We start from the raw sequence: 72,089 nt of genomic DNA on the forward strand, positions 1-72,089 counted from the left end.
CCCTAGGAGTCCTGTACTAGGGACTCCACCCATGAAGACCCTCAAGACTCTATAGAAACAGCGAATAAATGTTTTGTCTCTCTCTCTTCCCTTTCCGTCACTGAGGTCAGCTTTAGTCTAGTTTCTGTCATAAGAACGTGGTACTTATCGATACAGGCCAACTTCAATTTGTACTCGTTAGTATCTGGAGTACATCACTGAAGCATTCGCTTTCGCGCTACTACTACTGATGCAGCGGCAATTGCATGCAGTTTAAAATGCGATGAAGCAATCGTGGAAGACTGATAAGCGCTCGTCACGCGGCCGTTACTTCCGCCTTTGGGGTTGGAAGCAGTCGATGCAGGCCGAGGTTCCTTATGAAAATGTTCTATAGACACTCTATAGACTTCTTATTGACTCTATTGCTTTTTGTCTATTCATAGTCTATAGACTGTCTATAGACAAAAGTCTACTAAAATGTATGGCCATAAACCTATAGATTGTCTATAGACTGTCTATGGCATTTGTATTGCCTATAGACTGTTCTTTAGGATTTGTCTATAGAAAGCCTATAGACTTTATAGCCAGAAGTCTATAGACACTCTATAGACTGTCTAAAGCTTTTTTGTAAGGGGTGGCTGGGAGTTAATTAATTGACCATTTCAAGAATACCGGTTTCAGTCCGTTTACGTTCATCTAATGCAAGAACACCCAAACAAACCTCGCAAGACTGTTTTTTTTATTATTTAGCAACAGTCTGCCCGCAGATAATGCAGAACGTCCTAGTGACTTCAGGCTGCATTTTCTGCGCGCACTTGGGAGATGCCGACTTCTGCGATCCCCCTGTGCAGGAACTAGCGACGAGCTGTAAGCAAGAAAGGCGAGTTTCAATGAATATGTCTAAACTTCCCAAAAATCACTCCCGTCGTCATGTTTACAATGTTACCTGTATAAAGGGCTTTAACTGATATGGGCAACGTTGGCGCAGGATACTGCAAACGAACACTCCAGCGTTCGCCTTCACTCTTAGGAATAGATACAATATTATCATTCAATGCTGTATATTCCCTAATTTTTTTAATTTGTGTTTTATGTACAACAATGTAGCCAACGAGCCTGACTTGCTTATATGTATTCTTTATTTTTTCCTGATCATTGTTGTTATTGTCTATATATTATTATTATTATTATTGCACTATAAGCACAATTATTGTTAAATTGTTAAATTTTTGTTAAATTATGCCCGCTAACTATTGTATAGCTTATTCATTGCCGCAAATTACACTAATAGGTTTTAACTTCATTCTATACTTTTGTTCCAGCTCCTCTGCCAAACTTGTGCACATTACTTACGTATACCTGATGGGAGGTCCCCCAGACAGTTTTATTTTCGGACCTCCTACTATACTAACTTTTTTTATGAAACTTACAACTCATTTGTATTTCGTTTCAATAAACCTTCAAACCTTCAAATATATCCTCCTTTGAAACTGTCCAAATTGTTCTGGTGTTGCAAGGTATGCTGAAAGGTTTTGAACATCATTCTTGGCAATAAAGTTCTAGTTTAGTTGCAGCGTCTCATCTCCACTCAACCTCGGAAACACTGGTACAGCGAGAACTGTGCTAGCATTATTCTTAATAGCCTGTGTACTTTAGGCGAGAACGAGAATGACGTGGCGGGAAGATGCGACTGATTCTTCCGTCGCACGAATCTTCTCCTCAGACCCGGGTGCTGTTAAGCATGAAGAAACTGCCTACTTATCACTGCGAACCGCACGATAGCTCAGTCAGGGCAACCAACAGCGAATATGCGAGCCCAAATTAGTTTTGCGTGTCGTTCATTTTCCCTTCCGATAGCAAAAAGAAAAACAAGTTACTATAGGTTGTCACTGTCGAAGCTACGAATTACAGTAACAGCTCGTTGTTTAACCCTGAGCGATTATGACGTCCCTGATGAATAGGAAGTCAAGTGAGAACTCAGACATAACTGGGACATTATAGCGGGTGGTGGGTTTTTGGTAGCAAAAGGTAGGCTACTAAGGAAATACCGTGAGTTGTTGGAGACCTTTTCAACTAATATAAAAGACTTCTGTAAGATGAACATCTATAAATACAATAAAACACCTGAAATCTTCCTCATACAGCCATCATTTTAATTATATTCTCCTTTTTATTCATACTCAGCAGAACACATCCTTTGTAAAGTGGACTGGAAGTAAGAAAATTAACGAAAGAAAAGATGTCCAAATTACAAAGACTAACACTGGCAGCGATATGTAATTACAAAATAAAATAAATATAAAGCTAAAAACATCAAGTCCTGCTCTCATCAAAGCAAACTGGAGAATTCTAGGCTTCCTTTTTTTTTACATCTCCCAGAGATAATTGTAAATGTTTCTTAATTTACTGTTTCTCGACTCAGCTCTCTAAATCCTGATACTTAACCAGGTGTTTCAGGGAAGATTTTAAGTAATTTTCAGGAGTAGGTTTTTTGAGGAAAAAATATGGCTTTTGCAGCATAGTTTTATTAGCGCTAGCGGACACCAGAAAACCGGTGAATCGTCTTAAATCTGGTTAACTAGTTTCCAATATGTGACATTTTAACTATTAGAGTTAGACGCCGAACTGCAATTGACAATTTGTAGTCGGCTGTTAGAAATAGCCAAATCAGTTTTTAAAATCTCGAAAACGCGATTACCCTGCGCTCTGTGAGCAAATAATTTTGACTACATCATGGCAAAATCATGCAGCCAAAACAACCCCTCCAGTGCACCTAACTAGTCTAACTATCCAAAATTCCCGAAGCCACAGCACCACGGTAATCGCGCTTTTTAAACTCAGAGGACAGATATGGATATTACGACCGGCTACAGGTCTCTAATTGAAACCACGTGTCTAACTGTAATAGTTAAAAAGTTAATTACCAGAGTTTAGTTAAAAGTCTAACTGGTTAACATCGTTCACCTCTTTTTTGAAGGCTGGGAGGTGATATGCAGCGAAGGCCATATTTTTATCTCAACAAGCAAATAAAAGAGACTTCGCTGAAACATCTGGTACATGTACATACTAGGTTGTATTAAGTTGGATTAATTTTTGTCCAACCGCAGCCACAACATCACCGTTAATTTTTGTGATGCATCTTCTACACGAGCAGCTTTCAGAGTAGCTTAGGGTTCAGTGTTGCGGCCTCTTTTTTTTTAATTGGTATCTTTTACCTTCCGAACAATGCAACGTCCCATATAAAACTTAATGCTGATGATTATGTGCAATGCCGGGTAAATATGGTCATTCGTGCGACAACCATGATCACCAGTTCACCAAAGCGCATTTTCCCCGTGGTGTGCCAACTGCCTGACGAAGTTTATAAGAACAAAGACGTGTGTATTTGATTCCTACTGCGTGATAATCTCATCACGAAGTAGGAATGCTAACTTGGAGTGATAATCTGATAACTTGGCGTGATAACTTCATCAGGCAGTAGAATGCACTTGCTAACTAAGCACGGTTTGTTCACTATCAACACTATGTTAGAGCAATTAGTTAATTAAGGTTGTGAGCTGTATGTAGGACACTGACAGGAAGCCATGCATGGAGGTGAGGAAAAGTGTGACGTTCTGGCTACCGCGAAGATTGAGATGTAGTTGTGTTGCTGCCGTCCACATGCGCACCACGTGGTTCCCTGACTTCTTGCTGAAGCCGACGCAAAAACCCAAAGGTGTCATGCCAACCTAGTTTTATGGCGAATGCCTCATTAGCCACCATAGCCTCATCGTTGTCGACAGAAGGTTGTCAGCAGAGGCGTCAGGCTTTTCGGTTGGTCGAAATGGTTATGACGTCAGAGTGCGCGGATTCGAAGTAATGAGGTCAATCGCGGATGCCTGGCGCCCCCTTCTGGAGCAGAAGACAACTAAATAAAATAGTTGTCGTCCGCTCCGACAGGGGGCGTAAGGCGTCCGCAAAATACTGCGCCAGGGAAGGCTTTCGTCTTGCTGCACTTTGGAGAGCCAAAGTGCCCCCTGAATTTTAAAAAAAAGAAACTTTAATTTGCATTTCGTCGCCGGCTATTTGTTTCCCTTGCGTTACACTTTTTAATTACGGTAGCAACTCTTTCTACATCATAGCTTAAAGTACTACCACTTCAACTTCAGCGTTGATCACTGGTAAATAAACAGTTCATGGTAACAAAAACGCTGAAATAGACTTTAAGTGACTTTGACCACACAGGTTTGCCTCATTAAACCACCCAAAAATGTAAGTAATGCCGCCATCGAAAATATTGCTTTTGCCGAAAATAACCGAAACATGTATTATCATATAGACCCTATATCACTTCTTACACCGTGCCCTATATAGAGACCGCCGAATTGAAAAAAAAAACATAAAAACCGAAAAGTTGAACTTCTACTCATATATCTCCTTTAGATTGTCATATATAAAATGAACTCGACTCCCATCACACAGGAATAGAGCCGCAGAATCAGAAAAACAGGTATGTATAGAAAGGAAAACAAGAAGTGAAGCATACCCGTGCTGTAAGTAAATGTGTTATTAGGCGGCGCTCTTATTGTTTTGTTCAGCAGTACTAGTCATACCAGTGGTTCTGTGTGTCGAGATGGAAACAAATTCTTCCTTAAGGGGACACTGAACACAGTGAAAGTGACGTTTAATTCTTCTAGTTCTGTTCTGGTCATCCTAATGCGTTTTATTTTTATGTTTCGCTCTGTTCATTTCTTGTCATTATGTTTTTTTTTTGCGTATTGTGGCGCCCCATTTTGATACTTGTTACCTGTTCTACGATTCGGCTTTCCTAGCTTCGTTAACTGTTCAGTTTTTCATGTTTGCATTTCCCCCCCATGTAATACCTTCGTAGTGAGGGCCTATAGGGGTTTCTGGAAATAAACTACATCCAACGTTTGTTCCTAGTTTCACACTTTCTATGTTATAAAAGCTCCATTTTCAATGAAAGTATAGTGTCTGTCGTTAGAATAATGTAATGTATCGAGAGAGGCCAAATTCAAATTGTGCTTGGTGTAGCTTTAAGTTTCAGAAAGAGACCAGGTATAATCAGGATAAGCGACAACATGAATATGAATATAAATACAGAATTTCTGAAGTTCATCAAAACAAAAAGGGGTCCCACTGAGAGAGCCCTGGACCACCAGTGAGAAGTACGAAATCGTCACAGTCGCGATAAAAGAATCGTACAGGTATACGGCGGCTTGATGTCGTTTGCTTACCCGACGAAGTCAAATACTTGGACACATAGAACAGCGCCTCAATCTCCTTCATGAGGATGTTTTGCACTTTGAGTTCGATGTCCAGTCTTGACAGCAGCTGAAACAATGAAAAATTGTCACCGAAAGTTGCTGCCATGCACATTCCCGCAATATCCACACACAGGGTCACATTGCGTTACATTCCTAGTGACTCTTACTTCGACGCGGGCCCCGTCACAGTCCTTAATAACATTAAAGTGACAGCGCCTGCTGACGTACCACAACGAAATACAAATCCACACTTCCGGCTTTGCACCACGCCTTTCAAAAGTCTTTTAAAATTGATTTTTGAGGAAAGGAAATGACGCAGTAACTGTCTCACATATCTCGGTGGTCAGCCGAACCACGCCGTACGGGAAGGGATAAAAGAGGGATGGGGAGACGAAAGGAATAAAGAGGTGCCGTAGAGGTGCCGTAGAAAGAGGTCTCCGGATAATAATTTCGACCACCTGGGGATCTTTTAACGGGCACTGACATCGTACAGCACACGTGCCCCTTTTGCGTTACCCCTCCATCGAAACTTGGCCGCCGTGGCCGGGATCGAACCCGGGTACTCCGGCTCAGTAGGCAAGCGCCTTAACCACTGAGCCACCGCATCATCATCATCATCATTACCATCAGCCTGACTGCGCCTACTAAAGGGCAAAGGCCTCTCCCATGTCTTTCCGATTAACCCTGTCATTCGCCTGCTGCGGCCACCGTATCCCCGCAAACTTATTAATCTCATCCGCCCACCTAACTTTCTGCCGCCCCCTGCTACGCTTGTCTTCTCTCGGAATCCACTCCGTTACACTTAAAGGGACTATGAAACAAATTTATTGAGATTATGTAAAGATAGGCAATCCATCACTCGTCACTCCAGCGGAAGAATTTTTGAGCTAGCATCAATAATAACGAAGTTATAGGCGATTAAAAATCACCCTCCTCCTCTCCCCCCTCAACTCGTACGCGCGGGGCACCATAAAAAAATAAAGAAAACAGCTCCGGGACTGGGCTCCGCCCATGAATACGTCATTCGATGACGTTCGGTTTACAACTTCCGGTTGTCGCACTCCCGAGGAGCAGCGTGCGTCGGCAGCGTCTCTCCGGTCTCGGCGCTTTCTTGGATTGCGGCGCGCGTCGGGTTTCTTTGCTAGTTGGCAGAATGGAGCCGGACCTCGAAGCGCGATTGCTCGCTATTACGGCCGCGATGCGCTCCGATGCGCTCCATCCAGGCTGCTCGCTCACGCACGTCTCTAGGAATAACATGCCTGAGTTCAACACCTCGCCAGTCACTGGGTTTGCAGCCGACGACACAGCAAGGCGTATTCATCTTGGGCGGTCGAAAAATGCACTGCGAGTGGGCCGTAGTGGCTCCCGAACTCGTGACAGAAAGAGGCGGCAGAGGTAAATTAAAACCATATGCGCGAAGGCAATGCCCTCGCTCGCGCTTACCCGAGGGGGTCGCGCGGCAGCTCGAGCAGACGATTTTCACCGCTACCGGAAGTGTGCCCGTGACGTCGAAGCTGCCGCGGCTCTAGCGAATGACAGCGTGTGGTGGCCTGCCGACGTCATGGGACTAGTGACGTCTGTTTTCCCGATTTTGGTTGCAGAATTGCTCCCTACGAAGACACCAAGCGGCCCGCGAATTTTAAAAAACACGGTTTTCGAAAATTCATAATAAATTGGCGGCTCAGTTCCGAAGACTCATACTTGGTGTCAATGCTTCTGAGCATCAGTTCTAACATTTACAAGCGGCTTTAAATTCTTTTCATGGTCCCTTTAAAGACCAGCGGTTATCTTGCCTTCGCATTACATGCCCTGCCCAAGCCCATTTCTTCCTCTTGATTTCGACTAGGATGTCATTAACCGGCATCTGTTCCCTCACCCACTTCCGCCCTCTTCCGATGTCTTAACGTTACACCTATCACTTCTCTTTCCATAGCTCGCCGCGTTGTTTAAGCTGAACCCTCTCTGTTAGCCTCCACGTTTCGAAGCTTGTTCGTAGCCCGGTTTCGGGTGATCTTTTTTTTTTTTTTTTGGGGGGGGGGGGGGGGCTCCTTTCTCAAGCCATGCACCCTGGGAAGACGAGCACCAGGCCGGGCAGTGGATTGTACCCATTACCGGTGGGTACCCAGCGGCTATAGGAGTCGAACCCACAGCCTGCCGTAGCCGAGGCAGGTGCTCTACCACGATGCCACGGCTGCGGTAAAGGTGAGGGCTGTTGCTACCGATCAAGTCGCGAGAGCCTCGACGAAAAGAGGTACAGAAATAGGGGCCGTTTTCGAACCATAAGCTCCTGCACGTTAACTGCCAGACAAAGACACCTCTTCTCAATTCTTCATCAGAAGTGCTCTTCCCTGACGGCAGCTTCTACATCCCTGCGAATTTCGTAATTTTGAACTCCCGCTTAAATCCTTGTGGTCTCTTACTAAGTTCGGTTCACTGTGGTACATCTACCGACCATAGGTTTGCATGCCTTGCTTTAATGCCTCAGCGATGCACATTTCCTCTTATTGATTTAAAGCGGCACACTGCGTTCTCTCATGTTTGTTTTGTAACAAAACTGACCTATTCCCGTCTCTTAACGGGACTTCTCTCCTACCACTTTTTTTTCTATAGAACTGTGCGCTATCCTCACTTTCATTTAAAATTCTTTCGAGAAATGTTAGCTTCCAGCTCCACCGGAAAGCACTAGCAATTTATTACTGGCATGCATTGCATGTTTGAGGCTGTCGTACACCGCTACTGCTTGTCCCAAGTGTTATCAGTGCCGTAGAGCGTTGTCAGTGTAGTCTGGCAGGCTGTCGACTCAGGCCACTCGGCAATCGCCTCAACGACACCTGCATTGTGTTATGACTGGCATTTATAGCACTGAGCGCCAGCTGGTGCCGACTGCCAGCTACAAATCGCTGTCCATCAGTGGCTACTAACCTTTTTCGCTATGGTTTGGGGGTTCCGAACCATCCCGGCGCTCTTGCTACGGTTCATGGCCCTCACGACAGTCTGCAACTTCTCCGCGGACAGCTGGTGCACACCACAATCGATCTGCGCGGGAGAAGAAAACTGGTCACGAAAAAAAAACACTGCAGCCGTCGTATTGGTCTTGTATACATTAAGAGGGGAATTTAAAGGGGAACTGCACCACTGTGTGATAATTCGAATCTACATAGGCTGAAGTTGAAACATGTCAAGTGTTTTTGTGCTAGCATTTAAGATAGTCGTCACATTTAGCATACCGTGTACCGTGTTCCCGTTACCGGTACTGAAGTACCGGGAACCCGCGCGCAGCCAATGCGCATGCGCAAATCGCCTTGACGTGCTGAGAAAAATTAAATTAAAATCTTTCCCACCTATTGGTTAAAACTAGTAAGGTTCGCACGTAAAAAAACTCCGAGATCACCAATTTGGGTTTAATGGTGGCGTGTCTGGGATCCGAGCAAAAGAAATGTGTTGACTCGTCGCCCTTGTGAAATGGGCCAGTTGTGACGACACTTGTGCCTCATATTTTATGTCTTTTCTATCTCCTAAAAGCCACGTTTTCTGCAAATTAGCGTTCCACGTTATTAAAACGCGGTAATCTATCAATACAGGTCAGTCTTAACGCGTTCTCAGTGTTCCTTTAAGAGGTGAGACTTTCAACGACGTGTGACTTGCACTGGAGAGCTACACATGAGCTTCGAGCAGCGCAGTTTCAGTACAGGATGCTCTGAACACGCGACACCACCGCAGTACTGCGTTGTTTTGTTCAACAGCAGAATGCCATACCCGCAATGTGACCAACAGCATAACTCTTCTACTAAAGTGTGGCACAGCAGGAAATGAAACACGTGTTGATGATGCCGTTATCAGTACTCGTGAGGAGACTGTAATTCTGCTGCGACGAGGAAACGTATCGCCTCTGAGAGCGATGTCCTCAAAGCGAGAATGGACACCGGAGTGTCTACGAACAATCCTAACTTCTTTGACAAGCAACGCTTCTGCGTCGTCGTACGTGCCTAATGGCCAGACTCCATAGACACTTCTGCGTCTTACGCGCCGTGCGCGCCTGGGCGCTCAGGCCGCGTCTCGACGCGCGCGCGCAAAAAAAAAATGCGGTGCACAACGCCAAGCGCAAGGCGCGAGTACGCGCCCGGTCACTTGGAAGACCCGCTCCGGAAGACGCAGAAGCAGAGTGCCCACTGATTGGTCGATGCTGGCGCGCCGGAAAATACCACGCGCGCTTGCGCGAGTAGCGCGCGCGCGCCGAATATCTGTACTCTCAGATCCGACAGTCGTGGACGCGCTCGACGCAGGCCGACGCGTCGCGCATGCGCAGAATTCCTCCGGTCGGCGCGTGGGCGCCCAAGCGCGCAGGACGCGCGCCGAAAAGGGTCCATGGAGTTGCGCCTTAAGAGCCGTATGGCTGTGAGCCAGAAAGTACTTGACGCTTCTGTTTCGTGCGTACGGGCACCATGACGATGTCAGTTCCTCAAGGCCAGCATCGTTTTGTATTCTCAGCATACGTCTCAGAAGTGCGCACAAAGAAAAGGGGAAGAAAATAGAAAGCGGCTGTGGAAACCTTTTTTCCTGGTTGCTGCAAGACATCGCGGTAGGTCAGCTCCTGGGTCGCGATGCTCGGTTCAGTGAATTTAAGGCCAGGTTCAAATCGTAAGACGCGATTCCTCCACGCAAAGACCACTGCGCAATGCTGTAGCCATTCGGGCACCTCGGTGTCAGCTGGCGCATTTGCAGCGCCATCTGGCAGGGGAGTCATGTAGAGAAAGACGGTGCAAGGCTCCTCAATTCTCATTGTCATGTCTCTCTCTGCTTGGCGCTTCTTCGGTCGCGGGTGTTGCGCACCTGAAAAGTTGCAACGAAGCGAATCAGCTGTCAGGCTTTGAACATCCGTTGTAGCCTTGAGTGGCCAGTATTTATACATGCTCGCGCAGAAACACTTGCTTCATTTCCTTCACCGTTCAGCCTATTGCCCAGTGCCTTTGGCTGACAACACAATCCTTGCTAATTATGCGCAACAGAAGAACAGTACCACTGCACTTTTCATGCTCCATTTCCAATGACTTGCCGATGTTACCCTTCGACTGAGTGCCCACGGCTCGAGAGAAGAGCGTTTCCTTCTAGAGACACTTGACAGCGCGGCACTTGCATGAATGAATGGATGATATGACAGGAGCATCTCCTTCGAAACGGGGTGGTTGCAGTTTCCACCATGCCCTGATTTTCGCTTGACTTTTGTTTAACTGTGTTGTCAAATAATATTAAAATTCGCCATTTTCTTTCAATACGGTTTCCTACACATTTAACCTCACGTAACCTCTCTGCTTTTCAGCCACCAATCTTCCAATCTTTTTTGCTAACTTCCACCGCAGATCTGTTTACATCACCATTGCTATCTCTAAATCCTAGGGCCTCAAGAAGAGTGACTGTGCTTGCGTCGACATCCGGATGGATGCCATCACATTTCAGGTGTTCAATTGTTCCCACAGATATAGCACTCACAGCACATGTGTCATCTTCGTTCAATTCCTTTTACCCGCCGCGTTGGCTCAGTGGTTACGGCACTCGGCTGCTGGCCCGAAAGACGCGGGTTCGATCCCGGCCGCGGCGGCTGAATTTCGATGGAGGCGAAATTCTAGAGGCCCGTGTGCTGTGCGATGTCAGTGCACGTTAAAGAACCCCAGGTGGTCGAAATTTCCGGAGCCCTTCACTACGGCGTCCCTCATAGCCTAAGTTGCTTCGGGACGTTAAACCCCAATAAACCAAACCGTCAATTCCTTTTTGTAGCTGCGCGTTCTAAGACACCCTGACCTAGCTTCAATACGCCTATGCGAACAACCATAGCGGCGTAGAAAACGCACAAACCCTTGGAAATCAAAAAGAACAGTCAACTACAGCACTCGAGACATAAAGGCTGCGCTTCAAAAACGACCGGTTGGTTGCTTTGACATACGGGTTCAGGCTAAGTGCGCATTTAGTGGACAGTCTTCCTATGTTCCTTGCGTCATGTACCTTTCACCTCCTCTACGCGTTAAAGGTTATCACCGGCAAAAGGAAATTAAGTGGCTTCAGAAAAGTTATGCTGTTAACTCAGAGAAAGGAAGCACAGGCGTACCAAGCGCTGATCAAGCTGATCAGATGTGCACAAACCAAATCCGACTTCGTTAGCAGCGGCAACTGCCCGCACTGTGGTGCAGTGTCTTCGGACACCTATCACATGGTGTCGGCCTGCCCCTCCAACCCGGCTATCCCCCCATCCCCAACCCAACCCGGGAGGACTGGGAGTCGACCCTGCTCGGCTGCCACGACTTACAGGCCCAACAAGCCTTAGTCGGGCGCGCCCGGGCGGCGGCCACCGCCGCTGGGGTCCCACACTAGGGACCTCCACCTAGTGTTTGTAAAGATCAGTTCCTTAAGGGCTGATCCCAACATATCTCCTGTTCCTTTTTAATAAATGTTTTCATCACCACCACCACATCATGTTCTGCACTCACAACCTCCCTCGGGATCTCCCTGTCGCCATTCTGGCGAGGAGATTTGGCTGTGGTTCTGCACGATAACTGTGCAACAAGGCCGCTGTCATGCGAGCTCCGTGGTCTATTTTCTTCAAACTGTGAAAGTTATGCGACCAGGTGTGCTGGCGGACTTGCTTACATTACGCAGCATGCGCTGGGACCCCAGAAGGTTTAAAAAACTAGAGATCCCGCTTACAAAAAAAAAGGCTCTTCACCAAGAAAGCTTACCGATTGCTTGAATGTGAACCTTGTTCAGACCATTGGCAAAAATATGGTAGGGTTTTAACATAGTTAAACCGAGTAGACTTCAGAATGCATGTGTTTAGCCTGGTTAGCTAATGGTTTTGCTTTGCTACGTCGTAGGCACGTCTAGCGACGATAGTAGTTCGATAGTAGTATTAATTGATGAAGACGACGATACAGTACATAGCGCCAGAGTGTGTCGCAGTGTAACGCGAGGCGTGATCGGCTGCGGCAATGGCGTAGTGCTCTCCTGCCGTGGCCAGCGAAGCTGATGTGTTAGCGCCGGCAAGAGTTCGAATCCCAGTTGCGCCAATATTTATCTGTTTTTTCGTGATTTAGCCAACGTCTACCTCAGGGCCAAGCTTCACGAAAACTTGGTCAGCTGGTTATACCTCGGTAAGTAGTGTTTTAACACTAATATGACTTCACGACTGCTTGTTTTACGATTATTGGACCCTCATACTTCTTGCAGGGTTAAGGCGCTGTGCACGGGCGGCAACCGCAAGCATATAAAGCTCACATATAAAAGTGCCTTGTGTACAAAAAGCTCTTACTAGAAGAATAAAAATGGGATGTAGTGCATATGGCAGGTTCTCTCAGGTCATGAATAGCAGTCTACCAATATCCGTCCTGCGAAAAGTACACAACTATCTTAAAGGTACTCACCTACGGGACACAAACGTCAAGGCTAACGAAGAGGGTTTAGCTTAAGTAAAGACAACGCAGCGAGTTATGGCAAGAAATATGATAGGTGTAACGTTAAGAGATCGGAAGCAGGCGGAGTGGGGGAGGGAACAAACGCGGGTTAATGGCATCCTAGTCGAAATCAAGAGGAAGAAATGGGCTTGGGCAGGGCAAGGGGTGCGAAGGCAACATAACCTCTGGTCCTTGAGGGTAACGGAGTGGATTCCAAGAGAAGGCAGGCGTAGCAGGGGGCGCCAGAAAGCTAGGTGGACGGATGAGATTAAGAAGTTTGCGGGGACACGGTGGCCGCATCTGGAAAGGACAGGATTAATTGGAGAGATATGGGAGTGGCCTTTGTCCTGCAGTGGACGTATTCAGGCTGATGATGATGCCATTCGCTATGTATTCCCAGTTTAAAAATATAATCTATGCACTAATGTTATCACTCTTTGTTGCACTTTGCACCGCTCTAAAATGTGCCTCTTGTTAGCAGGCCTCCCGCCAGTCGTTACCTAGGGGCCTCCCAAATTCTGCAAAGCAATGCAATATTCTGCAATGCAAATCATAGTGATTTGATGCAGTTAGCAGTGGGAGGAGGCTATCGACCGAGACACTGGAGTTCTTGAGGTTAGCAGATAGAGGAGGTTGAAACCTTCGTTAAAAATTTCGCCACTGCTATTCCCATGCTTTCAAGACGGAATCTGTTTGCGTGGCCAACCGTAAGTATTCCGTATTTTTAGAGTGGAAAACTACCCCAGGTCTTGTACAGCCTACCCTGCCCCCCCCCCCCCCCTCCGCAAAGGGGGTGTGCTAGAGGACAGCTTACTCCCTTTTTTTATTCCTTTAGTGTTTAGAGTGTACTATGAATCGCCAGCTTTAAATCTGAAAGGTCTGGCTTTCAGTGTGAAAGCAGTTGTGTTTTTAAAAAGACTTGGTAGCGCGAAGATGGTCAGTAAGGCAAAAAAGATGTAGAGAGGACAAAGCTAGGGGTGCCTGTGTTTATTCCATTTTCGGTGTTTACAATAAATATAGGCTACCGCGTAATTATAACAGAATGGTGATATTTGTGGACATGGTTGTGCTCCCGGGGGGGATCTACACTAGGGAGAACTCCTGGGTGCTGAGCTAAGCCTTCTCCTCCAAAACAACTGCGTCGGAGAACCTTTACCTAGCGCGGAGAATTGCATTCTAAGACGAGTTAATCCTCTCCGAATAGTACGAGGAAGATCAGCGTTTCGACATTCGTGAGAGGATGCTACAGGTGGCAGACCATAATAATTAGACTAACTGCGTACACTGCAGGGCAAATGTTTCTCCCAGTTACATACAATAAGCCCTGACAATAAGCTGCGGCCACCTTGTTCCCAAAAACTTCCTAATCTCATCCACTCCGACTCTCTGGCATTCCTTGCTATGCTTGCCTTGTCTTGAAATACGCATCAGTCACCCTAAGGAAACTTTGGTTATTTTACCAGCTGTCCCGCCCATGCCAATTTCTTCCTCTTAATTTCCGATAGGACAACATAAACTCGCGTTTGCTCCAATACACTGTGGTCCCTTGCTGTATCTCAACGCTACTCCCATCATTTTTGTTTCCATTCTTGCCAGCGTTTTGGGCCATTTAATTGGCAGCGTTTTCCTGGGCCTTTGAATTTGTGCTCCAGAGCTGAGTGCAATGGCAAGATATAACCATTACATACCCTCTACATGGTAAGCGACTAATTGTGACCTGACAGTAAACGTCGTTTACGCTCCTTTCCATTATTTATACGCAGCTATTTTGCCTATTTCGTACTTATATACTGTCTGGACCAGCGCTCACTACACGTCCCAGATGCGGGCTGCTCCTAGGCTACTTCCAAGACCTTGCTGTATATCGCAAACTGATTGCCCTTTGAAGACTGTCCTGAACTGCTTTAGTTTCTTTGATATTAATTCTTACTTCCTCCATTCTGCATACCTTGTTTCGCTCTTAAATCAGACTCGAGCTGGCCGGTAAAGGCTCTAGACTGTGCCTGTCGACCAGCAAGTGAGTGGTGGTCGACAGTGGTCGAATAACGATCAAGTCTGGCAGCTAAAATATAATGAATGCTCGTAAAAGAAAATACCTTGATCACATGCCGAATTCTCTAGCTTTGGACGTTTCCCGGCGTCGGTCAGCGGAGCCGCGACGGGAGGCTGAGCCTGTTCGAATTCAGATTCAGAACCTTCGCCTGAACTTGAACTTTCTTCCATGTCCTGCATGAGAAAGATAGAGTAATTAGTGAAGACGTGTTGTATCTCACTGTGCATGTTGATCGAAAAGAAGCAGTGCGCTCTAATCGCAAGCTCACAGAACGTCTATGTCTTGCGACGCCCAAAAATACTGGGGTCCCGAACAGTCACGATACTTGCATAAATTTGCATAAGTTGCATAAATTTGTTTAAAAATATGGTTTTATTTGCTGATCATGCTTTTAGTGTATATATTTATTCGTATATACTTATATTTGTATGTATATATTTATTTATATTTAGTACGAACAGTGGATTTATTAGTGGGTCACGGCGACCAACGCACGCAGCGGTCAGGTCGCAGCAAGACGGCAGAACCAGCCGAAGGAAGCAGCTCCAGCACGAGCCTCGCGCCGGAACCACTAGCGATGACGACGAAGTGCGGCACCGCGGAGACGTCCTCTTCTTCTTCTTACAATGGCCCCGGCGAGAAGGAATAGCCATCCTGGCGACTTACGGCGAAGAAACGACAGGCGGGTTGTAATATGGTTTGAGGCGACTAACGTGGACAACCTCGCGACCACGACGGCGGTGGTCCGAGGAAGGTGTAACTGGCTCAATGAGGTAGTTGACAGGAGACGTGCGTTGAATGACGCGATAAGGGCCATGGTACTTGATGGAGAACTTGCTGTCGGCAGGAACCCAAAGCCAAACGAGACAGTCAGTGGAGAACGTCGGAGCAGGCCTGGCATTGTCGTGCACGTCTTTGCAGTATCCTTGTGTGTCGGAAGTAAAGGTGCGGGCCAGCTGACGGCACTCTTCAGCCTTGTGAGCAAGGTCGGAGATAGTTGTGTATTCAGACGGATCTGGTCGGTAAGGTAAAATGGTGTCGATGGTACAGGATGGTTCACGGCCGTATAAGAGGAAGAAAGGGGAGAAACCTGTCGTCGCTTGATGGGCGGTATTATAGGCAAAAGTCACAAACGGAAGTACCTGATCCCAGTTGGAATGGTCAGACGAAACGTACATTGCGAGCATGTCGCCCAGAGTGCGATTGAAACGCTCCGTGAGGCCGTTTGTTTGCGGATGGTAGGCAGTAGTCGCACGGTGTATGATTTGACATGCTGAGAGGAGCTCTTGAACTACCTCGGACAAAAATACGCGACCCCTGTCACTGAGCAGCTCCCGAGGTGCGCCGTGACGGAGGACGAAGTGGTGTAGAATAGAAAAAGCGACATCACGAGCTGTGGCCGTGGGAAGGGCGGCTGTCTCGGCATAACGGGTCAGGTGATCGACGGCGACGATTATCCATCGGTTACCTTCCGGAGTGCAGGGAAGTGGGCCATAAAGGTCGATGCCGATGCGGTCAAAGGGGCGAGCAGGGCATGGTAAAGGCTGCAGGGGTCCGGCCGAGCGACAAGGTGAATCCTTTCGTTGCTGACAGGCATCGCACGATCGAATGTAGCGGCGGACAAAATTGTAAATTCCACGCCAGTAGTAGCGCTGACGAAGTCGGTGATATGTTTTGAGGACACCAGCGTGAGCACTTTGCGGGTTAGTGTGATGATGGGCACAAACGTCGGAGCGGAGATGGCGTGGGATAACCAGTAGCCATTTTCTGCCGTCAGGGCTGTAGTTTCGGCGATAAAGGAGACCATCCCGGACGGAGAAATGAGAAGCTTGGCGGCGGAGAGCTCGCGGATATGCAGCCATGGTAGGGGCATTGATGACATTGAACAGGGCAGAAATCCAAGGATCTCGGCGCTGCTCGGAAGGCATATCTGAGACTGCGAGAGCGGTCAGGGGAGGGTCTGGTGTGGGAACGGCAGGCAGGGACACCGGCGACCGAGAGAGAGCGTCGGCGTCAGAATGCTTGCGGCCCGAGCGGTATACAACACGGATATCATATTCCTGAAGGCGCAAGGCCCAGCGTCCGAGACGGCCCGACGGATCTTTGAGTGTAGCGAGCCAACAGAGGGCGTGGTGGTCTGTTATAACGTCGAACCTGCGTCCGTACAGGTAAGGACGGAACTTGGTGATCGCCCAGATGATCGCCAAACACTCTTTTTCGGTAACGGAGTAGTTTGACTCTGCTGTCGTGAGGGCGCGGCTGGCATAAGCGACGACGTATTCAGAAAACCATGCTTGCGCTGGGCGAGTACCGCACCGAGGCCGACACCACTGGCATCAGTGTGGAGTTCCGTTGGAGCATCGGGATCGTAATGACGAAGTATGGGCGGTGATGTCAAAACTTTGCGGAGCTTCGCGAAGGCCTCGTCGCAGGCCGGTGTCCAAGAGGACAAGTTAGCGGGTCCATTCATGAGCTTTGTTAGTGGGGCGATGATTGTAGCAAAATTACGTACAAAGCGACGAAAGTACGAGCATAGGCCTACGAAGCTGCGCAGCTCTTTGAAAGAGGCCCGTTTCGGGAAGTCAGCAACGGCGCGTATCTTCTCAGGATCGGGGAGGACCCCATCTTTACACACGACGTGGCCGAGGATGGTGAGTTGGCGGGCTCCGAAGTGACATTTTTTAAGGTTCAGTTGAAGGCCGGCATGAGCAAGGCAGGTCAGCACCTGGCGGAGACGATGCAGATGGGTGGGAAAATCAGGAGAGAAAACCACGATGTCGTCCCGATAACAAAGACAGGTCTTCCATTTGAGGCCACGCAGCACGTTGTCCATCATTCGTTCAAATGTTGCTGGGGCGTTACAAAGGCCGAATGGCATAAGTTTGAATTCGTAAAGCCCATCCGGAGTGATGAAAGCGGTCTTTGGGCGATCAGCTGGAGCCATGGGAACCTGCCAATAACCGGAGCGTAGGTCAAGCAAAGAAAAGAATTCGGCGCCTTGCAAACAGTCTAATGCATCGTCAATGCGTGGGAGTGGATACACATCCCGACGTGTGATTTTGTTGAGGCGTCGATAATCCACGCAGAAGCGTATAGACCCATCCTTTTTCTTGACAAGGACAACGGGAGATGACCAGGGACTACTTGATTCTTGAACAACACCGTGGTGGAGCATGTCGTCGACTTGTTCGGCTATGACACGACGCTCTGTAGGTGACACACGGTATGGGCGCTGGTGCAGAGGCGGGTGAGTGCCTGTGTCGATGTGGTGGGAGACAGCCGTCGTCCGGCCCAAATATAAAATTATTTTATATATCAACTGCAAAGGTATGCGCAGAATTACCAACAGTACGAAATGAATGCCTTTAGGAGACACCTGAATGCTCGAACTTTTCTTCAGTTTATCAGAATGACTGGCTCCGCGCTCTTTTCAATGCAGAGAACATTAACTTGGGCGAAATTGACATTTTCTTAAAGTCCCCTGAATTTCCTTCAAGTATTTCAAGATGCATGCAAATATAGGTAAATGCTTTAATAAAGCATAATGCAGGCAGTTACTGCTGCATCATCGAATACCCCATGACCAGCATTGCGAACGTGTCCACCCCACTCCCTAATGGTCAATACCCTCGTATACTGTGCGGAAAGCTTGCGAAAATAGGCCGGTTATTTTTATCTCGCAAAGTCAACAACTTCTCTCCAAGCGGGAGGAAGACGAAGAGGACGGAGCTGTGCTGACGTGTCTCGCATGGGCTCCCGCCTCGAAGCCACTTTTCGGCAGAAAGAGTCAGCCTTCGGGCTCGAATATTTTGGACGACATCCGGGCCATTGTCCAGTGCCTGCTGAAGCCGGATTTTGCCAATCTACGGACACCTAGGCATATTGCCGGCTGACTGCCGGCCTAGCCATCGAGCTCGACCTAGCTCGTCACCTCTCCGCCGGGAACTGAGCTCTCAGGGACCTGCAAAGATGGAGTACGCCGTGGAAGGCGAGAAAATATCAGCGTCGGAGCTCGAGGACGGAAAATGGGGAACCATTCTTCGGTACCGCGACCGACAACGAGGCCTGAAGAATAAAGGGCCCGCATCAACCGACGACGAGCCTGCGCAGGGGCACGGCCAAGGCAAGTCTAATTCCAATTTTCCATCGCGAAAGAACGGGAAAAAGCTACTTGCACTCAGCAAGAAAGCACTTCTCCCGCGCTTACCGACCGATGACTACAAAATCGTCTGCCGACCACAAGGTTGGAATCTCAGGGACTTTGCGCCCGGACTACTACTCTTCTGCGCCTGCGAGGTGTCCAGGCTGCCGTATGATACGGTGAAGAATGAAGACATTATCAGAGTCAATACGGCCAACAACACCTTCACGCTATGCACGCCCGATCTTCAACGGGCGACTGCATACGCCAAGATTGAAAAACTGAACCTCCAAGGTCAAACCTACAACGTTACGTCGTACGTGGCGGCGCCCGAAGACTCGGTAAAAGGGGTCATTTACAACGCCTACGCGGGAGACTCGCCCGAAGCGGTTCGCCAAGGCTTCGGAAACAGAAACGAAGGAATAGAAGTTGTGGATGCCCGAAGGATCGGACAGTCAAGAACAATACAAATCACCTTTTTTGGAAAGAAGCTACCCAGCCAAGTAATCTATCAGTGCGGCGTCTTTCGGGTCCACCCCTTCAGGGAGCAACATGAAGTATGCTACAACTGCAGGAGGGTAGGACACCGGGCCGACGTCTGCTACAAACCTACAACGAACCTTTGCCGCCGCTGCGGAGAAAATCACTCGCCTCCACCTGAGGGAGAACAGCCAACCTGCCAACCCGTATGCATCGTCTGCAACGGGGGCCACAACACAGGCAGCCGGAACTGCAAATTCCGGCTGATCAACAAGAACAAACAAGGAACGCCCCATGGCAACCAGGCACCCAAACAAGGGGACAACGACTCATCACTACACGGACACCAATCTAGGCCCAGGAAGAAGGAACAGGGTGCTACCGGAAAAGGAGGCAGCCACAGCCGGAACAACTCCAGCTCCTTCCCGCCCCTGGGGAACCCTGCAGGGAACGACAAGCGAAGCTCGAGCCGCGGACGCAGCGATAGCCGCTCCAACAAAAAGGTGAGCTGGCCAGCAGAGGCCTCCCAATCTATTGACGCTCGAGAGAAGGAATTTCAGATCCAACTACAATCCCGAGACAGAGAAATTGCCAGCCTTAAAAAAGAGTTGGCTGACATTAAACGCCTGTTACAAGCGCATCAGGTACAGAATGCCACTGCGGCTAGAACGCCACCCACCGCGTCCCAGGCTTCGACCAATAATGCGATGGAAACAGACGCCATTTGCCACACTCCCTCCACCGCGTCCCAGTCTTCGGCCCATAACGCGACGGACACAGACGCCAGAATAGCAACTAAAAGACCGCTTCCTACAAAAGAAGGCGAGGAATCCAAAAGAAAGGCCGAGGCTTCGGAAGCCGACACCCCGCAGCCGTCGAAAGCGCCTACCAAACTCAGGGCAGACATCAATACTCTGTCAGAGAGAACTAGCGCTATATCAACAGAACAAGCAACCTTCCAAGGCCTCGTTACTACCAAATTTGCAGAGATAGATATTCGCTTTGCAACACTAGAGGGACAGGTATCCCAAATAGCCACGTGCATGCAGCAAATAATGGACAGGCTTACAACTATCGAGGCCCGCCTACCCCCCATCTTGGATCTGTCCACGACGCCACAACCATGTATAACCCAACATGGCACCACGCCAAAAATTTGAAATTTGGCAATGGAACTGCAGAGGCTTCCGCCGCAAGCGGGCCCACTTGCAGCTCCACATCCAACAAGCACCGTTTGTTCCAACCCCAGACGTGATTGCATTGCAAGAAGCTAGCGGCAGGGCTACACTGCCAGGCTATAAAGCATATCTGCCACCTCATTATGATACTAGTAACGCAACCGGCTCCTTCACAGCCACTCTGGTGCATAGAAATATCACCGCAATTCAACATTTTATAAATGATTCGGAAGAAGCTTACACCCTACTTGAAATAGTACCAAGGCAAAAAGGAGACTCAAATCTCTTCATCCTTAATGTATACAACCCGCCCAGAAACAAAGACAATGGACTCCCACACTTGTTGATAAAGACAGTAAAGCTGGCTGCTGGGGCTCAACTAATAATTGTGGGAGACTTCAACGCTCAACACCCAGCATGGGGATATACCAAAGCAACTCCGAAAGGGAACCTGCTCTGGCAAATCATACAGTCACTAGGGCTCACAACGCTAAACAACCCGAGCGACCACACACGCATGGGTAACAGTGTATGTGTAGACACATCTCCAGACTTATCCCTATCTAAAAACGTCAAGGACGCAAAGTGGGTCAACACCGGGCAAAACCTTGGTAGTGATCACTTCATCCTTAGCATCACCTTCCCCACGACAAAACTTAAAAACAAAGCAAAAGAAATACGAACCACGGATTGGAACAAGTTCAGGCAACTTCGCGACAAAACAGCTCCAAAGGAGATCTCTAACCTTAGCGACTGGGTTATCTCCCTGAATGAGGATGTCAGCTCCACTAGCGTTGTGGTGCCAGTTGAGAAGGAGGAGCAGATTGCAGACTCAAAACTGTTACACCTGTGGCAGGCACAAAAAGGCCTCCAAAAACGCTGGAAGAAGCAAAAACACAACAAGCGACTACGCAAAAAGATCGCTGAAATCGAGAGGCGAATCGAGGAACATACACTTACTCTCCAAAAACAACAATGGAACCAAATATGTGAAAGCGTCAATGGACAGCTCGGAAATAAGAAGACATGGCATCTTCTAAGACACCTGCTCGACCCAGAACAAACACGTCCCGTGCAACAAAGTCAACTGTACAGACTCATACATAAATATGAGGGTACAACTGAAGACCTAATCAAAGAGCTAGCAGAACGTTATCTAAACACGGATGATGGTACCACTCAACTAGACTACCGGGAGACTCCTAATCCAAATTTAGACGCAGACATCACAGACGCAGAGGTCTGGTACGCAATTGGAAAACTGCGGACAACATCTGCGGCAGGACCAGACAAAGTAACAAATAAGACTCTCAGGAACTTAGACGCAACGTCGATCGCGGCGGTTACAGACCTTATGAACAAATACTGGCATGCAGGCAACATACCACCAGAGTGGAAACACGCGAAAATCACTTTTATTCCTAAAGCGGGTAAGAAACTCAGCACTGAGAATCTATGCCCAATTTCATTAACATCATGCCTAGGCAAACTCATGGAGCATGTCATCCTCAATAGGCTCCAAAACTATGCGGAGGACATGAACCTCCTACCTGAAACAATGTTAGGATTCAGGGCCCAACTATCTACCCAGGACATACTCTTGCAGCTTAACAAGGACATAATTGAAGCTGACGAGGGAACAGGAACGAAAGCAATATTGGGTTTAGACCTTGTTAAAGCTTTCGACAACGTCACCCACAAAGCCATTTTGACAAACTTGTCAGAAATCAACCCCGGAGAAAGGACGTACAACTACATCCGATCCTTCCTCACTAACAGAACAGCAGTGATAACGGTCGGAACAATAGAGTCTGCCCCAATCACACTAGGAAGTAAAGGAACGCCACAGGGCTCCGTCCTGTCCCCTTTCCTTTTTAACCTCTCCCTCATCAAAATTCCCCCCAAACTGGCACAAATACCAGACCTACATCACACGTTCTATGCAGATGACATCACACTTTGGGTAACCAAAGGATGCGAAGGCTACATAGAAGACACACTCCAAGCAGCAGTGGACATCATTGAGGCATGCGCATGGGAATCCGGCCTCACTTGTTCTGAGCAAAAATCTGAACTCTTCGTGATCCGTCGTAAACAAAGAGGTAGGCGTACCACGACATCCCCCCCCCGCAAATAAACGTCTATGTTAATGGACGATCTGTCAAAGAGGTACAGACCATGAGAATACTGGGGTTGTATTTACAAACAAATGGAAAGAATACTGACACACTCACTAAGCTAAAACGCACGGTAGAAGCGACGGCGTGATTAATCCGCCGCATAGCTAACCGCAGACAAGGGGTGAGGGAAAGAGATTTATGCCGACTAGTGCAGGCCTTTGCGCTAAGCAGGATACTCTATGCCACCCCTTATCTCAAATTTTCGAAAGCAGAAAAGGACAAATTGGATAGTATGATACGGCAGGCCTATAAGGCTGCGTTAGGACTCCCACTAAATGCCTCAACTGAAAGGCTTATGAGGTTAGGAATACATAACACCTACAATGAACTGAAAGAAGCCCATTTAATGGCTCAAACAGCGCGATTAGCCAATTCCAGAACTGGCAGGAGTATTCTTACCAGGCTCGGAATTAACTTTCAACCTACGAATAACGATGCTAAAGTAGACTTACCCCTGCGACTATAGGACGACCCTACTAATCAAACCACTCCCCAAAAACATGCACCCCTTACACCATGAGGATAGAAGACAAGCAAGAGCCAAAGCCTTACATAACAAATACAGACAGTGCGCTGGAACACTTTATGTAGATGCGGCAGAATACAAAAATACCAATGCCTTTGCAATTGTGGTTGTGAACGAGAATGGTGACCACATCGTCTCGGCGACAATCAAAACGAAATCCTCTGAAACGGCAGAAGAGGCGGCTATAGCCCTCGCCCTAGCGCATACCCAAGGGAGCATCATCTTCAGCGATTCCAAAATGGGTATCAATAATTTCGCTAAAGGACGAATTACAAACACCTCCCTTAGAATCCTTAACGCAACCAAATTCTCACCAAATTATTCCGAATTGATATGGGTCCCAGCCCATTCGGGGAATCCGGGGAACGAGGCAGCCCACAATAAAGCCCGAGGTTTCGTCGACCGGGCAGTGGATGAGTCTGGCTCCCTGAATTTCACGAAGGACTCCATGATCACATATCATGATCTCACCAATCATTTTAAACTAGAGAGGAGTATTTTCCCCCCTCCAGACAAAAGACTTACTAAAGAACAAGAGGTTACGTGGCATCGTCTACAGACGAGATCGATACGCACCCCATCACTCCTCGCGCACATTTATCCAGATCTTTACAACCCAAACTGCAAACACTGTGGCCAACGTGCTACCTACGATCACATCCTGTGGGACTGCAAAATAGAGCCACCTCCGGGTGATCTAGTTACAGCTCCTTCTCTCGAGCGGTGGGAGACCGTGCTGGCTAGCTCTGACCCCAGAACGCAAGTTTTGGTGGTGGAGTGGGCTGACAAAGTCGTCGAGGGCTATGTACTCTCGACCACTTAACGCGACCTCTTGCCAAGCTCTTCCCGGCGAATAAAATGTTTTACAATCAATCTCTCCAAGCGACCGGCGTCCATCACTGCGGGAACCCTGTTGTATCTTCATGTCAGTTGCACCCATACGAGAAAGCACTACATAGAACACTCAAGATAAAAGACCGCTGCTATTTTATAGCCACGGCAGCCATACTGATTGCCTCACAAGCCGGATACTTTGACACCAATGACACAACAAACCACACCCCTACACAGTAGTGTGCAGCTAACCACAGGCAGCGGATATAATATTCTGATGTCAGAGACAATTAGCGTTGCGAACCAGCCAGCTCTTGAGAATACAAAAAAAAAAGTATTTCAAAAAATCTTAAAAAGGTTAAATTAAGGGCAATGGCATGTTGCCTACAAAACAAAGTGCAGCAAGTAGCGTTTTTAAAGATTTGCCTGTCATGATGTCTGGGAATTAAGGTGCTAAGGAGACCTAATTGTGCATGTTATCAACAGCTTTCGACAAAATTCTATACCATGCCCCGATTACGGCGTCAGGGGTATATCGTTGATCAAGATCCTGATAAGGGTGGAAAGTTTCCTTTACCGTTCTTGCTACAAATGGCAAAACCTTAATTTCACAAGTTCGTTTTAAATATCGCTAACTTACAAAGCAATGGCTGGTAGATTAGTTTATTCATTAATTCTCGAGCCGAAAATATATCTACAACAAAACGAATGACACAGAAATACTACTTCCAGAGTACGCCTTCTAAGCTCCTGAGAAGGTAAAACATTTGTTTTGCAGGGCACTGCAGCGCGCCCTATATCATGGTTGCAGTAGTTGAAATCCAGAAGTATATTTGCTAACGCGTATTCCAAATACTAGTACAATTCTCGGCATGTCCTGGGCCATGCAAAGAATGTACGCGAAGCTAATAACAGGACAAATTTATCGATTGGTAATGAATCATGGCGAAATTTGTAATTGGAAAAGGTTAAGTTTTACGATGCCTTAAAGAGTTCGATCGACGGTTTTTGCTCGCCATTGTATTTCGTATATCCGGCGCAGGATATCAAAGAAGTGTCTCATGTCACAAAATAACTAAACCCGAGCAGAGCCACTGACACGACAAAGAGAAAAAAAAACAAAAATCTGGCTAGCAGTGCTCGCACTGACAGGAGTCTAGAAAAATAAAAGCGTGGTGCCTACCGCAGTCCTCAGAGATCCCCGTCTGTCCTGGCTTAAGTCTTGACGATCAGGCGTTGGCGAAGTGCACTGTTCGCCGGTCTGGAGCGGTCTGTAACGGTCTGTAACGAGCCTTCCGCGCGACCGCTTTATTTGAAGCCGCCCGATTACCGCTTGTGAAGCAATCGTCTGCCCTCTCCCGGGGGCGGGGAATCCGGGTTGTGACAAGAGCCCTAGCAGTCGGTGAACGTAACGAGCTCATGGCCACTTGATGGGGCTATGACCCAACACCATTGGCTACTTTTGTCGGCAGAAATAAAGTTTATCCTCCTCCTTGCCTCCTTTCCGATTGCGTGAGCACCTATAGCTCCACCGCAACGCAGCGATGACGTCATGAAACGAAAGGAGAGAGGACGCTATGGCCACCCTCTTCCTCCGTCCCCTAGAGACGCGTGCGATGCCTGGCGGCGCTCGTGGGCGGGCCGCTAGCAGGCGTAGTTAATGTGGTACGCTGGAAAGCTGGTGTCCCGCTGGTGTGAGGTGTCACTTTAATCGTTGTTTTGGATATGATTATCATACCGGTGCTACAGTCAATGTTGTAACTATGCGTAGCTGCCGCTATTCGTTGGCCTAATCACATATGATCAGACTTGATCCAGACGTTGAAACTTAACTCGGTGAATTTATTTACATGTTAAATACAAAGAACCAATAGCAAGCAACTGCACATCTCCCGGAACGCTCGAGCAGTCAGCGAAGCTAGCTGCTCGTCGTTCGGCGTCCGGAGTACAACTGGTTCTCCCCACGAAGTCCAAAGCCCCTTCCAACCGCGGCACCTTTTGGGGGGGGGGGGGGGGGGGGGGGGGGGGGGGCATCGGCGCCCGCGCTCACACAAAGAGCTTCCGCTTTGGGTGAGCCGGCACGGCTCCTAACTGATTACTTCGGAAGACCAGAGCGCGAGCCTCCAAACGCCCCCCAGGCGCTCCGCGGACCAGGAGGACATGTGGCGGAAAACGACAAGTGGGAGATGGCACACACAAAAAAAAAAGATTATGGCTGAGGCTTAGCTAAGGTTAAGCCTAGTCAGATGCGAAGCATATTGGTGGCTAGGCTTGGTAATACATGGCTTTCCTTGGTTGCATACTTGGTCATTTTAATACAACCACTAGAAGCCTTCGTCGTGGGGGAAGACAACGGCATGGCTACAGCGGAACGCCGACTAACCCCGAGACGCGCGTTGGGTGAGCGCCTGGATTGCCACGGAAGCCGCGTCTGCCTGTCCGGTGGAGCGAGCGTTTCACCTACACCGAGTGTGAACGCGCGTTCGAAATGCGCGGGAATGCCGCTCGAGGACATTCCGGCGTCTGTGCGATGGCATCGTCACGACGACGTCACGGTGTCACGTGGCGTGACGGTTAGGGGTCCCACGGCGACGGCGCGAGGTGGAGGCCGCCTCTCTCATCCGATGTGACGTGGTGTGACGTCACGGTGTCACGTGGTGTGACGTCTAGGGGTCCCACGCCGACGGCGTGAGTGGTAGCTCTAGCAATATGCTTCGCATAAAACACTAATGGGCGGTAGGGTGAGCCCGTCCTTGACCGTCGCGCCGGAAGGTCGCAACAGTCAATAGCCTGCCTAGGATTACTGGAATCATTAATGGCTGCTTGGATTAACAAGATTTCCGCTGTCCTGATCTACTATCTAGCGAAACCACAGCGAAGGGAACGGGCTTTGCAGAATCAGCGGGGAAAGAAGACCCTGTTGAGCTTGACTCTAGTCTGAGTCGGAGCTTATGCAAAATTGCTGCCATCGATCGGAGGAAAGAAGAACCAGCGGAAATCCGCCATGTTGGAGGATGACTGAAGCTCGTTCCGCCTCTGCTCTCTGGATTTAGGCGAGCCCTGCGTTAGCTTCCTTACTGCTGTGCTGGCTCGAAAATCTTATTTCCTGTCACTTGAGCCTGTAAACATGACTTAATGGTCAGTCGACCGGTTTCTGCTGCCCAAGTTTCCAAGCGACTTCACAGACACTTACTACGCGTCCAAAACACTGTCCGAACGCCACCGGGTACGGAGATAGAAGTTTTTCACGGAGTCCTACGTCAGTTTGCCGGTGCTGAACACCAAGAAATGTACGAAGCAAGTGTAATTTTCGTTTACGGCTAAAAATGTGCGCATTTCAGTCTAGTTTGAGTCAGTTTTTATTTGATTGGATACTTTTTGCGAACGGGCATGCCGCTTGAATTGCTGCTGTTGTGGTAGCGTTTTCTGTGTGTTGCGTCGACGCCGGAAGCGAACGATAGCAAACTTCACGCTCATGTTGGCAGTGTCGAAAAAAGTGGCCTGTCAACATGCGACGCTTTTCATTTTCCTTGAAAAGTTCATACAGCATTTGTTTGTTTGCCCTAGTGCTCTAGCGCCCAGAGCACCTAGTTTGCCCTAGTGCCCTAGCCAGAGAAAGAAAACACATTATATTTATTACCGGGCACATAGACCCCTAGGTCCTCGCACGACCCCACTACACAACTGTTTACCATTCTTGGACTATCGCCGTTAAAAACACGTAGCCCGTGAATGCAGCAGTGTCTATGGCTTTACCACGACGAGCAAGCCGTTGTGCACTGAGATTTTTGGAGGATTCTACATGCGTTATGCATTCCCGCTACTAGTTGGAACTATGGTACCGCTTGAGCGGCTTCCCTTACGGTCCTTTCTTTTTTTTTTACACAAAACAAGGTTTCGTGGAAACCGGTCGGTTAAGTGAAATCGCTACATGCAATCAAGCCGTCGCTCCACAAAATAGGCACCTTTCCCTGGTCTAACAGAAACGATTGACTGACTAGCAGTGCACAAACGTTCCGTGCCACGGGCACTTGACCCTTGCTGGTGTTTCCATCAAAACAAATATTCGCACTAAAAACTAACGCGTGAAATCGCTGCGGCGGATAACGCTATAGGAGCGACGGTTCTCACAAAGCGCGACCCGTACCACTGAACAGCTGATCACGATTACTCTCTTGCGAGGCCGATAATCGCAGCACTTCAGGACAATCGCAGGAGAAAAACTACTTTTGTGTGATATTTTCTTCGTGCCTACAAAGCTTATTTCTAATTTCATTTGCTGCATGGCGATAACGAAATGTGTTTCGCGACGTCTCGACATGTAGCGACGGTACTGCAACAGTTGTGTCGCCGATGTCGGGGATCGCAGTTCAAAAATAGAAATGCGGTCAAATCAAGCCCTCTTGCCTTTTTTTTCTCCTGGGCGTCTTTGTGACTGGTACGGCAAAACAGCGCTGACGGACGGGACGGAAGAAGATGAGAGAAACACATGCGCTGATGACCCTTCTGCGTACAGCAAGGCACTAAGCAATATGTGGGCATACTGAGGACGGTGAAACTCGAGCGCGCGCGACTAGCGTGTACCAGTACGTGCTGTGAATCAGGCGGCTATCCTCCAACATGGCGGATCGCGCGCGGCGACCGCTAGATGGCAGTGCATTTCGCATAAGGTCTATACGGCCTCGCCTCGGCGGGGTCCTCGTGGCCGTCAGTGAAATACCAGTACTCTCATGGTTTTTTTACTTACTCGGTGGAGCGGAAAGTGGACCAATATGTTGTCCATTAATGGCTGCGGTCGTTTTTAAGGCGGAAACCTTTAATGCCTCATCTTTGTCGACAAAAGGTTGTCAGCAGAGGCGTCAACGCTTTTCAAGTCAGACCAGAAGAAAAACCTTTGTGCACGATGGGATTCGAACCACCATCCCTCCGTTCCGCAGCCGAGCGTGCTAATGGCTACGCTACTTCCTGCCAACGCATATGTATTTCTCCTTGTCTAGGACGCTGAAGAGTGTTTGCAGAAAGGTGTCGAATCAGACGGATGCCTCCCAAACGCCCTCCAGTGTCTCCAGCATTTAAGATTCACAAACAATTGCGTACTTAATTAACATCTTCACCACACATCAGTGACAGAAGCAGCAACACCACGCTAACGGCTTTCGCCCCACCGCACTTTAGGTCAACAAAGCCCCCCCACCCTGAATTTTTTCTACTTTGCTCGACTTTTTTGCTACATTGCCGTTGTACTACCCGTAGGGGTCCAACATCATAAGCTATCTGGGATCTTTGAGCTGATATTAAAGTGTGCCAGACTGCAATATCATAAATACCACAGCGCCGACGTTTCCAAGAACCTCCAAGCCCCACACAGCTCTGCCGCTTACTTCCCGTGCATGTGGACTTGGCTGTCGTTTATGGTCTGCAATACGAATCTTAACCCTCGGATCTTTTTTTTCTTGTTTCCTACTGAAAAATTAAACTTCTATATAGTTCTCTGTTTACGTATTATTAATGCGAAACCATTATCAGGCTCTGTCGCGTCCGCAAATAGTTTCCGCAAATTTGTCCGCATGATTACGTCGTTCTCTTAAGATAAAGGTGTTAGAGTCTGATTGCGACAGATAGTGTGTGATAAAATACTGCCGTGAGAAAAATTTTGTTAATGAGGTGTAATTACTTAACTAATTAGACGCGAAAACATGAGAAAAGTGCATTTAGATGTCAAAAGAACCATTAACGTTGACATAGTACATGGACGTGAGAACAGCCACGGACGTCGATTTAGTATGTGGATGTATTGCTTTCTCACTGCTCAAATGCGGGTCGCCGCATTGATCTCAAAGTTTTTCGAATCATGGCCTCTCGAATACGTTTGTTAGGAATCTCTCCAAACAGCAATAATATTTACTCTCTGCACTTAATGATTTCACCAGTTCTTTCAGTATACGAGCCCTCGGTTACTTGATTGTGATAAAATAATAAAAATGCCTGACCTGTAAAGCATTAGACATATTCATGTTAAACTGAAAGATCTTGCAGAGAAGACAAAAAAAAAATTCAAAATGTGGCCAGTCCTCACTGCAGTGCCTACAAATAACAGCAGAAACTTCGATCTTTTTAACGTCTCATCTAGCTGTACCTTTTACCGTGTTCACGGCATATTGAACTCTTTAACAGACCCATATGCCTTCATTTTAGAAGCACCACTTCAAAAACTACATGGCCGGATCGCTTTGCTTTAGTAATTCTACAGAGCCGAGTGCATCTGTCATGTGCCATGTTTACTTCTGACTGTATTGTAAAGGGCGGCTAAAATGTTACTCTATTTGTTGCATTCCTGCTGGTAATTCCAGAACAGTTTTTTTTTATTTCTGTGCTCTCACCATGGCATCACTTGAGCATCAACAAAATCGTATATTTACATAAGTGTATATTTAGAGACACGTCTTGTTCTGTTTTGGAATGTGTAATCTCTCCACACACTAAATATTGTAATAACGCGGAAAATAATGTTTGTTTTCTGTGCTTTGCCTGCCGACAATGCAAAGGGGTGACGGACTCATAAAAATGCTTGCGCAGCTTTCTCCCGCTTCCTTTTTGATGTCTGAAGCGTGAAAATCTACTCTTTCTTTTTTTCTCCTTCAACGGTCCAGCTGTCCGCGCGGCACCCCCAGCTGCCCAACAACCATTGGGTGCGATAGTGAAAAAATTTAAAGGCGAAAGCCTTTAATGCTTCATCGGTGTCGACAGAAGGCTGTCAGCAGAGGTGTCACGCTTTTTCTAGTCAGAGCAGAAAAAAATATCTATGTACACGATGGGATTCGAACCAACACCCTTCCGTTCCGCAGCCGAGCGTGCTAACGGCTACGCTACTTCCTGCCATCGCATAGGTAGTTGTTCTCCTTGTCTAAACGCTGGAGAGTGTTTGCAGAAAGGCGTCGAATCAGACGGGTGCCTCCCAAACGCCCTCCAGTGTCTCCATCATTTAAGATTCACAAACAATTGTGTACTTAATATCTTAACCACACATCAGTGACACAAGCAGCAACACCGCGCAAAAGGCTTTCGCCTCACCGCACTTTAGGTAAACAAAGTGTCCCCTGAATTTCTTATCAAAAGAGGGGGGGGGGGGGGGGCTGACTGGGAAAGCTTACGTCGTGGGCGGTGTTCTGACTCCAGGAATCCGATAGCTTCCGCGCTCCTGAGGGCACCAGTGAACAGCCATTGCTACTGCACAGGCTAGAAAGCGCAGGTTCAAATGAGGACGCAATGAAGCGGGGTATAAGTGGGCTCGTCACTCTCATGTGAGGTGGTATAGAGTTGGCTGGGTGCTACCTGGGGTCTTTGCGCTAAGTTGAAAGTATGCTATACAACAAAGTAAAAATGAGCCTAACGACGAGGTTTCAAAGAACCTTCAAGCCAAATTCCTAGGTTCCCTCCCACCCATACTGCTTGTGCATGTGAACCCGCCGGTCGTTTATGCAAGCCTCATCGCTGAGCCTGCGCGCTCACTGTTTTCCGTCTTCATCATAAGAGTAGAGCTGTTTTAAGGCGAAAGCCTTTAATGCCGCATCGTTGTCGAGGTTGTCAGCAGAGGTGTCACGCTTTTCGGTTGGTCGAAATGGTTATGACGTCAGAGTGCGCGGATTCGCAGTAATGAGGTCACCCCCCTCCCCACCTTTTGAAGCAGACGACAACCAATAAAATAGTTGTCGTCCACTCCGACAGGGGCGTAAGGCGTCCGTGGGTGACCACATTACATACCTCATTACTGCGAACAGAGCCACGGATACAACCGAACTCATCGAAGCATAGAGAGAGTCGTGCTAAAGAAGCAGTCAGTGTGTAGTTGTAATGTGCAGTCAAAGTGTGTAGTCAAATAAAGCACTAGTACAGCACAAACAGTCTCGCAGTCAAAGCCAAACAGTGTGCCAGGAAACGCCTTGCAGCACTTTAGAGAGCCACAGTGCCCCTGAATTTTTTTGAACCGGTACACTTGTTCATTGGGGTTATCGAGGCTCCTTCGATCGGAATCGCTTGATGGAAACTACGCTCAAGCATGTACGCAGAACGACTCTTCTTCACAGTTCTGTAGTGGGCAGAATACGCGTTCACCCCCTGCTACATTTGTGTTACTCATAATTTTTTAAAGTAAACTCTTGGGCGTTTCTCACATTAGTAGTGAAAAAGCTGAATTCCATAGCGCGAGCATAATCTTCGAAATGGTCGCTTTGTCGAGAAATACACTAGCACCATTTGTCTTGTTTCGCCAAACACTTCGTTTGGGCTTCTTAGCGAAATTAATTAATTTGTCTTTTTTTTCTTTACTTTTCATGTTGTGTTTGGTATGCCCCACAGTGTTGAATTGCGTGAAACACGGATTGCGTGAAATTGAGGGTGTTCCTTTCAAATTCTGCACGCAAGATGAGTTAATTCACTTCGAAGAATTTCATCTCTCTCTTCTTTGTTCCGGACCATTTCCTCAATTGAATTCCGTCTCTTACGCATTCATTTTGAGTCCTTGTCCTATGCAGCCAATTTTTTCAGGACTTCATCTCCTCTTCCCAACATCGGTTGCAAGGATGTTTGTATATTGAGTGGTATATTGAGTATATAGTCTTCGCAAGCGACACCAAAACACGCTAATTTTTATTTATGCATGCTTAGGAAAATGGATTTACCGTAGTCAAATTTTCATTGAGGTTCCTTTCTTTCCGTTGCACAGCACAGAGGGTAAGGTGTACATATATTATGATTTGCTTGTTTAGAATTGATTTCTATAGTTTTCCTTCGTCTGGAAACGCAAAAGTTCCAAAACTAAATGGTTGTTACAGTCCCCATAATGAGACAATACCCGTCCATCCAGCACTACCTTGCCCTTACAAGAAAGATAGGTGTCTTTTTAATTTTATAATTTGGTTACAAATAACACCCGAAAAGTGTTCAAAAAGTGTTAATCTTTTCTCCAGAATACTATTCCTGGCGGGAAGTGGAAGGGCGCTACGAATGCTGATGACTGCGAAATTGCCATGCTAAAGGGAATTGAAAACCTGAATCTGATGATAGTGAAAAGAGAATTCGTGACACATGATTTACCTGCACAAAGCACAGTTTATTTTTTTGAAAGCTCAAGCCAATTAGGTTCCTCTTGCCCAACGAACACAATAAATTACTTCGCCTCTCCACCCTCCCCCTAAAAAAATTCTGGCTTCTTGCCTCACAAGACGCCTTAACAAAAAACTAATTGCACAGTCATACACAAAGCTGTATATGCCTCTAGACAGCAAAATGAGTATAAGGTTTTTTTTTTTATTCTAGCCTTGCGAAGGATGATTCCAGGTTTTGTGTCGTTTGCGTAGCTCCTGCGGAGAGCACAGTGCCCAGCATATGAGTGTTAGTAAAGCGTACTCTCTGGAGCCAGTTGAGTCCTGGTTTAACGCTACATTCTTCGTGCAAACAGCATGCATTTGTGAGAACATTGTTTATGGTTAGCCACTTATTGCCAGCAGCCGAACATGAAAGTTCGCTCTTAGTTTACACTACCATGTGGGATTTACTCTACTTAAAGCCCCCAGTGCATGCGTTGTTGAAAACTTCTAAATTATTCACAATCCCCTCTACATACCGCGAATTCTCTTGACGGGTAGCATTCATTCGCAAGATGTGAAGATGGTGGGTGACCAAGGTTAATGCATTTACATAATATATCAGCGAATATGTATTCTTATAGCGTAGATAAATGCCAACTCACGTATCTCGTGCCAAATCTACCAACTATGTGATTTGATTTATTGGTGTTTAACGTCCCAAAGCGACTCGGCTATGAGGGGCGCCGTAGTGAAGGGCTCAGGAAATTTCGACCACCTGGGGTTCTTTAACGTGCACTCACATCGCACAGTGCACGGGCCTCTAGAATTTCCCCTCCATCAAAATTCGACCGCCGCGGCCATGGACAGTGCAGTTACATTGGCAGCTGACTACATAACATAGGGTGTATTTTTTGTGCTTCAAGTTTCAGGTGCAAGCGGGTAGGATGTGCACCTGCACCGAACAAAGCCTTTACTCAGCGAAAAAGCTGCTACTTAGTGGGTTCAGAATGGCTAATAGAGGTCAGAAAGGCTGGGGGAATTGCAAAAGAATATCGTGTTTGCTCCTTTACCTATCTGAGAGTTTAGGACTCAACTTCAAATATTTTAAACGTATTTACACGATGATTAAAGAGGTTCTCGGCTAAAAAAAGTTAGGAATCAATTTCTCCAGCAGTATACTTATTCCGTAAGCTTTGAGGCGTGTTCAAACGAAGACGTGCACAATTCGGACATTTATTGCAACCATCGCTCCTATTCAAGCAGTGTAAGTACACAAGTGTTCAGTACACAAACCACCTAGAAGCGCAGTCGTCGCCTTGAATCACTGGGTAAAGGTGGCCACCATCGTCGAACAGTACGCGGGGAAGTGAAGCGGCATTTTTCGTACGTGCACTTAGAGCACGGTGGAAGAAGTGTAAGACAGCCAGCGCCTGCATCCGGTCATTCAGATAAAGCATAGTTTCAGATTTTGAACCAGCAGTACTTGTAACGGGCGCGGTGACGGACGTGGTAAGAATCTTACATCGTGACTTAGAGGCAAAAATATAAAGGAAGACAGCCAGCGACTGCATCCGGTCATTCAGATAAACCATAGTTTCGGATTCTCATCCAACGTTACTTAAACGGGCACCGTTATTTCTGCCTTCCGGCTTCAATCATGGAGGTTCCGGTCTTGTGTGCAGTGAGCGATGTGTGCAGTGAGCCCCTACAATCATGAACACGTAGCTGCTAATGAATCCATATCATCGCGATAATAATAAGCGCTGGAGTTCCGCACATTTCTGCTATCGACTTCATTTTCTCTCAAACATAGCTTTTTAAGGTGGAAGCCTTTAATGCCTCATCGTTGTAAGCAGGAGCTGTCGACAGAAATGTCACGCTTTTCAATTGGTCGTAATTGTCTTGACGTCACAGTGCGCGAATTTCAAACCGGGCAAAATGTACTTTGGCTAGTAACCATGCAACACATTAAAGGTATGGTATAGTGATGCTCCAAGTAAGTGGGTCTGAGGTTAGTTCATTGCTTAATTACCCAATTAGCCTAATTAACCTTTATAGTCAGGCCAGGTAAATAAATAAAACCGAGTAGGAAATTGGTCGAGTTGGGGAATCGAACCAGAGCCTCCGGAGTGTGAGACGAGCACGCTAACCACTCCGCCATGCCAGCTCGATGGTTTGGAATGAACAAAGGCGCATCTAGTAAATACGGTCTTTGCGTTAACTCCCATCTTCCTCCCTTCCCGTTAGGGCGAGGTTCAGGTGTCCACCGAGATATGCGAGACAGATAATTCCCTTTCCACAAAAACCAATTTACGGACGAGCAAGGCTTAGAGCCGAGCGGGCGATGGCGTTCTGTGGACTCCCTGGCAGCGTTGCAAGACGCTGTCGTGTTCCACTCTTAGAGGCGAAGCTTAACGCCTTAACCACACATCAGTGACAGCACCACCGCGCTTAAGGCTTCCGACTCACCGCACTTTAGGTCAACAAAGTGCCCCCCCCCCCCCTGAATTGTTCTACGCGATAGCGTATGCAGCTCGTTCGGTCGAAAGCCGTCGGCGTCGTAGTAGTAGTCGGCACCGCGTGTCGAAAATATTCTTGGGCTGCGTAAAAAAAACGATATCATGGTAATTTGTGCTCTAGTAATTGAAGACTGACTGGTGTGTGATAGGCGATGACGAGTTTACGAAATCATAGCAATTCATTTATTAATGACTAATTAAAGAAATGCAACAAAATATTGGAAAATGGGGGTTCAGAGGTGTCAGAATGCTCGGAATAAAAAAATCAGTGCTTCATGGCCATAATTAAGGAAATTTGGAGTGCGTAATTTAAAATTTAATCAATTAAAAAAATTGGAAAAAAAAGAAAAATGCGTTCAAAGGTCTTTCGAACGGGCAAGGCGTCGCGTCGGACGGGCGATGGCGTTGTTTGACGATGGTAATAAGAAAATTTATAGTATGGTGGGGGTATTGCAAAAGAATATCATATTTGCTCCTTTACCTATCTTAGAGTTTAGGACTAAACCTCAAATATTTTAAACGCATTTACACGATGCTTAAAGAGGTTCTCGGCTAAAAAAAAAGATCGGAATCAATTTCTCCAGCAGTATACTTATTCCGTATGCTTTGAGGCGTGTTCAAACGAAGACGTGAACAACGGACATTTATCGCAACCATTGCCCCTATTCAAGCACTGTATAGATACAGAGTAGAGTGATTTCTTATCTATATATTCAGTACAGAAACCGCCTAGAAGCGCAATTGTCGCCTTGAATCACTGGGTAAAGGTTGCCACCTTCGTCGAGCAGTCCCCGGAAATGTGAAGCATGCGATTAGAGGCAAAGATAAAGGAAGATAGCCAGCGCCTGCAAGCGGTCGTTCAGATAAGGCATAGTTTCGGATTTTCATCCAGCGGTACTTGAAACTGGCGCCGTTATTTCTGCTTTTAGGCTTCGATACCTGGAGGTTCTGGTCTTGTGTGGAGTCGGCAATGCTCTCTTTTTTTTTTTCTTTTTGCACGGCGTCCGCTCATCGACGGCCGGCGGGGCAGAATATGAATTCTCTGCAACCGACGTCTTAACGTTCAGCTCACGTACGCGCCAGACCTAGGTGCAATACTGCCATGTATCATTGTTGTCCGTTCGTTTGCGCGAGGCCGCAGAAAAGCGGTGTTATCATTTCTGTTCGTGACGCGAGAAGCCACCGAACTAATCTCGATTGATCACAGCCACGCCGAGCTGCATCTACGTGTTTCCAGATTACTCTAGACGATCGCGACCTGTTATCTCGAAGTTTTCTTGCCGCCTTTAAATTGAACGATGCCGCGAGCAGCGGGCATTCGTAGATCGACGATTGACGAGCACGCTTGTTGCTTACGCCGCCACCGAGTGATTCAGTTCTTCTGCGGAAGCAAGTCAGCCCAAATAAAGAGCTTCGTTTGCAAGTATTTCTGGTGTCTTCCTGACCGCTGGACTGCCGTCACTACAACGTGAATATACGTGCTCCTTCCACTGTGACGGCATTGGTTAATCGTACGCCAGAGGGTTGAAGTACAACTCGCCCCTGTTAGCACTTTGAATATAGCCTTCGCAAGTTTGTGCGGATCGCAAGTGTAATTTGGACTATTGCGAACGCTGAACGTTTTTTTCCCCTTTGGCTTAGGTAGCTATGAAGGCATTATTTTTTCACACGTAACATAATAGAATACATAACCAAAAGGCAAATATGGATGCATGAAAGGAAAATAAACCGAAGTTACGTTACAGAACACTGTAGAACGCATAAAACAAAAAATAGACGCAGAATGATTTACATTTGCGTCTATATACAGGGTGTTCCAGCTAACTTGGACCAAGATTGCAAAAAAAGAAACTAAGCGTTCTTTAGAACTGAAATTGCCTGGTTGTTGTTAGGGTTTATCTAAAGTGACAGAAGCATTTTTTCGCTGCTCCTGTTTTAATAAGTAGTCGAGAAAATTCAGGGGGCACTTTGGTGACCTAAAGTGTGGTGAGGCGGAAGCCTTAAGCGCGGTGTTGCTGTTTGTGTCACTGATGCGTTGTTAAGATGTTAGGCTTCGCCTCTAAAGGCGCGGTCACACTAGGCCGACGGGACCCCGATGCCGACGCGACGGCGACGCCGACGATCGGCGGCCGCGTCGGCCAACTTGGTCGTTCCCCCACTAGCCAGTCACACTGCACTAGGCACTGCGCCAGTGGGCACGGGCGGCAGTTCAAGGAAAGCGCGGCTCCCGTTTCTGCGGCGATAATTGCGCTGTCACGTTAGCAGAATGCATGCGGAGGAACGATGGCAATCTCATGAGTTGAATTTGGGAGCAAGGTCCAAACAAGCAACGATGCATATAACAAGCCTGATAACGTCGTGTGAATTACGCTGAAAAACAGGATCCGTGCTTTCTTTCAGTTGCCGCCCGTACCCACTGGCGCTTACCTTGGAACCAAGCACAACGTGAAGCCCTATCTTTGGCAGCACGTCGTCGTCGTTCGCGCTGTTTATTCAAGATGCTTAACCAACTAGCCCGCCAAAACGTGTTAACGCAACTTATTTCTTGTTCTTCGGGCGTTCCTACGGGGTATCTTCTTGACCCGCTTCGTGTTATCCCCCTTGTGGCTTCAGCAACATGCAATGCACGTTATTTCGGTTTTTGCAACCGGCGTAGGGTCATTCCTCCAGAGGTGGTGACCTTGTTTGGCTTCATTCGACCGTCCGTTGGTCAGAGCTGTGTCGTCCGTTTTCTTTTCTTGTGTGCTCGTCTTCGTTCGCGCTGTTTATTCAAGATGCTTAACCAACTAGCCCGCCAAAACGTGTTAACGTGTATATCTGCCCTTCGTTTAGCCATATCCCGAGGTATTTGTATTCGGCCGCTTTGGGTATTTCGTAGCCTTGTATTGTAAGCACTTTATCAGCTGTATCGTTAAAAATCATCACACCTAACTTAGTTGCGCTAAAACTGAAACCTAGAGCGTGTCCTTCGTCCCACCTTCATATTAATATGACGCTCAGCAAGGCATCCAAAGCGCTAGGCTTCATTAGGCGCAACTTGCATCTGGCCAACTCGTCTACAAAACTTACGGCATACACTGCATTAATCCGCTCAAAACTCGAATACGCGTCCCTTATATGGAATCCACATCAGACCTATCTAATAAATAAAGTTGAATCTCTTCAAAACAAAGCTGCCCGGTTCATCGTAAAGAACTACTCACGCACAGCAAGCGTGTCTGAAATAAAAAGGTCTCTTAACTTATCTCTGCTCGAGAAACGCAGGTTGCTTCAGCTCATGTCCTTCTTTCACAAATTTTACCATAGTCATTCACCCTTTTCTGCGCTACACGTAGTACCAGCTAACCAAGTATTTCCGCGACTGGATCGCCAACACAAAGTGCAGCCCATTTTCGCCCGCACAAATCTGTTTTTTCAGTCACCGCTTCTTGTTGCCATTCGTAACTGGAATCAGCTCCCGGAAAACGAGGCGTCCATCACTGACCACGTCACATTTGTCGACAATCTGCTTCCTGGGGCTGTGAATGTTGTATGAGCCGCATATATCTACCTGCAATGACGTATTTGCTTCATGTTCGAATTTTGTGTGCACTCGCGTGTTTGTGTATTTTCTCCGCATTCTAAACTTTTATTGTAACCCCCCTATGTAATGCCCATACGGGCTTTTAGGGTAACTGAATTAAAAAAAAATAACCGAAGTTTGTAAATCTTCCTGGCTATCTGCTAACAGTACGATATAATCCGCATACATGAAACCCGGGAGCCGCTGCTCAACTACATTTCCGCCTAATCTGTACGACAGATTATTACCTAGATTACTTTCTTGCAGCCTTCTTTCCATATTTATCACATAAAGCATGAACAGCAGCGGTGATAGAGGACAAACTTGCCTTAATCCTCTGCGAATCCCCACAGCTGTGGTACTTTTTTTCCCTTCCCATGTAATTTGAACTTCATTATCTCGGTAGATTTCCAGTAGAAAATCAATTACCTCATGACCCATACCTAAATCTTTTAATATGTTCCACAGGAGTTCTTTGTTCACGTTATCGTATGCACCGCTTATGTCCAGAAAGGCTAAATACAGAGGTCTGTTTTCCGCCTTAGCTATTTTTATGCATTGGGTAAGCACGAACAGGCTATCATCTAAGCGCCTACCCCTACTGAACCCATTCTGAAGTTCTCCGAGTATCAGATTGCCTTCTATCCATGACTGCATTTTTAATTTCACCGCGTGCATTGCCAGCCTGTACATAACAGATGTTATCGTAATCAGACGGAAGGATTTTATGTTCATCTTATCTTCTTTCCCTTTACAAACCAAATTCATTTCACTCTGTCTCCAGCTGTACGGAATTTGGTTATTTGTTATGACTGTCTCCAATGCTTTTATCAGCACTTACTTGCTTCTTGGGCCAAGTTCATTAATCAGCCTAATTGGAATTTCTGCTATCCCTGCGGATGTGGTTTAAGGAATATTTGCTTCCGCCTTTTTCCAGTTAAGGCTAGTCAGTTCTAAGCTGTTCTCTGTTGTGCTGTCCTGTGTTGCCGCCTCACTTCGGGAGATTACACCATTGTCTTTGCTAAATGATGTAATGTAGTTCACGGGATCATCTCCCTCTACACATTTTCCCTCAGCATCTTTAATCTGTTCCTGCTTTCTTTGATTTGTTTTTCCCAGCCAGCTTATATTGTTCCAGAATTTTCTTGGCCCCCCTTTATTCGCTTCGCGAACTTCAGCCAGCCATTGATCAGAGGACTGCTTTATTTTAGCCTGGACTAGGACCTGAACTTGCTGTTTGTTTTGTCGATAAGATTCCCATTTTTTGTCGATAAGATTCCCATTTTTCTAATATTTCCTCTTCAGATAACTGCGCCCTCTTTGCCTCTCTGTGTTCCCTTGAAGCCACCCGTCGTTGTTCGATGGCCTCCTTAATTTCCATATTCCACCAGCTTCGTGGCTTCCTCTTTCCTCTCCAGCGGTTTACTCCTTTCACTTGTTTCATTTTTGTAGCGATGAGCAGTTCTAACTGAATATAATCCCTCTTTTCCATGAGGCGTTTCTCGATTACTTCTACAGGGTGTTTCACCTAAGACTTTCTGCAATTTTTAAAAATAAGCTATTTGAATTAGATGCACGCTTTTTCTTTCATAGCATTGTCAGTGGTGTAGTACATCATAATGCAGCTAAGACGTGCTGACTAGCAGGTTTGTTAACCATTATTTAATAGTTAACTTTTAAACTATTACCGTTGGGTTCCTTAATTATTAAGAGGCATTTAACCCACCGTGAGTAATGTCCATATCCGTTTTTAGAATTTCGAGAACGCGATTATTCTCGGCGCTGTGGCCCAACAAATTTTGGCTGTCTCGACGAGTTAGGATTACTGGAGAGGTTGCTTTGCCTGCAAGCTTCTCAAACCGCATGTATTTTGGCGCGATGTAGGCGAAATTTGTTGGGCCACAGCGCCAAGAGTAACCACGTTTTCGAAATTCTAAAAACTGATATGGGCATTACTTACGGTGGGCTACATGCCTCTCAATAATTAACGAGCCCAACGGTAATAGTTTAAAAGTTAACTATTAAATATTTGTTAGCAAGCCTACTAGTTAGCACGTCTTAGCTGCATTATGATGTACTACACCACTGGCAATGCTATGCTAGAAAAAGCGCGCATCTAATTCAAATAGCTTATTTGAAAAAAATTGGAGAATGTCTTAGGTGAAACACCCTGTATATAGGCTGCTATTAGCGCTATTTGTTCATCGTTTAATTTTGCGTTGCCTTTTTGACTTCGCTGAATTTCTCTTTTGACTAGGGCTCCCACCTGTAGACTAATACGTTTATGATCACTTCCTAAGCTGTACTACCCCTCTTCTTCTATTTCCATTATTACGAGCTTGATATAGATGCCCTGCGACATTAGACAGTAGCGAATGGTTGTCTGCCAGTTGCGAGATTCCCACGTGATCTGTCCCTCACATTTAGTTTCTCTATTGACAATAACTAGGTTGCGCCGCCCACAGAAGACTGGCATTAACTGCCCGTAACAATCTGAATATCCATCCAGATCCTCGACGTGGCCATTCATGTCTCCAAGCAGAATAACATCGACACCGTCTCCAAACTGCTTTATATCGTCATTGAGGCACTTAACTAGATCCTTGTTTTCTTGCCTGCATTTGTCCCCGGTCCCTAAATAAACTACCCCTAGCCATGTCCTTTTACCAGCAATTTTACCTGACACCCAGACATGTTCTTTGCAAGTTGATTTTATTCTTTGCCAATTTGTTCCTTGATGTATCAGCATACCTACTCCTCCTCCCTTTATCTTCGTTGTTGTTCTGTTGCATCCTTCCCAGATATAGCCATCGATTAAAGGTGGATCTTCTAGATCCCTCAGATGTGTCTCGCTTAGAGCGTACACACCTACTACTTCGTCCTTTAACTGCTGTTCTATTTCTAGCCATTTCGCTCTCTTTCTACCCCCTTGCATGTTTATGTAACTTATCCTGGCGTTAAATTTATTTTTCGTAGCTTTCTTTCTGGGCCTCCTAGCAGCCATTTTGTTGGGCTCAGCCGCCATTGTTACATTTACTACATCGCTTCCACCTACCCCTACGCCCTGAGCCACCGTGGACCCCCTAAAAAACCTACCGCTCGTCCTCCCAGGCGCCAGCCTATCTATTCTCCTACCCTTCCACTGAAATGGATGCCATCTCGTCTAAACCATCTGCCCAAGCCTGCTTTGAGCACTTCCTTGTTTATGTCTACCACCTCAAAGCCTTTCTCGAGGCCTAACGTCCTTATCTCTCGATTAAGATTCACAACGTCGTTAGCAACCTCTCCATTCCTTCCTTGTACCTCCGGCACTGTACATACCACGATCTGCGCTTGCTGTGCTATCGCCCTTATACTGTCAACTCCCTCAGCTGATCTTTTCACTACGTGTTCGGCGTCACCATTCAGGACATCATTTAGCCCCGCCGCTACCACTACCAAGTTACGCCTTGCAACATTCTCGGAAAGTTCACTTTTTGTCTCTCTCAGAAGTCCATTGTCCTTCCTGGGAACACCCCGTCTGCTACCCGCCTGTCACCCTTTACACGGTCCAGTATAGCTCTTTTGCAGCGCCCCATGTTTGGGTCACAAGCGATAAGCACTAGCGTACTCTGCCCCTCCCTCCTAACTTCCGGATCTTGCTGCCTCTTATCAGCAACTGTGACCTCATCCCCTGAGATTAGCTCGTACCCGTTCTCTGTATCGCCTCTAGACTTCCTATCTGCCACCTGTGCGTAGCAGTTCCTATCTGAACATGTCTCACTTACTTGCTTATCGCTGTCCATGCCAGTGCAAGCCCCATGCACGTGGCTGGCGCTGGAATGACCACCATTGTGCCTTCAATGGCGGTGTCTGCCATTTTTGACTCCAACTGACCAAGCTGTTCTTGAAGTTTGCGCTTCTCTGCCCTCTCTTCCTGTAACTCTGTTTCTAGAGCACCCATACGCAGCACTATATTTGCTGTTCGCCTGTAGCTACAGGCTCAAAACAAAAAAAAAACACTTGAAAACACGTGCACAAATAAAATAAAACTCTGCGTACCGCAAATGCTGATCGATCACTTATAAAGAAATTACTATCTCTCTAAAAAGTTAACGCATAAATAAGCCAACGACGGACGCGTGACGCCCCCTCTCTGAGCGGGCAACTAATACAATAGTTGTCGTCCGCTTCGATAGAGGGCGTCAGGGCGTCTCTCGCCGACCTTATTCTAAAACTCTAAAATATTTCCGCCGATGAACGCGCTTCGATACTTTCTGTGAGCGCTGATGTCGTAATAGTCTACATCTACGACGCCCCCCGTGGTCAAATATGCTGTTGAACAGCGTTATACGCTATAGGCAACGCGCAGGGTAGAAATAAAACGGTTGTACACAACAGACAGCGTGCAGTGCCCAGGCGGCGCTGAAATTGTTCTACTGAGCTGTATGCGAACTGTACTCGTACACTGAGATATACATAAAAAAGCACGAACAGTTTATTAGGGCTTAAGGGCGAAGAGATGCCGGGATAAAAAACATAGGCCATTATTGGGGTACAAAGTACTGAGAGGTATTTAAGAAGAAATAATTCGAGAATGCAGTTTTGTGCTAAAGGGTAGAAATTCAGTCCGAATTAGAAATAAATGAGGGAGTTGTCAGAAAATTATCACTAGGTTTCCACGGCGGCGGAACCACAAACGAGGCAGTAGAGGGGGATATGGGCTGGGCATCGCTCTAAGCCCGTATTACTCAGAGTAAAATATTTTATGAAGAACGCCGGAGGAAACGGGACGATAACTGGTAGATAACCAAGGTATTTAATTACGTATTTATACAGAAAGAGTGTTGGCTCACAGTGGTAGAAAAGGACTAGGAAACAAACCAACCAGTAAGTGTGGAGGACACAAGGACGGAGAACTAAAGACCTTAAAACGACAAGTAAAAAATGCAGTCGGTAAAAACTGGGTTAATTACACGAAAAAGAAGAACAGTGTGAAGCTATATCGATACTGGAAAAGGCAGATTAGGAAGGAATGGTTCTATGATAACTCAATGGAGGGTGCCCTGCTTGTTGAAGCTAGATCAGAGTATATTATAACATGCAGCTACCAAAAGAAATATAACAAAGAAGATGACGCATGTGCTCTATGTGGCACATCTGTGAAATAATTGAACAACTTATACTCAGTTGTGATTTTATCCATCAGGATCTCGATGCAGGCGCTGTCACTCTACCTGAGGCCCTCGGGTATAGAGATAACAATGGTAGTGTGAATGAATCTACAGTGGAAGTTAGCAAAAAGCGACTGGAAGATTGGGGCCTCAAAAGCGTAGAGGCCTGGACATAAGATTAGAAGTGCAGAACAACTGGCAAATGTATGGACGGATTTGATACCACGTTAAAGAAATGTAAAGGAAAATAGGAATGGGAAAAATATGGCAATGGCTTAGCTCTGGTAAAGCCTGGATATGCAAGCGAAAAGCTTCAATTATGCTTTATTTAACGTCATGGTTGTCGCAGTTGGCGCACAATGCACTGGGAGCACCACGATAACGGTGTAGGCAAGCGCGTTATTAGCCCTCCTTCCGCATGCGTAGCAACTGTCATAGACACGCAGCTGCAACGAAAGGGCAAACGGTGGCGAGGAGGCGAGCGCGCAGTAGCCGGCCAACTCCCTCGCTACCACTTCTGGGTCTTCTTTTCCTCCTTCCATGGCGACTGTCTGCGCCTCTTCTACGGCCGACGCCGCCGCTCACGCGTTCTCGCAACGCCTTGCGAAAGAACCTTCTCCTCTTAGGACGGCGGCGGCGACCGCGCGGCAACGGCGAGGGGTAAACCGGTGGCGAGGAGGAGAAGTAGTGACGTAGCGCGCGCCGCGACGGCGCGCAGGGGTGGCCCACGCGAAGCGCGGTGTTGACGAGCCTAGTGAAGCTTTTCGCTCCAAAAAACGAGCATGGTGGCAACCCCACCATCCCGATTCAAAGGGTACGCTCCTATCTTCCATCCAATGCAGTCCACGAGCGCCTAAAAACTGCTGCCGTCAGCCGCTTAGGCCGCTGCAAACGTAAGACGGTGCACAGTCTGAATTACTGAAGGGGCGCGTTTGTATGACAACGCTTCGTGCTTCTCTCAATGTAGCCGAGATAGCTGTCCCACGCCACGTGTGGCTCCTAAATAGCGCGGAAGCTCATGCCGATAAGCGCAGATAAACGAGGCGCGACTAAGCTGCAAAGGGTGCCCCATATCCAGGCTCCGCCTCTCGCTTTGGGCGGTACACTACAGCGCTGCAGTCAACACGAAAAACATAAGCACAGATTATCGATTGTCGTTCGTGAAAATTATAAGGTCATTCCTGTCTTTTCATTACAAAATTTCCGAATTTTGCGTACATGCTTGTGTTTTACTAATTCATTTCGTTACTTTTTAACTGCCGCCGCTTCAGTACAACGCCACGAACCAGTCGTACCTACACGAAACACAGAAAACTGGCACGTTCCTCGTTTCCGAACAAATTTTAGGAACCAGTCATTCAAACATAACCTCCCCTCACTGCCAGACAAGTATAAATTTGACGCTAAGCACACAAGAAACGACTTGGGGGAACAATTTCTAAACCCACAGTAAAAACCTAAATGTATGTCCATCTTTTGATCACATTGTGTGTGTTTTTTTTATCAAATAGTGAAGGTCCATTGCATGATTACGTCGCCTACGATAGTTCGTTTTTGAACATGTAATATGTTGATTATGTGATATGCTCTATACAGAGTCCGTTTTTGTATTGTATACACTAGCCGTGTTTTCCTCGTATATAATATTGCATATGTTTTTTTTTGTCATATTGCAATCATGTATCTGCACCGCTCTACCTTGTTATGGTCTCTTGGGCCCCGTCAAGCTGCCCGAGCAGCTTTTTGCCCAAGAGCTCCAACCATGCATATATGTGGTGAAATAGATGAATTGAACTGAACTGAACGCAAGGAGGAGGGGAACGCGCAAGACCGGATATCTCTAACATTAGCAGATGTCACAGGGCTAACTTCGCAGCGTTCAAATCTTTCGTAATGCGACTGCCTTCAGTAGGCAGGGAAGTTCGTTTTCATATAGTGTCTCGGATTACGAATTTTTGTTGCGAAAACAACACTACTCGAGTCGCCGAGCCATTTCGCGGAGCTGACGAAAGGCCATACTGCGCATGCGCGAGGAGCAGTCATGTCACACGGCGCACAGCTGGCGCGCCGCCGCCGTCGCGGCGCGGGTGACTCAGAGGTGCCGCCGCCGCGCTCGCCAGTTGCGCATGCGCAGTAGCGGCGCATAGCTCGCGTGCCGGGGCCGCCGCCGCGCACTCTCCATCGCCTCTCTCTCTCCTCGTTGCTTTCGCAATCCTCCAGGTTTAGCCAGAGCTAAACCACTGCCAATTTTTTGTTGTTTTAAGCGGTTATAGCTGGATGGAAAAATAGCGGTAACCTTCCTCGCTTTTGTAACTAACCGCCGAAAGGTTGTACTAACACTCGATGCCTGGAAGTTCTCTTTGCATGTCATGTTTTAAAAGCTATTTTCTTTTTTTTTGCCTCGTCGAATGTTATCTACCAGTGTTATTTATACCCCTGTCACACGGGCAAGTTTAGTGACACTTTCACGAAGTCCACTTCTCCAGAACGAGTGACACTTTCGGGGCGTGCTGCTACACGGAAAAATAAAGTGTCATTCGGAATTGATGGTAGTGACGATGGCTTTTAAAGTAAGGCACAAAAAATATTACTTTTCGCGCTTCAAAGCTTTAATGTACAGTTAATGTACAGTAGATTGCAAACTGCAAGCACTTTTTTATGATTATCAAGGAGCTTTGTGCAATATTGTGACTGCTGCACCGTCACACCGAAACGGTTGCAGATGGTTGCTACGGTCGCCATGCTAGCCGCCACAGCCATACCGCTGCGGCTGTCTAAAAAGTTATTGCAGTTGAAAACAAGAATGTCGGAGTATGTGGAGTATATATATTTAATGGCAACGGAAATAAGTATGCATGAACAAGAGGGAAAAAAAATTAGCTGCGTTCAATAAAACGCCATTTTTATTGCCGACGTTGTATTCCAATTTCGAAACGCTGCTACCGAGGCTATACACTTCGCCCCTCGGGAAAAGTGAAGTGAGTTCCCCAAACTCACTTCTTGCCGAGTGCGTTCAGCAGCAAGTGTCATTAAAGTTCATTGTGTGACACGATGCGAATGACTACAGGCGAGTGTCACTCGTTGAAAATGACACTAAACTTGCTCGTCTGACAGGGGTATTAGACTACATTGCTTTTAATCTTATATATATACGCCGTTTCTTTTTTTATATTTTGTGTACTTGCACCCGAACTAGCCGTTGGCTATGGGTCCAAAAAGTTTTGTATTTTCTGTAAAAGAGATTCGAAATAAATTGAAAATTGAAATTCAAAAGAGAATTGCCTTGCGCTAGCAATTCGGGCATTTTGTGTACGTGCGCAATGAACACGGCACAATGACACGCAGGAAAAGACAATCGCGTTCATACATGCTGATATCTGGAACTGCATAATGATGACATATATGAACATTGCAGTTGCCTCGTGCTGAACGAGAAAAAGCACCCTCACACCCGACACACGCTCCGCGGTGAACAGGTGCACGTGCTCCGGGGAGGAGTGTACTTACTGTACGGAATAGATTCCCTGTAACGTTTTTAGTCATGATCGCCTTCATTCTCAGAGCATAGGTGCTGCTTCGTCAATTACAGCAAAGGTAGCAGCGTGCTCTTTGTCACGTACAAACCTGAAAGTATTGACAGCAGAAATGGGGCATACAAAACAAAAGTTTATTTTTGGAATGAAAAGGCAGTTCCATCGTCAATGCTAAAATACTCGGTCTTATACGCGCAACTAAAAGTCGGGTCATGGTATAAAAACACGCGAGTGCCACTGAGAGCAGGCTGTACAGAAAACGATATGCTAAACATAAGACAAGCACAAAAATTTTGCGCTAGTTAACCGGCGCTCGTTAGGGTTTTTTGTAATCCCTGGTGACTCCAGCTGACAGGAGACATGCTTCGAATCATGTCCGTCGCTTCAGCTTCGTAGGTCGACGACAGTTCTTGAACTTTACATGTCAGAGCCGAGCTCTGATGGACTCGGTCCAATGCGTCCTCACAGCGCCTGCTCCGGGCGCCATTAACCACAAAGTGCGCCGCGCAAGTGACGAATCCCGCGTTACGACTAAGGACGTCTTGGATGATTGCTCTCTCCGCTTGAGTCTCTACTTCCGCAGATCTTGACACGCGCAGGCGCTGCATGGTCTCATTCTCTGCAAAGCTCGGAGCGAGGAATTTGAGGAGCTTGGAGTTTTCGCCGGGGTCGCAGGAAGTGAAGGAAAACTCACACAGCGTCTTGTTTGTTAGCACAGCTTCGGCCAGGAAGCGCAAATTGGCAAGGCCGAAACGAAACCCGCAGACGCGCAGTGTCCGCATGCTTGGGCTGCTAAACAGTTCTCGGAGAAGAGGGTTCAGCGACCTTTTCCCCATCAGGAGGCTGAGGTCGGGCTCCTTGCAGCCACCCAACTCGAGTTCTTTCAGCGCGGTCGTCTCGCTCAAGTATCGGTGCATCGCTCGAACCAAGACGTGATCGAAGAATGCTTGCGACAGAAACAGTCGAAGCGTAGTTAGTTGCCGCCAACGAGACGTCGTCAACTTCAGCAGCGTTTCGCGGCAGACGACTGCGCTGGGCGCTCTGGAGGAACTGACAGCGGCATGACGTAGCACTTCGGGACAGTCGTCGAGAGCGTAGAGAAGCACCGAGGAGACGAGGTATTGGTCACGGACGGAGACTCTCTCGCACATGCCGGTGTCCCGGATAACACGACCGACCTGCGGCAAATCTTCCGGAGCTACGCCACTCACGATGACAGTGCCGAGAGATTCCACGGTCGCGAGGGCTTCAAAGAATACCCCGAAGTCCGCAGCAGTCAGTCCACACAAGTTGATCGCAAGGAACCTGAGGGTACTGTTCTCAATGAACGCCTCAACCCATGGGCAAACACGTCTCGAGATGTGTGGCACCACGAGCCTCGGGTCTAGTTCTTCATCCTGGGTTATAGTCAAATTGGGACTGAGTGGCGCAAGTCGTATCCAGCGGCATCCAATTATATCGAGGCTTTCCAAAGCACCATTGCGTGCAAGGAGCCGAGAGAACTGATAGGCGCAGTCCTCATCTAACAGAAAGCCGTGGAGCTTGAGCCTCAGGATACTGCTGCGTGGTAGCAGCGCTTCGACTATCGACGTCACTTCGTCATTGGCTACTTTTTCTCTGTCGACATCGCCCGTCACTGTCAGGGCCTGCAGCCGCCCGTAGTTGGCCACGTGAACCGAGAACCTCGATCTACCGCTAGAAAATAGCGAGCAGAAGATGCTGACGTGCACAGAGAGCTCCAGGATTGTCCTGTTCCTTCTCAACGCCAGTACGAGCAGTCTTGCATGCTCTTCGTCGAACCGCATGCCCGGTATCGACAGCGTGGAAATGTTTGCCGCAGAGTTCTCCAAAAGGACCCGAAGTGGGTTGACCAGGCCTAGAAACTCCCCTCTGCCCATGATCGACAGCTCCTGCAAGTGCGTCTTTCTGGCGACGGCCGCGAATAACGCTTGCCGTATGAAGTCGTAGTCGCGGAAGCCACCGAGGCTCAACTTTCGCAAAGTCGAGTTCTGTTGAAGCGCTCCGATGACGAGGTCGCGACACTCGCCGAGTTCGCCGTCTTCGATGATGGCCTCGCACAGGTCTAGACTCACCACGCAACGATGCTGGGTGACCAGTGCGTGGAAGAGAAGCCGTCCGTCGCGACTGCGCGCTTCCTGTTCGTGACCGCAGCCTTGGTCACGGACCTGCACGAGCGACAGTTCTCCGGGGGCCGTGAGTTCCCGCAGCTGCAGTCCCACGTACCACAGACAGCGATTCCAGGAGGTGAGATCTTCAAAGACGTGACACACTGCATCGCTGCCGTCGTTCCTGGCTGTGCAAGGAAGCACGGACCTAACGCCTTTCCTCTGCGCGACGTCGGCGTCCTTGTCGTCTCCGGCCGCAAAGGCTGTGGCATTTTCCTTGGGTGATTCGGGAGAGAAAGCTGTAGGCCTTGCAGATCGCTGTCGGACAAGCTTGAGCAACATGACGTGAAAGCGACTGAGCGCTACTGATGCTAGCCTCTTCGTGGTCCGAGCCTAAAGTGAATGTTACAAGTACGCCTCTCGCAAATATATGCGTTCACAGCGTCCAAAGCTTGGCACTAGGCGCGCCAAGCATGATACCATTCTTTATTTTTCTTTCTGATTGGGCCGTTCAAAAATGGTTATCAAGCATTCGCCTTGTGGTCTTATTTTTTTTTTATACTGACGTAGACAGCGCAGCTGTTTTTTCAAAATGCAGCGAGCAAAAACCTTGACTTCCTTATCTTGATTACTCGCGTCAACGGCGCTCACTTTGCATTAGAAATCGCAGTCCGTCTACTGAAGATGATAGGTTGATGGGCGAGGTGGCTTTCCATCCCCCTGAAAAAAATCTTTGCGCCTGCCCCGTGCAATTCAATCGCATTTCGTGGTGCGTGATTAGGACTGTAAAAAAATGGTACATACTGAAGAATGTGTGGGAATCAACTTGGATAGAACATTACATGCATTGTCATCAAAACAGGCACAATGCGTCATTAAACAAAAGGGAAGCATGTTCATCGGTTTCTGCAGTAAGGCCGCAGTGGAAGGCAGTCGCCCACCAGCAATGGAAGCCTGGTTTCTCTTCCCTTGTGAAGAGTAGTCACGTGCACTGACTTTATAGCATTCACATCGGCGGCTAGTTTACATAGGCGAATTACTCCACTGATACAGGCAATCCGGCAGAGGCCATTTTTACTCCTACTGATCATGCGGCTATCCGGGTTGCACTTCAGTTCCTTGCTTGGGAAGTTGCTGGACGGAGGGTAATCTTGAGACACAAGCAGAGCCCTGCGATAGCTGCGATAACATTGCAGCACGAAGCTCACGAAAATCATGGAAATAGCTGCGTCTATTCGAGTACACTGGCAATCCGTCCAAGCAATCATCTTTTGGAAACACGGCAACTTTAATGAGATGCTGTGGACATAGTGGAGGGGACACTTGAGCCGCGCCCTGGTAAGACGTGATAGCGTATTGGGTTGATTCGCATATATGCAGGTTCGGTCGTTCTCTACTTTGCATTCATAGATCCCAGGGAGCCCTCATACCCCTCCAGGCGCAGTGGTGCAGCGATTAAGCGATAAGCCACTGCCCTGCGGTGGCAGTGCTGCCACCGGTGGGAACTTGTGCGACCCAGGTTGCTGTTCCCGATCGACGAATCATTAATTTTACTGCCGCCTGCCACGGTGGGCAGGTTGTGATGACGCCGCAAGGTCACGTGACCTAGGTTGCCCACCTGCCTCCTAGGTTGGTTCTCTCGGAGATTTTTCGTCAATTTTTCGCTCACGGTCAACGCCGACGCCGGCATTTCTGCGACACGAGCTGCTTAGCGCTGTCGCGTTAAAATGGATTCAGGGTCCCTGCTACGGTGGCTGCACATCGCTCCAGTGAAAAATCTCGCCATCCGCGTAAATACGTTCCTTATACCAAGAGAACTGACTTCATACCATCTGAAGAAGCTCCCGAAGCTCATGCGCCGTCTGGCTGTGTGGCATTGACAGAATGTCCCACAGTCATCCCTGCAACTGGACTGTGCTCCGAGACTAGGCCTAGGGCCTCCGGTGACGCGCTGGCGGGGGTAACTCCGCCGGTGTCGCTCGTCGCGACGGCTTCAGCGGCACCTCTTCTGACAACTGAGCCTGGGTCCCAGCTCCTGGTTCCTACTCCCGGTCCATCAGCGGCAGCGCACATCCCGCCTTCTCCAAATGTTTCTCAGCCCGTGAGCGATCTGCCCTCTGGGCGGAACACGGCAATGGCTACCCAGGCTCCACTTTTGGACGGGGCCTCAACCGCGCTGCGTGAGGAGGAGAGCTCTCCAATGGACATGACTTCAGCACCTGCACCCGTGACTCCGGCTTCTCGCGGTTCTCAAAAGCGTCCATCAGGGGACACTGCACAGGATTCATCTTCGGCCAACAACAGCTCACAAGGCAAGCGTTCCTGCCTAGCAAATGCCAGCCACGTTGTATCGACGCCTGGATCGGCATCGTATAAAGTGGCCATTAAAGCTCTGGCAAACACAAACCTCACAGACATCCCGAACAGGATCCTTCAGGCAAACCTGGACGCTTGTCTTGGAACCAAAGGTTTTCGTGGCTTCACGGCTAGAACGAAATCCAATACCATCGCTGTGTGGCTCCCGACTCTGGCTGCTGTCGAGCGTCTGCAAACGCTCAAGTGTATATCGATTACAAGCGAGATTTCGGTGCCGGTCCAGGTGTACCTTGTAGAAGGTTCGGACCTACAACGGTGTGTTGTGTACAACGTCGACGTCGCCGAAGACCAGGCAACCCTACAGCGTGAGCTATACTGCCCTTCGCACCGTGTTATCCAAGCGCGGTATATGGGCAAAGGGCGCTCCTGTATCGTCACACTGCAAGGCCCACCAACTCCTCCAGAACGCCTTTACTATTATGGCTGTATTCTGCGACCTCGGCCATACAAACCGAGCGCTGTCTACTGCTACAGTTGCTTCAGATCTGGCCACATGCGCCGATCATGCCCTTTTACAACTCAAGATCAGGCTACGCCACAAGGCACACCGTCTTACCGTTGCGGACTTTGCAAGACCGACGACCATGAGATCACCTCTCCAACCTGCCCAACAAAACAAAAGGCAACTGAAAAGGCTCGGCGTAGGATACATAAACTCGTGCCTCCACCTGAAAATGCAGCCCCGATACAGACATCCAACAGGTTTGCGGCCCTCCAGTGGGATGACGACGACTGGCCAGAGCTTTCTGAGTCCAATCCGCCTGCAGCCTCTGTTCAACTGTCTTACAGAGATAAAGTGCGCAAGGATCGCCGTCGCCTTCAGGCTACAAACAATACCAGTATGCTGGAGCCACTGCCTGAGGACATGGCAGCAGTTGACGACCAAATCGCACGCCTTTTAGCCGAGGTTTCTAAGCTACGACAGCGCCGTGAGCTGCTTGCTCGTCGAAGACCAACAGCGGAATCCAACCCCGCGCCACTGAGTGCTGCCGCACCGTCGACTACGTCCAGCCCTCACGCATTGTTTGCTGACTCTACCAGGTCTTCTGCTGCACTGCGGGATAATTCTACAACATCCCTCCTCCGATTTATGGTAACCCAGTTATCTAACCTGACATCCGTTCTTTTACAACGCTTGGACGCTTAATCGAAAATGGCGAGCACACGTTGTTGCGGCGTGCTCCAGTGGAACTGCAGAGGCCTCTCCACAAAGGTGGGAGAGCTCAAATATCGACTTCGCATGAACAAGCTCCAGGTGTGGGCCCTGCTACTGCAGGAGACCAATGCCTTGCCATCCATTCCGGGCTTTAATGGGTACATGTCTCCATCAATGACCGACCGTCGTGTGCACACTGCAGCCCCTCCAGGAAAGGCGGCGGTATATGTCGATACGTGCTTTCCTCAAGTTCGCCTCTCCCTAGAAAAATGGTGCACCTCATATCAGGAGGTAGTTGCAGTGGCCGTGAAGTTTCCCAAGACAACTGTTGTGGTCGTGTCATGCTATGTAAGGCCCGCCGGTGGAGCTTCCTCCCGCATTAATCTGGGGTGGTTATTAACTCTGCGACGACAACACCCAGGGTGCCCTATTTTAGTCGGTGGTGACTTTAACGCCCCTCACCCAGACTGGGGATACCCCACTTCTAGCCCCCGTGGTAGGCGTGTGCGGGACGCCTTCGCGGATGCGTTGCTTGTATTACTCAACCATCCCGATTCAGCAACGCGGGCTGTGCACCATGCTCGCAGTCCAACGTATGCTCCGGACCTTACGTGGTGGTCCGGTCCCGGCACTCCCTCGTGGCACCTGGAGCCTGACTGCTGGGGTAGTGACCACCACCCTATCATCATCGGTCTTCATCCGTTACGAGCCCGCCGATTACGCCGTAGGTGTTCTGTGGTCAATTGGGACACCTTTCGCACCACGCTCGAAGATCTCTCTGTGCAGTCATCTACACTACGTATGGACTGCATACAAACTGCGCTCAACAAGGCTACAACTGTCACCTGGACAGACGTCAATCGTCCGGCGCCGGATGTGGGTCTGCTTAACTTGTGGGCTGCTCGCCGGCAAGCGGAGATGGCAGCTTCCCGAGACTCGACTTCTGCACAAGCACGCACAAGGCTGAATTACCTTACTGCCAAGGCTCGCAGATATGAACGTGATCTATCGCGAAGGCAGTGGCATGCGTGGTGTGACCAGTTTTCAACACAGTCCTCGAATGCTTCTTTATGGCGAACATTTCGCGCTATGGAACGTGGTTCTCATCGTCCTGACGCAGCGGCCACAGCATGCTTCGCTGCTAACTTAGCTCCGGATGATTTCGCAAGAGAAGCAGCGCGGAAGTTTTTTCCGAAGTATGACGTGTTGCCTCCAAGGACCGCAGGAGCCTCCTTGGCTGGCATTCCAGCATATGTCGACAGGCTTCCATCTACAGCCGACGCCGAGGGTATCGCAAGCCCATTTTCCATGCCCGAGTTGCTTGCAGCAATAGATGAGGCCCGTCGGAAGACTGCACCCGGCCCGGACTCCATTCCGTACGAGGTGTACAAGAACATGAGTTCCGCTCTACTGCCTCAACTCCTCGCCACCATCAACAAGGTATGGATAGAAGGCGTCGTACCAGAAACTTGGAAATCGGCTATTGTGATCCCCATCCCAAAGCCAGGGAAGCCGCCGACAGACCTTGGTAATTTCCGGCCTATATCACTTACGCCCACTTTGTGCAAGCTTACTGAAAAGATGCTTGCCACACGCCTGTCGTGGTGGCTTGAGCACCACGGTTTCTATCATCCCGCCCAAATCGGCTTTCGAACGTCCATAGGTACAGAAGATGGATTGGCTGTCTTGGCGTCATCAGTTCTAGCATCAACACGCAGCCACAATGTGCGTACCGTACTGGCCATGGACGTTGAAAAGGCGTACGACAATATCAGTCATGCTGCTATCCTGGAATCACTTGACATGCTGCATTTCCCCGTTAGAGTGCGCAATTTTGTAAAATCCTTTCTGGAAGGCCGACACTTTGCCATACGCCTCAGTGGTGAGGCCGTCGGATCCTTTGTGCCTCTTCGCGGCGTGCCCCAGGGATCGGTACTATCGCCAACATTATTTAATATTACTTTTATCCCCCTTGCTTGGCGCTTACATGAAGTGACTGATATTAAGTTTTTATTGTACGCTGATGACATCACTGTGAGGAGCACCCACCACGACCTGTTGACTCAAGCCTCCGCCCTACAGTCAGCCCTAGATATAACGTCGACTTATGCCTCTTCAATTGGTCTTCAGCTTTCAGTGAGCAAAACTACGTATGTGTCTGTTGCCAACCGCTGGGGACGCCGTAAACTCGCTGCGACACCAATTCGTCTCCATCTATCCGGAACTCCACTTCAAGAAAGTTCGATAGTCAAAATATTGGGCTTGACGATTCACGAGTCAGGAACAGGGACTGCTTGGCTTTCTCGAGCTAAAAAGCAAGCGATTCAGGCGTTAGGTCTGATTAGACGAATTGCTCCTAAAACAGGCGGCGCCCGCTCTCATGTTGCAAGGCAGTTGGTGCGGGCGGTTGTGCAACCGCGCCTCGTGTACCAAGCCCAATTCCAGCATTTGACGAGGGCTCAGTGGGATCGTCTTGAAGCCGTAAATCGAGAGGCAATGAGGGTCATCACTTGCCTTCCCCGCATAACCCCGATCGTGGCGCTCCAAGAACATGCGCAGCTGAATACTCTAGATGAGCTGGTGCAGCAAAGACGTGATGCTCGCCGGCTTAAGTCTAACCTTACACACGCAACGTGTGCACTCAGGGCGTATGCTTCCTCGCACTCCATTCGACAGCCGCCTCCGCCAGTTCTCCCTCCCTGGCATTTTGTGCAGCTAAGCGATAATAAACCAACAGATCTACGCCGGCCATCATCTACCCTCGCGGCGGCGTCGTTTCGCGAACGAATTACACAAGAAGACGCCCATCTGCCGCATGGCTCCATCGTTTTATACGTTAACGCAGGCATCCAGGCTTGCGAAACCACTACTGCAATTTACTGCCCTTGCAAGCCTGCCCTCAACAAAACGTCTAGGTTTCGCTTCCCAGAACCTCCTTCCTCCTTCTGTGTGGAGATGCTTGCCGTTCAAGAGGCACTATGCTCAGTGGCCGCCGTTCCCCTACTACCTACGGCTCGCATTGTCATCCGCACCGACGCTCTTCAAGTCATACGCCTACTACGACGCGTCAGTCGCACCCCAGGCATTTGCCAGGACATCCATCGTCTCGCGGCACGCATCCCGCAGCCAGTCCGAATACAGTGGGTCCCACGAGACCTCCTGAGTTCGCAAAGCCGTGCAGATTCTGCGACCCACCTTGTGACCCCAACTTCGTCTTCGCCTCGAGTCCTAACACTGGATGACACCACCCTCCTTTTAACAAAAAAGGAACACCTCCGGCGCCGCACACGTGCTCTAATCCCTCCGTGTGCGGTAACCCTCCCCCGTGGTCTTACCCGTGCAGAGGAGGTTGCGCTTCGGAGGATCCTGGTCGGGGTTGCCCTAACTCCAGCCGTTACACGAAAGTGGCCGCAATTTTAAGGTGTATTTCCCCGCCCCGGGTGTCCAGTCTGCAAGAACAGAAATCTTGAGGCCGACATTCACCACCTGCTGTGGGTTTGCCCGGCGCTGAAGCCTACAAGAATTCGGCACCTGGCGGCAGCGGGTCTTTCGCCCGAGAACAGTGCGTCATACACCGCTTGGACACAAGGACCTCATCATCGTTCACTGCTCGATTTCATTAGATCAGCGAACCTTTACTCATTTATTTAGGCATCCTCATTTATCATTACATGCCGTTTTATGCCCTGAGGCAATAAACATCGCATTAAAAAAAAATGGATTCAGCGGATAAACTGTTTAAATACCGCGGTGTCACCATGTCCGCTAACTTCATACAAGTCGCCGTGATGGCTCAGTGGTTATGGCGCTCGGCTGCTGACCCGAAAGACGCGGGCTCGATCCCGCCCGCGGCGGCTGAATTTCGATGCAGACCAAACTCTAGAGGCCCGTGTACTGTGCGATGTTGGTGCACGTTAAAGAACCCCAGGGATCGGAATTTCCGGAGCCCTTCACTACGGCGTCCCTCATAGCCGGAGTCGCTTTGAAACGTTAAACCCCCATGAACCATAAAACCACAAACCAGTAATTTAATACGGAATCGGATGTAGAATACACCACCAGCAAGGCGAGTAAAACGTTAGCACAAAAAATTCAGGGGGCACTTTGACTGTCTAAAGTGGGTAGAGGCGGAAGCGTTTTCCGCACCACCTTCGCTGTTTCTGTGGCACTGGTGGCGTCACATATATTTGAGTACTAATTACTAAGTGATGGCAAATCACTAATTAATTGTTAATTACTAATTAATGCCTGAATACTAATTAATGACGCTTAAGCTTCGCCTTTAGGAGTGGAACGCGACAGCGCGTTGTAGCGCTGCCAGGGGGTCCACGGAACGCCACCACCCGTTCGGCGCGATGCGTTGCCCTTTGAACGCAACGCTTTTTGAGGAAAGGAAATGGCGCAGTAATTCTCTGTCATCTCGGTGGACACCTGAACCGCACCGTAGAGGAAGGGAGGAAGTGGGAGTGAAAGAAGATAGATAAAGAGGAGCCGTAATGAAGAAAATGAAAATTGTATTTGAGGAAAGGAAATTACGCAGTAACTGTCTCACATATCTCGGTGGACACCCGTCAAAATTCAGGGGGCACTTTTTTGACCTAAAGTGTGGTCACTGATGTGTGGTTAAGATGTTAAGCTTCGCCCCTAAGAGCGGAACGCGACAGCGTCTTGCAACGCTGCCAAGGAGTCCATAGAACGCTATCGCCCATTTGGTTCTACACCTCGCTCGTCGGTAAATTGGTTTTTGAGGAAAGGAAATGCATCTGTCTCTCATTTGTCAGTGGACACCTAAACCTCGCCGGAAGGGAAGGGAGGAGGATGGCAGTGAGTGAAGACACCGTATTCACTAGACGCGCCTTTGTTCATTCCAAACCATCGAGCAGGCATGGCGGAGTGGATAGCGTGCTCGTCTCTCACGCCGAAGACCGGGGTTCGATTCCTGAGCTCGACCAATTTCTTAATCGCTTTTATTTATTTATATGGCCTGACTAGTAAAGCTAATTAGGCTAATTGGGTAATTAAGCAATTAACTAAGCTCAGTCCCACTTCGAGCATCACTATACGATCCCTTCAATTGGTTGCATGGTTACTAGCCAAAGTATAATTGGCCCCGTTTGAAATTCGCGCACTGTGACGTCACGACCGTTTCCACCAATTGAAAAGCGTGACATTTTCTGTCGACAACTGCTGCTTACAACGATGAGACATTAAAGGCTTCCGCCTTAAAATCTGAAAACAAAAACTAACCATTACATGGGTATACGCCTGACACAAAGCTTCCGGCTTACAAAACTCGTCAAACCGCAGTGGAAATATGCTCCCATTTTTTTTTTTTTTTGGGGGGGGGGGGGTATCCTGATCAGGCATATTTCACACAGTCGCTGCAAGCATAACAGAACCTGAAATTCGGTCGATATTACTAATCACAAACGGCACAGTATTACACAGCTCCTTGAAGTATAGTAGTAGTAGTAGTAGAAAACTTTTATTTAGATCTTTTAAGAGATTCGCGGATTCGAAGCATCCGTCGTCTTTCGTGGCGCCGGCGACATGAGGCTTCTCTTCAGCAAGGTTGGGCCCCTAGTCCAGGGCTCCACTGAGTCGCGCTGTATCAGTAGCGTGCCGCACTAAGGCCCTTTGGGCCGCGAGCTCGCTGCTGGTGAGCCGGCTCTCCCATTGCTCCGCACTCGGGAATTCGTGTTGGTGGAATGCTTTATTTCGTTCGCACTCCCATGTGATGTGGTATAGTGTGGGTGTGTCGCCGCACCAGGGGCAGTTTGCTCTGTATTGTGTTGGTGACATCTTGTTATAGATGTACAAGTTGGGGAAGGAGTTTGTTTGTAGCCTACGCCAGCCGACTGCTTCCTCCCTCGTGAGGGCTTTGTGTGGTGGTGGGTACTTGAATCTAGTCCCTCTGTATAGTTGTAATGTCTCTGTGTATCCCCCCTCGCATGCTAGTAGCTGAAGCTCCAGAACATCTGACATGCCTGCTCGGTATGTAAGCCCTCGAGCTAGGCTGTCTGCTGTTTCGTTCCCCGCTACGCCTGCGTGGCCTGGGACCCAGATTATGTGTTGTATGGGTGTCTTCTCAGCAGAGGCTGCTGCCCCACTGATTATCCTGAGGGCCATGCCGCTAATTCTGCCCTTCGTATAGTTTTTACACGTGTCTTTCGAGTCTGTCAAGATGTTTAGGGATCGGCCTTTCCTATAGCCTTCTGCTACCGCCAGCGCGACGGCAATTTCCTCGGCCTCCGTTATGCCCACGACCTCCACTGAGGCGCATGTGGCCATGTCTCCTGTGCTATTAACTACCACCGTAGCGGCTAAGCGCTTCCCTGCATGTACGTACATGGAGGCGTCCGTATAGACTGTGTTCTCTGATCGGCCTAGCCTCCTTTCTATCTGCTCGGCCCTTGCTTTTCGTCTGTCCTCGTGTAGGTTAGGATCCATGTTTTTAGGCAGGGGTCCTACATTAAAGGTCTTTCTAAGGTCGTCCGGTACGTCAGCGTATCTGTCTATGAGTCCGCACGTGTTCCGACCCAACCTTCTCAGGAGCGCCCTTCCCGTAGAGGAGCCTCTGAGTCTGATGAGTTGTGCCCCCAATTGAGCCTCGGCAAGCTCATCGAAGGTATTGCTGATTCCGAGTTGGAGTAGCTTCTCGTTTGATGCGTTTCTGGGCAGGTGTAGAGCAATCTTGTATGCCTTCCTGAGAATACAGTCGGCTTGCTCTCGCTCCGCCTTTGTTGTTGCGTGGTAGGGCAAGGAGTACATAACTCTGCTAACGATTAGGCTGTTGACGAGTTTGAGGGTATCTTCTTCTTTCATCCCGTACCTTCTCTGAGAGACTCTACTGATCATTCTGCCAACCTGCTCCGCGGCTCTTCTCAACAGGCTGATGGTATGGCTGCATTTTCGGCTGCTCTGCAGCCACATGCCTAGGATTCGTACCATGTTCTGTTCTTGGATCAGTTGCCCCTCTAGAACTACTTCCAGCGAGGCTTTGGTAGGATTTCTTCCGATCCTGATGATTTCCGACTTCTCCGTCGAACATCTGAGGCCTCTCTCCCAGACGTAGGTCTCTACGCAGGTCGCAGCTTCTTGTAGTCTGTCTTGCTTCTCCCCTAACGATCCTTGGGTGACCCACACCGTGATGTCGTCGGCATATATCGCGTGTTGGATTCCCGGGATTTCCTTGAGTCGTCTTGCTAGCCCGATCATCGCCATATTGAACAGGACGGGCGATATCACGGAGCCTTGGGGTGTTCCTTTGCAAGGCGTGGTGAAGACGTCGCTTCTCAGCTCGCCTAGTCCCACGGTCGCTGTTCTGTCGCTCAGGAAGGCCCTGATGTAGTCGTGGGTTCTTCCCCCGCAGTTGGTGTTGTTGATGCCTTCCATGATGGCGGCGTGGCTCACGTTGTCGAAGGCTCCCTTTATGTCGAGGGCCATGACAACGTTTTCGCCACTTCTCGGCATTTTCTCGAGTACTTCCTCCTTGAGTTGGAGTAGTACGTCCTGCGTAGACAGGTGGGCTCTGAACCCGTACATGCTGTCTGGGTACAGTTGGTTCTTCTCTAGGTGCGACTGGATCCTTTTTGTGATTACTTTCTCGTACATCTTGCCCAGGCACGACGTGAGGGAGATCGGCCTGAGGTTCTCGACCTGGAGTTTCTTGCCTGGCTTCGGGATCATTACCACTACCGCGTGTTTCCACTCGGCCGGCACTGTTCCTTCTTGCCAGAGCTTGTTGAAGTAGGCTGTGAGCTGATCTATGGCTCCATCGCTGAGGTTTCTTATGAGCGAGTTCTTGATTCTGTCCGCCCCCGCTGCTGTGTTTTTTGTTGCCGACCTGATCGCCTCGACGACTTCCTCTCTCGTTATGGGCCGATCCATGGTTGGATTCTCTTCGCCCTGGTACTCTTCTTGGTAGCTTTCGACCTGGTCTCTGCCGTAGCATTTGACCCGGACTTCCTCGAGTAGCTGTTCGTCCGTGCCCGTGTACTGGTGCACCAGCCTCTGAATCGATTTGCCGCTTTCTGATTTGTTCTTGCTCGGGTCCATGAGGGACCTGAGGATCTGCCACGTCCTGGCCGTGCTGAGGGTGCCGTTCAGCGCGTTGCTGAATTGCTGCCATCCTTGCCTAGCCAGCTGCGTTGCATACTCCTCCGCTTGTTTAGTTATTTTGGCTATTTTAATCTTTAGCTTCCTATTGAACTTCTGTCTTTTGCAATGCTTGGTGAGCCCGCGTCTCGCCTCCCATAGCTTGAGGAGCCGCTTGTCCACCTCCGGAGTTTGTTCGGTTCTATCCACCTCTTTAGTATAGAGTTCTTGGATCTGTCTGAGTTGCTGGCTCCACTCCTCCGCAGATACAATGTCGCCCTTGATCTGCTTGCAGTGTGCTCTGAAGGCGTCCCAGTCCGTTAGGCGGACCTTGCCTATTTTCCGCTTGATATTGTTTGCGGTTGTGCTGATCCTTATTATGTGGTGGTCGCTACCAAGGTTCTCGAGCAGGTTCTCCCATTCTGCTTGTCTGGCGCCCCTTACGAAGGTTAAGTCAGGGCACGTGTCTGGACTGACGCTGTTCCCCTGTCTAGTTGGGTGATGTTCGTCGGTTAGCAATTCGCACTCTGCCTGTTCTGCTGCAGCGCAAATGCCACGGCCCTTCTTGTCGTCTTTATTGTAGCCCCACCTCGGGCTCTTGGCGTTGAAATCACCTGCTATTACTAGGGTGTTGTTCCCCGCAAACTTTTTCGCCTCCGTAAAGAGCCTAAAAGTTCAGCCACGAAGATGCCTTCCTTTACTGCGTAACTTCTTCATACTCTGCCACAGGGCTTCACTTTTAACTGGAAAAGATTCCACACCGTTCATATATCTCTCAACGCTCCGATCATCCATCAAAAGTATATAGATCTTTTTTGCGAGACCAGCTAGTTTAAATTCTAACCTGTGCTTTTAACTACTAATCTCTTGAACGAGCTGCCGGCAAACGTTGCGTCTATCAATAGTTTTGATGCATTTTGGGCCACTATATTTCTTGTATAGCTGTGAAGTTTCGTGCCCCGAGTTTACTTCGCGTGCAAGAATTGTTTGCTCCGCATCTTTATTCAGTACACCTTAATGGGTCATAAAGGCTATTATAGATTAAAAAAAGTGATGTTGCCTGTACGATACACGGTAGCATTCTAACAGCAAAGAGACCATGCATTCTACCAGCAGAGACCATGCATTCTCAACGAAACGGGAGCTTTTATAAGAATGAACAAGGCCAAGAAAACGAAGTGTAGGTGTCGCCATCAGCGGGTGGTTTAGAAAGCAATTCATACTTCTGTGGCACCACGAGGACAGGGACGGAGATGGAGTGACGACAACACAAGTGCTCAAAAAACTGACAAAATTTATTAAAAGCACAAAATATATAGACAAAACCAACGGTTACAAGCACAGTCAGAACAAGGTTACAAAGGCGCCAGTCTCCGTCCCTGTCCTCTTGGTGCCAGAGCAGTATGAATTCGTACCAACTCGCCCAATTCTCAACCCTTTAGAAGGCAAACTGTCTCAATAGTTTAATGCTTAAGAGTTTACCGAGCGCTGCAGTTCTGGCAGTTCTGATGCTGTAGGTAGCATAAGAGGGTTGTAGTAGAGCTTTCGCCCTCACCATTCGATCACGTTCCAGTGGCAGTCGCGGTAATACAGAACATACAATGTCCCTCGCATTAAGAAAGGTGGCGGTGATTAGGCTACAAGTACTTAAACTTTGTCTCAGACATTAGCAGCACGGCAGCATAGATGGCGTGACACTCGGAGGCACGGAGGAGCTTCATTCCGTCACGTGGCCTGGCAGACAGCGCGCTGGATTTGAACACTGATAAGTCAGCGAGGCTTTTATCGTTGCGCTTTAGGTATAACTGCGATTTTATAACAGTTCTCGCTAATTATTCCCCGTGATGCGCGTAACGCTAAAAACTTGGTGCCCGCACATCGCAGACTTCCGACCGCCGTTCAAATCCAGCGCGCCGACTGCTAGGTCACATGGCAGGGCGAAGCTCCGCCCCCCTGTGGGAATTCATGCGCAATGTCACTGCCATCCGGGCATGGCACCACGCCGTGGGTGTTGCGGGTGTGTTCGGACATGGCATGGGCGTGGTTTGCGTGTTACTGACTTCGCAATATGCATAGACATAGTCTAGGGTTCGACGAAAGTTTCTATGGACAGGCATGATACTGGACAAGTTGAAGGTCACTGACCATGTCAAGGTTTCGATTGAATCTACTTAGGCTCATTACGTCACGTACTACTCACTTGAAGGACGACCGAGCCTTGGCCACCTTAGTGAACAAGAACCTGTACGGGTTCGGAAACGTCACTCGTAACCTTGACATGGTCAATGACCTTCAACTTGTTATGATTTCATAATCGCTGCTTCAAACTCGTGTTTGGGTTCACTGGTGACTGTAGTTTTTGGCACCGCTTGTACATCTTCCAGCTCTACATGTACTTCGTGAAAAAGTGACCACGTCGAGAAGGATGCAGGCTCTCTGTCTTGATATTACGTTCGACTTCAACTATGGAAGCTGCTGCAGCTTTTATCTTACCGGAACCGCAAACCATACTAAGAAAGCGGTTACTTGAAGGCGTCAGGTCTTCGTTTCCAGAGAATACCCATAATGCTGCGCATGAAGGCCCGCAGTTTGAGACGTCGCAAATAAACGAGCGAGCGTAAAGGCGAGGAGAAACTGGAGCGACGAGTCGCTGTCCCGTCCATTCCCCTCGGCATTGTGCACGATTCTTTCCGAAGTAGCAAGGTGCATTTTCATCGAGTGGCTAACTAGCTGCCCTGCACAACACTGCACAACACCCATTCTTGCCCATTTTGACGAGGAGGCGGATACAGAACTTCACACCGATGCCAGCAACATTGGCCTCGGTGCAGTCCTCGTCCAGTGGCAAGATGGTGTTGAGCGCGTGATTGCTTACGGCAGCCGCACGCTGTCTCGGTCCGAGGCCAATTACACAACCACTGAAAAGGAGTGCCTAGCTGTTGTGTGGGCGATAACGAACCTCCGGCCCTACTTGTATGGTCGCCCGATTCGGGTCGTGAGTGACCACCACTCACTGTGTTGGCTCGCGAATCTTAAAGACCCCTCGGGCCGGCTAGCTCGTTGGAGCCTTCGCTTGTAAGAATTTGATGTAACAGTTGTCTACAAGTCGGGCAACAAACACAGCGATGCAGACTGCTTGTCCCGTGCTCCTATCCCGTCCAGCTCTGAAGACCTCGAAGATGACCCTCTCTTTATTGATGCTCTGACCACGTCCGCCCTCGCTCAACAGAGGGACGACACGGAATTGCGGCCACTCATCGATTATCTTGAGGGTACCGCCTCGTTACCGCCTCGTCTATTCGCGCGTGGCTTGTCGTCGTTTTGCTTGCGAGATGGCGTCCTCTACAAACGAAATTACGGCCCGACGGACTCTGGTTACCTGCTCGTGGTTCCGACGGCGCTCCGCACTGACGTTTTGCAGGCATGCCACGACGAGCTTCCTTCCGGCCACCTCGGATTTTCTCGAACGATGGCACGAGTTCGTCACCGTTATTACTGGCCCAGGCTTTCTGCGGCTGTCAAGCGTTATGTACGCACTTGCCGCGAGTGTCAACGTCGGAAGAAACCACCTTTCAAGCCGGCTGGCTTGCTCCAACCCATTGCTCCGCTGAGAATTCCTTTCCACCAAGTCGGCATGGACTTACTGGGCCCATTTCCCACGTCATCATTGGGTAACCGGTATATTGTGGTTGCCACGGATTACCTCACCCGGTATTGTGAGACGAAAGCCCTTCCCCGCGGCAGTGCTGCTGAAATTGCTGACTTTTTCATCATCACCATAGTCCTCCGCCATGGCGCCCCTTATGTTGTTTTAACTGACCGAGGCACAGCGTTCACGTCCACGCTTACTCAGGAAGTTATGCGGCTCAGTGGCACAAGTCATCGTAAGACCACAGCTTACCATCCTCAAACCAACGGCCTAACCGAGCGCCTCAATAAGACTATCGCTGATATGATTTCTATGTACGTCGACGACGACCATAAGAACTGGGACGAAATCCTTCCGTACGTCACGTTTGCCTACAATTCTGCCCTTCAAGAGACGACGGGGTTCACGCCATTTCGTTTGGTACACGGTCGTGAAGTCGTGACTATGTTGGACACGATGTTGTTGCCCGATATTGCACGCCCATCCGTTGCCGACGCTGATGCATTCGTTCGCCATGCAGAGGCTGCCCGCCGGCTGGCCCGGCAACGAACCTGCGTGCGGCAAGAAGTCGATGCTCACCGCTATAACCTCCGTCACCGCGAAGTCATTTTCCAGCCTGGCGATCAAGTGTTGGTTTGGAGCCCCATCCGTCGGCGCGGTCGCTCCGAGAAGCTTTTGCGCCGTTACTTCGGCCCCTACGAGGTACTCCGCAAACTCAGCGACGTTACGTATAAGTGCGCCCGCAAGGGAGTGTTCGTTCTTCCAGACGCCCGCCGACATCCGAAATTGCGCACGTCGCAAGACTCAAGCCAAACCATGCCCGCTAGGACAACTCTCACCACGTTCGGTGCCTGGGATTCTGTTAACACCCACACGTGGCTCCCCCTCACTTTCAGGCATCGAGTCGATGCCTTTCCAGAGGGGAGGGGCAATGCCGCACTTAGCTTAGCCATCACTCTACCGGCGCCCCCGTGCGGTCTTCGACCTTTGTCGCGCGCCGGACTTCGTTCTCTTCTGCTCGGTGCTAGGGCCTGCCGGCTGCGCTCTGCCCAGTGTGCTCGCCAGGTACTGTTCTGCCAGGCATAGAACGTCCTACCGGCGTCCGTGACAATATTTTGGAATAAAAAAGAGCCTAATACAGTGGAATCTCAAGCCAAGTGGGTATTAAGTTATTAATTTTATAAAGACATCCTATAGTTTAACTGAGACCTTTCATTAAATTTAAAACATGCTCATTCCATGAAAGGTTTTCATTAAACCAAACAGCCAGAAATTTTTGGTTGGAGACTTGCGTTATAATATTTTTATAATTTATAGCTACATCACATTGTTCGGTACATTGATGGGCCTAAATACTATGTATGCGGTTTTCGTGAGATTCAAGCCAAGTTTATTTGCCGTCAACCAATTCTCTAACATATTTAAATAATCATTGACCCTTATTGCTAATTTTGGCAAGGAACATTTTGTGAAAAAGGCATTAGTACCATGTGGGATTTATTCTACTAAAAGCCCCTAATGCATGTGTTGTTGGAAGCTTTAAAATTATGCGCAATCCCCTCTACATACCGCGAATTCTTTTGACGGGTAGCACGCATTTACAAGACGTGAAGATGGTAGGTGAACCAGGTTAATGCATTTACATAATATATCAGCTAATGTTTATTTTTACTGCGCTGATAAATGCCAACTATGTGATCGTGGATAGCGCGTTGCATTGGCAGCTGACTACGTAACATAGAGTGTGTTTTTTTGTGGTTAAAGTTGCAGGTGCAAGAGGGTAGGATGTGCGCCTGTACTTAACAAAACCTTTAACTCAGTGAACAAGCTGCTACTTAATGGCATATTGAAGAAAACAGCACTCGCCGAGGTCACAGAGGGAAAGAAAAACATACAAAACATAAACACATTGACGTTTCGGCACCGCTACGGGTGCCTTGTTCACAATGGAAATGAAACGAGATGGGTCGTTGCTTGTGAAGTTAAGGTGTTGCGCGCAAAGCGCATGCACAGAGGGCAAAACACATCTCTAGAACGACCAAACTGTGTATTCCGCAGCTCCCAAAGCCGCTGAGACCACGAAGGCAAAAAATGGCGATGAAATCCTATGAGTCTAAGTGCACATGCTTACATCCAGACCATTTTTAACCAAATGTTATCGCTAGATATCGCGTATCCAACCCGAAACACGCCCAGAACGCGTTCTAGAGGAGCGTTTTGCCCTCTGTATATCTCGGGTAGATTTCCCCGCGTCCAGTTTATCGCTTCGCTTGCCATCTCGGCCCATCTCGTTTCATTTCCATTGTGAGAGAATTTGAATTCTCTGCAACCGATATTTTGCGTTAACCTCATGGACGCGCGCCAGTACAAGGTACAATACGTGCTCCTTCCACTGTGACGGCATCCGCAGATCGTACGCCAGAGGGTTGAAGTACAACTCGCCCCTGTTAGTACTGCGAAAATAGCCTTCGCAAGTTTGTGCGGATCGCAAGTGTAATTTGAAATATTGCGAATGCTGAACTTTTTTTTTCCTTTGGCATAGGTAGCTATGAAGGCATTGCTTATTCTTTGACCGGTAACATAATAGAATTCATAACCAAAAGGCAAATATGAGTGCATGAAAGGAAAATCAATCGAAGTTACGTTACAGAACACTGTAGAACGCATAAAATAAAAAAGAGATGCAAAGCAATTTCCAATTGCGTCTCTATATAGGGAGATAGGGGAATAGCGGGACCAAAGTGCGCATGCGCAGAACGCTAACACCCCTTGGGGTTTTGGGTAAGCAGACGACCCTAACCCAAAACTGGCGAAATAGCGTAGCACCCACACGTCGATAGGGTCGGGCATGATGGCGGCGTCGGGCAAAGCGGGGGCCGCTCGCCTCACCACCTAATTCGTCGTTGTCGCTACACTGCGGCTCGCGTTCACGGCAAACGAATGGTGATCGAAGCTTATTATTTGCCTGAAAATGCCCACACCATCAAATTCGAGCGACAAAACAGCTCGAATCGTGAAATTCGTACCACATTTGACTGCTGCTAGGCTTAGGGAGTAATCATTGCTTGGTCGCGAATGGAGACAGGTCGTCATGCTGACAGGACAGGGTGGATAGTACTGGCTCGGAATGAAAAATATTTGCATCATTTTTCAGATTTCCTTAGCAGTAATTGGTAACTACAACAATTTACGTGTTGTAGGGCAGATTACACTCTCGTGTAAGACTGATGACACAGGGATGCTGTTTGAGTTTGGTTCGACTATGTTAACACTGATATATACTCGTCATTTCTATGTGTTGTCCTCTATAGTAACCGCTCCCCCCCCCCCCCTCCCCAGGATTAACGAACACTAAATCATGAATACGTACAAGTGTTTATTTCAGTACCGCCATTCATTTGTCGTCCTGGTCGTCTACACTATATTCGGGATTGGACCGAAGTCGTCGCATCCGTTCTCGAGCAACGGCACTATAGTGCCTAGGCACTATAACGGCACGACAGCTGTCGCGCCCGCTTCCTGTTCTTCGGGAGAAAGATTATTTTTCCGCGGCCCCATCCATATTAGTCGGAGAAACGGTCGCTGTATCATCGGGCGCCGGAGTGCAGCTCGTTTTAAGGCGAAAGCCTTTAATGCCTCCTCATCGTTGTCGACAGAAGGTTGTCAGCAGAGGTGTCACGCTTTTCGGTTGGTCGAAATGGTTATGGCGTCAGAGTGCGCGGATTGCAGTAATGAGGTCACCCACGGATGCCCGACGCCCCCTTTTGGAGCAGACGACAACTAATAAAATAGGTGTCGTGTGCTCCGACAGGGGGCGTAAGGCGTCCGTGGGTGACCACATTACATACCTCATTACTGCGAACAGAGCCGTGGATACAACCGATCTCATCTAAGCAGAGAGACTCGTGCTAAAGAAGCCGTAAAAGTGGGCAGTCAAAGTGTGTAGTTGTAATGTGTAGTCAAATAAAGCACAAGTACAGCACAAGCAGTCTCGCAGTCAATGCCAAACAGTGCGCCAGGAAAGGCTTTCGCCTTGCAGAGAGCCAGAGAGCTCCCTGAATTTTATAGTATACCACGTGGTTACGCAACGCCTCCGAGGGCTTCTTCTTTGTATTAGTTGTCGTCCGCTCCGACAGGGGGCGCTAGGCGTCCGTGGATGACGCGCTCATTGAGGCACCCTACCACCCACTATAAAGTGATTCCACCACAGATGAATGGATAGGAGCGCCCCCTTTGAAACGGGGTGGTGGCAAGTGCCACCATGCTCAGCTTTTCTTTCTTTATTTTTGTTCAACTGTTTCGTCAATTCTCATTAAGATTCGCCATCTTCTTTACCTACGGTTTCCTACACTTCTGACCTTATGTCACATCTCTGCTTTTCAGCCACCAATCCTCCAATCGATTTTTGCTAACTTCCACTGCAGATTTATTTACATGATCATTGTTATCTGTAAACCCTAGAGCCTCAGGCAGAGTGTCTGTGCCTGCATCGACATCCGGATGGATACCATCACGTTTGAGTATGAGGTGTTCAATTGTTTCCACAGATCTACCACACGCTGCACATGTGTCATCTTCTTCGTTAAATTTCTTTTTGTAGCTGCGCGTTCTAAGACACCCTGACCTAGCTTCAAAAAGTAGGGCACTGCCTCTTGAGTTATAATAGAAAAATTCTTTCCTGATCTGCCTTTTCCAGTAACGATATAGTTTTACACTATGCTTCTTTTCCATTGAATTAATCCAAATTTTCACTTCCACGTTTTATAACCTGCCGTTTAATGCTCTTTCTCCGTCCTCCCGATCGGCATACTCACTGGCTAGTTTTCTAGTTCTTTTCCGCCACTGTGAGTCAACGCTCTTTCTGTATAAGTATTTAAATACCTTAGCTACGCACCTGTTATCGTCCAATTTCCTCAGGCGTTCTTCGTATAGTATTTTACTCTTAGCTTCCCGTGCTTCGAACTATACCCAGCCCATATCCCCTTGTACTGCCTCCTTTGTGGTTTTGCCGTGGGCACCTAGTGCTAATCTTCCAACAGCTCTGTGATTTACTTGTAATCTCGACTGAACTTATGCACTTTTGCCGAAAGTAAGCCCGGCACCATTATTCCTTTCCAAATACCTCTCAGTACTTCATATTTGTTGTACCCCCATAATGCCTTATGTTTAATTATCCTGGCGTTTCGTCGTCCTTTTGTCCTAAGAGACTGTTCATGCTTTTCCGCGTATATCTGCCCTTTGCTTAGCCATATCTCGAGGTGTTTGTATTCGGCCACTTTGGGTATTTCGTAGCCTTGTATTGTAAGCGCCTGATCAGTTGTATCGTTGAAAATCATCACACCTGACTTAGTTGCGCTAAAACTGAATCCTAGAGCGTCTCCTTCGCCTCCACAACAATTAACCAAAGTATGCAAATCTTCCTGGCTATCTGCTAACAGTACAATCTCGTCCGCATACATTAAACCCGGGAGCCGCTGCTCAACTACATTTCCGCCTAATCTGTACGACAGATTATAACCTAGATTACTTTCTTCTAGCCTTCTTTCCATATTTATCACATAAAGCATGAACAGCAGCGGTGATAGAGGACAAACTTGCCTTAATCCTTTGTGCACCCCTACAGTTGTGGTACTTTTTTCCCTTCCATGTAATTTCAACGTTATTATCTCGGTAGATTTCCAGTAGAAAATCACTTACCTCATGACCGATACCTAAATCTTTTAATATGCTCCACAGGAGTTCCCTGTTCACGTTATCGTAAGCACCGCTTATGTCCAGAAAGGCTAAATACAGAGGTCTGTTTTCCGCCTTAGCTATTTCTATGCATAGGGTAAGCACGAACAGGCTATCATCTAAGCGCTATACCCCTTCTGAACCCATTCTGAAGTTCTCCGAGTATCCGATTACCTTCTACCCATGACTGCATTTTTAATTTCACCGCGTGCATTGCCAGCCTGTACATAACAGATGTTATCGTAATCGGACGGAAGGATTTTATGTTCATCTTATCTCCTTTCCCTTAATAAACCAAATTCATTTTACTCTGTCTCCAGCTGTGTGGAATTTGATTATGTGTTATGACTGTCTCCAATGCTTTTATCAGCTCTTCCTTGCTTCTTGGGCCAAGTTCATTAATCAGCTTAAATGGAATTTCTTCTATCCCTGCGGATGTGGTTTTAGTAATATTCGCTTCCGCCTTTTCCCAGTTAAGACTAGTCAGTTCTAAGCTGTTCTCTATTGTGCTGTCCTGTGTTGCCGCCTCACTTGGGGAGATTACTCCATTGTCGTTGCTAAAAGACGCAGCTATAAATGACGTAATGTAGTTCACAGCATCATCTCCCTCTAAACATTTTCCCTCAGTATCAGTTAAAATGTCCCCTCTACGGCTGCGCCAGTTGAAATCCTCTCTTAAGATCTCTTGAGGGGAATTGGATTGACGATAATGTGATTGTTGTAGGATTCTTGACGTCTTGCAGATTCGAATTGCTCAATCAGGTTGCAAGAGGACACTTCTGGAGAGGTTAACTTTTTATAACAATTAAAAGCACAAAGGAAGATAACAGAAAGGAGAAAACATATTTACACTTGACTGACTCGATGTGACGAAACCAGCCCCCGTTCCTGCCGAAACAGCTGGTTTTAAACCCTATGTCCCCGCCATCAGTGGGGAGAATAACCAATCACGTACTGTACAAACATCCACCCAATAACATATTGGGGAAAGGAAAACACAACCAATCAATGATTGGGGAAAG

At 48.3% G+C, this 72,089-nt stretch overlaps 1 protein-coding gene across 1 annotated transcript; it reads right to left on the reverse strand.

Annotated features, from left to right (window-relative positions):
- Positions 1–701: 701 nt before the first annotated feature.
- LOC149348925 (uncharacterized) lies at positions 702–25,343 on the reverse strand. The gene is made up of 6 exons (XM_089585950.1): positions 25,261–25,343; positions 14,782–14,911; positions 9,796–10,076; positions 8,169–8,282; positions 5,217–5,313; positions 702–844 (listed from the first exon to the last, which is right to left on the reverse strand). The coding sequence occupies exons 2-6, from the start codon at positions 14,906–14,908 to the stop codon at positions 834–836; spliced, it is 630 nt and encodes a 209-aa protein (XP_089442076.1). The 5' UTR covers positions 14,909–14,911; positions 25,261–25,343; the 3' UTR covers positions 702–833.
- Between the last annotated feature and the right edge of the window lie 46,746 nt (positions 25,344–72,089).

Source organism: Amblyomma mixtum, chromosome 4, assembly GCF_055824585.1.
Source record: "Amblyomma mixtum isolate Tamu chromosome 4, ASM5582458v1, whole genome shotgun sequence".
In the NCBI taxonomy this organism is placed as follows: domain Eukaryota; kingdom Metazoa; phylum Arthropoda; class Arachnida; order Ixodida; family Ixodidae; genus Amblyomma; species Amblyomma mixtum.

What these genes read in the sequence shown, in the direction of transcription:
- LOC149348925 (XM_089585950.1), bottom strand. Translation starts at nt 14,908, where the DNA reads ATGGAAGAAAGTTCAAGTTCAGGCGAAGGTTCTGAATCTGAATTCGAA. An exon ending in GAATTCGGCATGTGATCAAG is followed by an intron (nt 10,077 to 14,781) that starts GTATTTTCTTTT and finishes GCAACTTTTCAG; the next exon opens with GTGCGCAACACCCGCGACCG. An exon ending in TGCAGCAACCAGGAAAAAAG is followed by an intron (nt 8,283 to 9,795) that starts GTTTCCACAGCC and finishes TCTCCCGCGCAG; the next exon opens with ATCGATTGTGGTGTGCACCA.